Raw genomic sequence first — 72,089 nt, forward strand, 5'->3', positions numbered from 1 at the left:
GATGCATCTGTAAATGATGGGCAAATTAACATTCATGGATATAGTCTACTGAGAAAAGATAGGAATAGGAATGGTGGGGGTGTAGCACTGTACATTCAGAATCATATACATTTTAAAGAGGAGGGATGACCTTAATGTATGTCAAGTAGAGGCACTACGGGCTCAGGTACATCTGCCTCACCAGGCAGCCATATTGGTAGGATGTGTGTATAGACCTCCTAGCTCTAAGGTGTCCTATCTGGATAACTTATGTACTGGGTTTGACCAGGCCACAGATGGCAACAGAGATGTATTTATCTTGGGTGATTTTAATATAAATTGGAAGTATCATAATAATTTGAATAGAACAAAATTCATGAGATATGCCAAGAACTGTGGTTTGAAACAAATGGTTAGTGATACTACTAGATCATCAATTAAGTTGGGTCATCGTTCAGACACATACATTGATCTGATTTTCTGTAATATACCATTGCAATGCTTAAAAGCCAGATCAATGCCATAATATTGTGACCATCACCATGAACACCAAGGTTCCAAAGAAACCCCCGAAGGATTGTGGTCAAGAGACATTTTTTTAAACATTTAATCATGAGCTATTTCTAAAATGATTTGGCTGCTGTACCCTGGGAGCTGATTTATCTAGGGGATGATTTAAATCATGCTACAGAATGTTTTATTGATTTGCTGACTGAGGTAATAGACCATCATGCATCAGTAAGAAAGAGTACAGTTGATGCTCGTCCATCTCCATGGATTGATGACGAACCGGGTGAGGCTTTTTCTCAAAGAAATATGGCAAAAGTCTTAGCAGCCAAGTCAAAACTAGAAATTGATGAACAGACTTCTAGAACATTACCTAATTATGCAGTTAAATGCTTTTATTGATTGTAAAAATGATTCTAAAAAAGGTATGGAACACAGTTAAGGGCTTACTTGGTACATCTATCTCATCATGCCCATCTAGTGTGGAGGTTGAAAAAGAAAATTAGTTTACTGAGCAACAATGTAAACATACATTCTTCCAAACAAGCTATTGCCCAATGGATTGATGATCATATTATGAGCAACAAGATCTGCTCTTTTAGTCTGCAAACGGTGTCAGTGGAGGAGGTGCTAAACCTATTGAAGTCATTACCTGATGGTAAATCTACAGGTTATGGTCTTATGGACAATTTTTTGCTTCGCTGTGCTGCTCCCCAGATTGCAGTTCCACTGAGATATATATTTAATTGGTCACTGGAAATGGGGATGTTTGCAAATGAACAGTGTCCTATTCCGAAGACTGCAAAGAACCCATTACTCCTGCCAATAGTCAACCAATTAGTCTACTCCCTACACTCAGTAAGATATTGGAGGGTATTGTGAGTAGACAAATATGGGAGTACATGGAAAAGAATGATCTGATTACAGCCAATCAGCATGCTTATCGCAAAAAACATTCCACTACCACTACATTGGTTGACATGACTGACAAGTGGCTCAATGCTTTGGATAATGGCAAGTTTGTGGGTGTACTATTTTTAGATTTTAGTGCAGCATTTGATTTAGTGGATCATTAAATAATTTTGACAAAATTAATGCATTATGGTTTTAAGGAGGTAGCATTGAATTGGGTACAGTCATATCTAACTGACAGGAAACAGTCCACCTATATCATTTTCTTCCCCTCATGTGTTAAACTGTGGAATACCGCAGGGCAGCTGCCTTGGGCCACTTCTCTATTTAATATATACCAACGACCTTCCCTAAGCCTAAGCTGAAACTCAAGCTACTATATTTGCAGATGATACTACAATTTATGCAGCAAGTCAATCGGTGCAACAGGTACAGCAAGCTTCACAAGGAGATTTGGAGAATATTAGGGAGTGGGTTTGCCAAAACAAACTTGTTTTAAACACCAAGAAAACCAAAGTTATATTGGTGTGTTCCACTAGGAAAAGGCCAAAACAGCATGGGATACAATTAAGTATGGGAGGAGTACAAATTGAAGAAGTGGCAGAAACCAAACTATTGGGAGTGCAGCTAGACAACTGCTTATCATGGTCGTCTCAAATAACTAATCGATGTAAAAAAATATATATTAAAACAGCATGCATAATCAGAAGGATAACTAAATATGTCCCAGGAAAAAGTCTTCAGCAAATAACACAAGCATTAATTGAGAGTCAGGTGAACTACTGTTCTGTGGTCTGGGGAAATGCATCATCAAGTTAAGTTAGGAGGCTGCAGAATGCACAGAACAAAGCAGCAATGATTGTTTAAAGGTGGAGATATGGTTCTTCTGTTGCAGTCATGCGCAATGTTCTTGGTTGTTCATCAATCGATAAGATAATTGAAAAAAACATGCTTATTTTATAATATACATCATTTAAAGCAGCCAAGTTCTATTCACAAGAGTATTCAGTTGGTAAGAGACAGACATTCAGTAAATACTAGGAATAGATTGTCCACCATCTATGTGTTGTCCAGACAGAAAAGAGAAATAGGCAAAAGAACATTTCGATTTAGAGCAATAAAGAATTGGAATAAATTAACTGAGCAAACCAGAAACCTTTCAATATATACATTTAAACATTTTAAAACGATTTAAATATAATACATAGAAATGTTGTGGGACATCAGTAGATGAAGAATCAATATTTTTTAGATTGAGTATTTATTGGGTCATTATGTTAGTATATATGTATGTTTGTAATAGTGTGTTATATGTGGAAATGTGTTCGTATTATAAATTGTATTTTAATGTTTATTAAGTACTCTTGGAAGATTAGTCCAAATGGGGACTAAAAGAGATCCAAATCAAATCAAATCAAAAGATAGACAGCTGTCCCTGATTGAGAACCATACCCGACCAAAACATAGAAATAAAGAACAGAGTATCCCACCCGAGTCACACCCTGACCAACCAAACATAGAGAATAAAAAGATCTCTAAGGTCAGGGCATGACAGTACCCCCCCCCCCCCCCAAAGGTAAGGACTCCGGCCGCAAACCTGATACTATAGGGGAGGGTCCGGGTGGGCATCTATCCTGGTGGCAGCTCCGGGGCGGGACGCAGACCCCGGACTGGGGACCCTCGCCGCAGGCCCCGGACTGGGGACCCTCGCCATAGGCCACGGACTGGAGACCGTCGCCGCAGACCCCGGACAGGGGACCGTCGCCGGGGGCTCCGGACTGGGGACCGTCGCCGGGGGCTCCGGACTGTGGACCGTCGCCGGGGGCTCCGGACTGTGGACCGTCGCCGGGGGCTCCGGACTGGGGACCGTCGCCGGGGGCTCCGGACTGGGGACCGTCGCCGGGGGCTCCGGACTGGGGACCGTCGCCGGGGGCTCCGGACTGGGGACCGTCGCCGGGGGCTCCGGACTGGGGACCGTCGCCGGAGGCTCCGGACTGGGGACCGTCGCAGGTACAGGATGAACCGGGCTGTGGGGGAGCACTGGAGATCTGGTGCTTAGAACTTGCACTGCTCCTCGTGGCCGAATGCCCACTTTCGCCGGTCACGTGCGGAGCGCAGGCACAGGACACACTGGGCTGTCACAGCGCACCGGAGACACAGTGCGCAGAGCCGGCGCAGGATACCCTGGGCCGAAATGGCGTACCGGAGACCAAAAGCGCTGAGCTGGCACAATCCGCCCTGGCTGGATGCCCACTCTAGCGTGGCACTTGCGGAGAGCTGGCTCCGAGCGCACCGGGCATTGCTCACGCACTCGAGACACCGTTCGCTTTACCAGATAACACGGTGCCTGCCCGGTCACTCGATCCTCGCGGTAAGCACAGGGAGTTGGCTCAGGTCTATAACCTGACTCTGACAATCTCCCTGTGTTCCCCCCCCCAAAAAATTGGGGGGCTGCCTCTCGTGCATACTTCGTCATGCCAACTCCTCGTATCTTCGCCGTTCCGCCTTTGCTGCTTCTCACTCCTCTTTAGGACGACGATATTCTCCAGCCTGTGCCCATGGTCCCTTGCCTTCCAGGATCTCCTCCCATGTTTGTTTCCTCCAGAAAACGCTGCTTTTGTGGTGGCATGTTCTGTAACGCTCGTCTAAAGAAGTAGACCAAGGTGCAGCGTGGTAAGTGTTCATGCTCTTTAATACTCAGAACACCAAACAAAAACAACGAAAGGAATAACGAACATCACTTCTGCAGGCTTCACAGAGCTAACAAAAAACAACATCCCACAAAACTAAGGTGGCATAACAGGCTGCCTAAGTATGATTCCCAATCAGAGACAACGATAGACAGCTGTCCCTGATTGAGAACCATACCCGGCCAAAACATAGAAATAAAGATCATAGAGTTTCCCACCCGAGTCACACCCTGACCAACCAAACATAGAGAATAAAATGATCTCTACGGTCAGGGCGTGACATATCAGTAATATCAGTCAGTTAATATCAGTAATATCGGTCAGTTAATATCAGTCAGTTAATATCAGTCAGATAATATCAGTCAGTTAATATCAGTCAGTTAATATCAGTCAGTTAATATCAGTCAGTTAATATCAGTCAGTTAATATCAGTCAGTTAATATCAGTCAGATAATATCAGTCAGTTAATATCAGTCAGATAATATCAGTCAGATAATATCAGTCAGATAATATCAGTAATATCAGTCAGTTAATATCAGTCAGTTAATATTAGTCAGTTATTTTCAGTCAGTTAATATCAGTCAGTTAATATCAGTAATATCGGTCAGTTAATATCAGTCAGATAATATCAGTCAGTTAATATCAGTCGGTTAATATCAGTCGGTTAATATCAGTCAGTTAATATCAGTAATATCGGTCAGTTAATATCAGTCAGATACTATCAGTCAGATACTATCAGTCGGTTAATATCAGTCGGTTAATATCAGTCGGTTAATATCAGTCAGTTAATATCAGTCAGTTAATATCAGTCAGATAATATCAGTCAGTTAATATCAGTCAGTTAATATCAGTCAGATAAATATCAGTCAGTTAATATCAGTCAGTTAATATCAGTCAGTTAATATCAGTCAGATAATATCAGTCAGATAATATCAGTCAGTTAACATGCCCTTTATGAATTAAACACACAGGTATACTTTGACTGTAGCTTAGGCCTGCATTAGTTGATGTATTGTATGGTGAGGTAGCTTGTCATTAAGCAGTGCAATGTATTTTTATATATATGACAAATAAACCAAACTTTGAACCTACAAACACAGGCCCTGATATAACAGCTAAAACACAGGCCCAGATTTAACAGCTAAAATCACATTCAAATCAAATCAAATGTATTTTTCAAGCCTTTTTTACATCAACAGATGTCACAAAAGTGATTATACAGAAACACAGCCTAAAACCACAAACAGCAAGCAATGCAGATGTAGAAGCACGGTGGCTAGGAACAACTCCATAGAATGGCATGATGAAACCTGGAGAGGAACTAGTCTCTGAGGGATGGCTAGTCCTCTTCTGACTGTGCCGGGTGAAGATTATAAGAGTACATTGCCATTAAAGCCAGGTCGTTATTTTATTTTTTGTATTTAACCTTTATTTAACTAGGCAAGTTAATTAAGAAAAAAAGTATTATTTTACAATGACGGTCTACCTTGGCCAAACCCTACCTTAACCCGGACGACACTGGGCCAATTGTGCACCGCTCTATGGGACTCCCGATTACGGCCGGTAGTGATACAGCCTGGGATCAAACCAGGGTCTGTAGTGATGCCTCTAGCACTGAGATGCAGTGCCTTAGACCGCTGCGCCACTCGGGAGCCCAAGATGTTAAAAGGTTCATAGATGACCAGCAGGGTCAAATAATAATCACAGTGGTTATATAGGGTGTAACAGGTCAGGGTTAGGGGTGGGTGAGGGCCTCAGATTTCCACTTCATTACATATAGCCGGGCAGTTGCAGATGGGTTATTAGCAGTTGTGGGCGGTTGCAGGTGAACAAACAGCTGAGCCGCTCACCACCAGCGTGCGTGGTGCATGTCGTTGGTGAGGATCAGTGCTTGGTGTGGATCGGTTTAATGGTGACATCATGTGTCCAATAGTCAGAAATACAAGAAACAACAGCAGAGAGAAAATAGTTATGAATCAATGTATTAATAGTTGATCAAATAGTCAATTTATTTATTATCTTAAACTTTGAGCATATTTGCAACATGACGCCAACTTATTTGCAACTGTATTGACACTGAACCACAATATAAAAACTGGAAAAGGTAAACATGTACTTAATGTATCTAAAATAGATAATAATGAAAAATGTGATAAAACAATGAATATCATGACACTGAACAATATGGTATTATGTAATAGCAATACAAAGTAAATCATTATTAAACAGGAAACCTGGTCCAAGAGCTAGAAATATGAAAAAGCTGTTAGTTACACTATATATAAACACAGTATGTGGACACCCCTTCAAACTAGTGGATTCGGATATTTCAGTCACACCCGTTGCTAACAGGTGTATAAAATTGAGCAAACATCCATGCAATCTCCATATGCAAACATTGTCAATAGACAGGCCTTACTGAAGATCTCAGTGACTTTCAACATGGCACCGCCATATCAAGCCACCTTTACAACAAGTCAGTTTGGCATATTTCTGCCCTGGGTCAACTGTAAGTGCTGTTGTAGGGAAGTGGAAACTTCTAGGAGCAACAACGCCTCAGCCGCGAAGTGGTAGGCCACACAATCTCACAGAACAGGACCGCTGAGAGCTGAAGTGCGTAAAAATGGTGTGTCCGCCTCCCGGGTGGCGCAGTGGTCTAGAGCACTGCATCGCAGCGCTAGCTGCGCCACCAGAGTCTCTGGGTTCGCGCCCAGGCTCTGTCGCAGCCGGCCGCGACCGGGAGGTCCGTGGGGCGAAGCACAATTGGCTTAGCGTCGTCCGGGTTAGGGAGGGTTTGGCCGGTAGGGATATCCTTGTCTCATTGCGCTCCAGCGACTCCTGTGGCGGGCCGGGCGCAGTGCGCGCTAACTGAGGGGGGCGGGTGCACGGTGTTTCCTCCGACACATTGGTGCGGCTGGCTTCCAGGTTGGAGGCGCGCTGTGTTAAGAAGCAGTGCGGCTTGGTTGGGTTGTGCTTCGGAGGACGCATGGCTTTCGACCTTCGTCTCTCCCGAGCCCGTACGGGAGTTGTAGCGATGAGACAAGATAGTAATTACTAGCGATTGGATACCATGAAAATTGGGGAGAAAAGGGGATAAATTAAAAAAAATATATATATATATATAAAAAATATAAAAAAATGGTGTGTCCTCGGTTCCAACACTCACTTCCAAGTTCAAAACTGCCTCTGGAAGCAACATCAGCACAAGAACTGTATGTCGGCATCTTCATGAAAGGCGTGTCCATGGCCGAGCAGCCGCACACAAGCCTATGATCACCATGCGCAATGCCAAGTGTCGGCTGGAATTGTGTAAAGCTCGCAGCCCTTCGACTCTGCAGCAGTGGAAACGCGTTCTCTGGAGTGATGAATCACGCTTCACCATCTGGCAGTCTGACAGACGAATCTGGGTTTGCGGACGCCAGAAGAACGCTACCTGCCCCAATGCACAGTGCCAACTGTAAAGTTTGGTGGAGGAGGAATAATGGTCTTGGGCTGTTTTTCATGGTTCAGGCTAGGCCCCTTAGTTCCAGTGATGGGAAATCTTAATGCTACAGCATACAATGACATTCTAGATGATTCTGTGCTTCCAACTTTGTGGCAACAGTTTGGGAAAGCCCTTTCCTGTTTGAGCATGACAATTCCACCGTGCACAAAGCGAGGTCCATACAGAAATGGTTTGTCGATATTGGTGTGGGAGAACTTGACTGGCCTGCACAGAGCCCTGAACTCAACCCCATCGAACACCTTTGGGATGAACTGGAACTCTGACTGCAAGCCAGGCCTAATCGCCCAACATCAGTGCCCAACCTCACTAATGCTCTTGTGGCTGAATGGAAGCAAGTCCCTACAGCAATGTTCCAACATCTAGTGGAAAGCCTTCCCAGAAGAGTGGATGTTGTAATGAGATGGAGCCATCATGAGGTTGCTACAACCTAGCCTATGAATTCAATTTACAATGTAGGTGCACACAGGTCGAGATAACATTTTGAGGCGACAAACAGTGACACATGGACAGACAGTTAAACATGGAATACCACCTTGCACACTCTTGACTGTATCTAGCTGATCTAGGGTGTAATCATCAGTCCAACAGTTTCAAATTACAGTTTCTATTGGAAAAAAGTCAGGTATGTTTATCCCCATTTCGTTCTGTTTGCTTCTGTTTTAAGAAACGTCGGAATGAATACACCCCGGATCACGGGTAAAGAAAGTTCACTTTCATAGCAGCCACGTTGTATTCCTTCTTGCATCTATGCACTCTCCTCCTCTCACCTTTTCCCTTTGCTTGTGGATATCAATGCACAACCCCATCGAATACCTTTGGGATAAATTGGAATCACCCAACATCAGTGCCCGACCTCACTAATGCTCTTGTGGCTGAATGGAAGTAAAGTCCCAGCAACAATGTTCCAATATCTAGTGGAAAGCCTTCCCAGAAGAGATAAGGAAGTTATAAAAGCAAAGGGGGGACCAACTCCATATTAATGCCCATGAATTTGGAATCAGATGTTCAACTAGCAGGTGTACACATACTGTAAAAAAATCTGGAAATGGCAAAATCCCATAGAACAAGAGCAGAAACCTAATATGAATCTACATAGAGTAAACTGAAAAGTGGGCTTTTTGTGTTATAGAAAATCTAGAAATGAATCTCATAGAAAAAGAGCAGAAGCATAAACCTTCCAATTTATCATCAATATACATAAATATTATTACAAGGAAATATAATTCAACTCCAGCACTTACTCAGAAGTTAAAGCTCATTGTCTCAAACCTTCTAGATTAGAAAGCATTATGATAGTAAGATAATAGCATTGTGAGGCCTAGCTTTGGTTTGATGCTGTAGCTCTTCAGTCCAGTTTCTGTGGTGGTTCTCCTCAGTCCAGGTTTGGTGGTGGTTCTCTTCAGTCCAGGTTCAGTGGTGGTTCTCTTCAGTCTAGGTTCTGTGGTGGTTCTCTTCAGTCCAGGTTCTGTGGTGGTTCTCTTCAGTCCAGGTTCTGTGGTGGTTCTCTTCAGTCCAGGTTCTGTGGTGGTTCTCTTCAGTCCGGGTTCTGTGGTGGTTCTCTTCAGTCCAGGTTGTGGTTCTCTTCAGTTCTCATAATCGGAGGCCCCAGCATCTATCTGAGGGATTGTGACAGTGGGGGAGTCCCTCACATTCTGAAATAAGACACTGAATGAGCACATTACACACCACTCCGTAACATTTTTATGGACACACACACACATTAAACACACTTACTGCCAGGGTGTCATACTCTGGTGACCTGGTCTTCATGTTCAGAGCTGTGTACGTGTCACTGTTAGGATCAGGATGGACACTGTGGAGAGAGAGAGAGAGATGTCATGGTAACAGTGAAAATAGTATGAGAGAGACTGTCATGACATAGTAAATTAATGTCACCAGGTGTGGAGGTGTAACTGATAGTCACCTGTGTGTCTGTTGTGGCATCACTTCCTGCTGTGGATGTCCTGTAAAGTGGGACAGAGTGAATTCTGCTCTCTAGTGACCACTAGTGGAAGTTTACATGTTACTAATACAGTTTTGCACATGAATTAATGAATATATTAATGCATTCATAACAAATCAGAGTGCTAAGGGGAAATTATAAAACATTTGAAAAATTCTGTCACTGGAACCACATGAGTCCAGAGAGACAGAGGATGAGAACCAGAACAACAACTATGATTCCTACAGCTGCAGTCAGAACTGATGTTTGTTTCCCTATAATACAATATGGATGACATGAGTACATGGTATAATATGGTAATACAGAACTTTAATGGTGTTTCTATGAACTGACAATGAATATACACTAACAAAGGACATTTATACTATAATCAGCCACTATACCAAACATTAGGAACACCTTCCTAACACGTAGGGGATCAATAGGGGATCAAAGCTTCACCTGGATTCACTTGGTCAGTCTGTCTATGTCATGGAAAGAACAGGTGTTCTTAATGTTTTGTACACTCAATGTTTAATTATAATAAGCCATATTCAAAGTATTAACATTAGATTGAAACACGTAGTTTTATATTGAAGTATTGAAATGTAACTTTACCTGCTACAACAATCATCAGAGCTGTAGAGTTCATAGATCCTCTTCCATTCTGGGCCTCACAGTAATATTCTCCTCTGTCCTCAGAGATGATGTTAGTGATGCTGTAACGCTGTCCTGATGCTTTTGGTGAGGTTACGTTCTTCTTGTACCAGGTGTATTTGTCCACAGGTGGGTTGGCATCACTGCTGCAGGTCAGAGTCACTGAACTGCCCTCCACTATTTCACCAGAGGGACTGACTGACACTGAGGTGTTCTTTGGGCCATCTGGTGGACAATATGTAACACATTGTTCATACATAGAGCTTTACATGAGGAGCATCATGGAACTTGGACTTGTGATTGAAATAAATGAAATATTAATATAAATATGTGTAACTTAGACATTAATGTAACAATACAGTGTTTGTGAAGTACTTGCACTTCACTACAGTAATGAGATGAGTACAATCATGGAACTTGGACATAGATTGAAATAACAGATAGAATAGATGAGAGAAGATGTAACTAAAAGGATACAACTGGAGATGTATCACACAGGCTCACATGTGACAGTGAGAGTCTCTTCAGCAGAGGGGAGATCCTCATGGCCTTCTACTGCACAGGAGTAGCTGCCTGCATCCTCACTGCTGACTGGGTTTAGGAACAGACTGTTAGATTGGTTGGTTACATGTCCATTCTTGTACCAGATATAGGTGGGGTTGGGGTTGTCAGTCAGAGTACAGGTGGTGTGACAGGTCAGTGTCACCTTCTGTCCCTCTGTCACAGTGGCAGTAGTCACCTTCACCTGCAGACCTAAATGAAAGGGTATTAAAACACTGAGTATATCATTAAGTAATAGTTTGCAGTATTGATAGGATGTGACATGCAGTGTTACCTGTGACAGTCAGAGTTGTTCCAGGGAAGGTGGGCTCCCAGGTTGTCTGATCTGTTCTGAATCTAAACTTATACTCAGCTGAATCCTCCTCTCTCAGGTCTGTGATTCTCAGGGTGGAGTCACTCTGCATATTTCCAAGGTACTCCACACGACCTCCATACCCCGGGTTCAGGATTTGAGGCGCCTCGTCAAGTTTTCCTTTTGTATACCATTTTTTTTCAGAGACTGTATGACCACTGGGAAATGTATAAGAGCAGGGTATGTCCACTGATGACCCCTTCAAGGTACAGATCCTCTGATGGGTGTAAGTCACGTGGAAATAACTGTGACCCTCAAAAGCTGAAACACAAGTACATTTTTCATATGGTGTAAGCATTTAGAACTGTAAAATCAACAACCATTAATCTAAATGAAATAGTAGCCCTATTTGATGTCTGTTTCACTAAACATCAACACTGACCAATGATGTATTGGATGATTTTGACAGACTTCAAAAAGTGTATTAGTCACACTCACACACTGCAGGAGAATTGATGCCTTTTACAGCACAGTAGAAGCTGTCTTCAGTTTTTAAGTCGACTGTGTATGAGGGGGAGGAGTTCTCTTGTACAATCTTACTGTTCCTGTACCAGATGTAGGTGGGGTTACCAGTCAGAGTACAGGTGGTGCTACAGGTCAGTGTCGTTGACCACCATGTAGTGGTCACCTTCACCTGCAGGTCTGGAGTAGATAACAACATTAAAACCATCAATGACCTGTTGTCTAGTTCAAATGAGGCAGGAGTGGACGTTCTCAAATCATCAACTCAGACATTCCTATTTTACCATACTTTCATATTAATTATATTATTTCAATACAAATCAAGACAATTTTCCTGAACCAATTAAACAGATCAACACAATATATATTATCACTGTACCTGTAACAGACAGAGTGATTAAACAGATCAACACTATATATAATATCACTGTACCTGTAACAGACAGAGTGATTAAACAGATCAACACTATATATAATATCACTGTACCTGTAACAGACAGAGTGATTAAACAGATCAACACTATATATAATATCACTGTAACAGACAGAGTGATTAAACAGATCAACACTATATATAATATCACTGTACCTGTAACAGACAGAGTGATTAAACAGATCAACACTATATATAATATCACTGTACCTGTAACAGACAGAGTGATTAAACAGATCAATACTATATATAATATCACTGTACCTGTAACAGACAGAGTGATTAAACAGATCAACACTATATATAATATCACTGTACCTGTAACAGACAGAGTGATTAAACAGATCAATACTATATATAATATCACTGTACCTGTAACAGACAGAGTGATTAAACAGATCAACACTATATATAATATCACTGTACCTGTAACAGACAGAGTGATTAAACAGATCAATACTATATATAATATCACTGTACCTGTAACAGACAGAGTGATTAAACAGATCAACACTATATATAATATCACTGTACCTGTAACAGAGAGAGTGATTAAACAGATCAACACTATATATAATATCACTGTACCTGTAACAGACAGAGTGATTAAACAGATCAACACTATATATAATATCACTGTACCTGTAACAGACAGAGTGATTAAACAGATCAACACTATATATAATATCACTGTACCTGTAACAGACAGAGTGATTAAACAGATCAACACTATATATAATATCACTGTACCTGTAACAGACAGAGTGTTTAAACAGATCAACACTATATATAATATCACTGTACCTGTAAAAGACAAGGTGACTCCAGGATCACCAGAATATTTCCCTCCAGTCTGATCTGTTATAAATTTGAACTTGTACTCAGCTGAGTCACTCTCTCTCAAGTCTGTGATTTTCAGGGTGTGGCCATTCGTCGTATCGCTACGGTACGTCACACGACCTTTGTAGTCTGGGTCGTCTCTCAGATTTACAATTTTAGTGAACCAGAAGGTTGTTGTGACTGTATAACCACTGGGATATGTGTAAGAGCAGGACATCTCCACTGTTGACCCCTTCAAGGCACAGATACTCTGAGTGGTGTATTTTACTCTCCAGCCATCCTGACCCAGTACCACTGAAACACAGTCACAAAACACAATGGTATCAGAATTAGGACAAGGTCTTTTGGTTGCCACTGACAGTAGGGTTTGTCTCCACTTTGTTGCTATAGTTGCTGAGTTGAGTGTGAATGGAAACCACAGATAAGCATCACAGTGAGGTGTGAAAGATAACTATTTAAAGTGAAGTGGAGACACCTAACAGAACACACCAGAATAACATTATGATTCTAATCCTTTTAGAAATGTCTGTAGATTGACAAACAGAGCAACTGAAAGATAAGAATGACACCATACCTGCTACAGACCAGAGAAAGACCACCAACACACTTCCTGCTGTTCTCAAGGCCATTGTTGCATCTCCCACCCTGCAGTCTTAGAAACATAAACAACAACTCACTCTATAGCTGGTGAATAACTCCACCTGATACACTGAAGTAGAAACTGTAAATGAGGTACATGGCCTCATTACTGAAAATGAACCAGGCTCATATTGTGTACTGTATTGTGCTACAGACGTGGATCTTAATTTGATCACTCTTTTGTTGTAGAGAATTTTCCTGTAGTGTATTCAAGGTTTAAAAAGGCTTTTAACTGTCCTGGATCAAATCAAATTTTATTTGTCACATACACATGGTTAGCAGATGTTAATGCGAGTGTAGCGAAATGCTTGTGCTTCTAGTTCCGACAATGCAGTAATAACCAACAAGTAATCTAACCTAACAATTCCACAACTACTACCTTATACACACAAGTGTAAAGGGATAAAGAATATGTACATAAAGATATATGAATGAGTGATGGTACAGAACGGCATAGGCAAGATGCAGTAGATGGTATAGAGTACAGTATATACATATGAGATGAGTAATGTAGGGTATGTAAACATTATATTAAGTGGCATTGTTTAAAGTGGCTAGTGGTACATTTTTACATAATTTCCATCAATTCCCATTATTAAAGTGGCTGGAGTTGAGTCAGTATGTTGGCAGCGGCCACTAAATGTTAGTGGTGGCTGTTTAACAGTCTGATGGTCTTGAGATAGAAGCTGTTTTTCAGTCTCTCGGTCCCTGCTTTGATGCACCTGTACTGACCTCGCCTTCTGGATGATAGCGGGGTGAACAGGCAGTGGCTTGGGTGGTTGTTGTCCTTGATGATCTTTATGGCCTTCCTGTGACATCGGGTGGTGTAGGTGTCCTGGAGGGCAGGTAGTTTGCCCCCGGTGATGCGTTGTGCAGACCTCACTACCCTCTGGAGAGCCTTACGGTTGTGGGCGGAGCAGTTGCCGTACCAGGCGGTGATACAGCCCGACAGGATGCTCTAGATTGTGCATCTGTAGAGGTTTGTGAGTGCTTTAGGTGACAAGCCGAATTTCTTCAGCCTCCTGAGGTTGAAGAGGCGCTGCTGCGCCTTCTTCACAACGCTGTCTGTGTGGGTGGACCAATTCAGTTTGTCCGTGATGTGTACACCGAGGAACTTTCCACCTTCTCCACTACTGTCCCGTCGATGTGGATAGGGGGGTGCTCCCTCTGCTGTTTCCTGAAGTCCACAATCATCTCCTTTGTTTTGTTGACGTTGAGTGTGAGGTTATTTTCCTGACACCACACTCCGAGGGCCCTCACCTCCTCCCTGTAGGCCGTCTCGTCGTTGTTGGTAATCAAGCCTACCACTGTAGTGTCGTCCGCAAACTTGATGATTGAGTTGGAGGCGTGCATGGCCACGCAGTCATGGGTGAACAGGGAGTACAGGAGAGGGCTCAGAACGCACCCTTGTGGGGCCCCAGTGTTGAGGATCAGCGGGGTGGAGTCGTTGTTACCTACCCTCACCACCTGGGAGCGGCCCGTCAGGAAGTCCAGGACCCAGTTGCACAGGGCGGGGTCGAGACCCAGGGTCTCGAGCTTGATGACGAGTTTGGAGGGTACTATGGTGTTAAATGCTGAGCTGTAGTCGATGAACAGCATTCTCACATAGGTATTCCTCTTGTCCAGATGGGTTAGGGCAGTGTGCAGTGTGGTTGCGATTGCGTTGTCTGTGGACCTATTGGGTCTGTAAGCAAATTGGAGTGGGTCTAGGGTGTCCGGTAGGGTGGAGGTGATATGGTCCTTGACTAGTCTCTCAAAGCACTTCATGATGACGGAAGTGAGTGCTACGGGGCGGTAGTCGTTTAGCTCAGTTACCTTAGCTTTCTTGGGAACAGGAACAATGGTGGCCCTCTTGAAGCATGTGGGAACAGCAGACTGGGATAAGGATTGATTGAATATGTCCGTAAACACACCAGCCAGCTGGTCTGCGCATGCTCTGAGGACGCGGCTGGGAATGCCGTCTGGGCCTGCAGCCTTGCGAGGGTTAACACGTTTAAATGTTTTACTCACCTCGGCTGCAGTGAAGGAGAGCCCGCAGGTTTCGGTAGCTGGCCCTGTCAGTGGCACTGTATTGTCCTCAATGCGAGCAAAAAAGTTATTTAGCCTGTCTGGGAGCAAGACATCCTGGTCCGCGACGGGGCTGGTTTTCTTTTTGTAATCCGTGATTGACTGTAGACCCTGCCACATACCTCTTGTGTCTGAGCTGTTGAATTGCGACTCTACTTCGTCTCTATACTGGGACTTAGCTTGTTTGATTGCCTTGCAGAGAGAGTAGCTACACTGTTTGTATTCGGTCATGTTTCCGGTCACCTTGCCCTGGTTAAAAGCAGTGGTTCGCGCTTTCAGTTTCACGCGAATGCTGCCGTCAATCCACGGTTTCTGGTTTGGGAATGTTTTAATCGTTGCTGTGGGTACGACATCGTCAATGCACTTTCTAATGACCTCGCTCACCGAATCAGCGTATTCGTCAATATTGTTGTTGGACGCAATGCGGAACATATTCCAATCCGCGTGATCGAAGCAGTCTTGAAGCGTGGAATCAGATTGGTCGGACCAGCGTTGAACAGACCTGAGCGAGGGAGCTTGTTGTTTTAGTTTCTGTTTGTAGGCTGGAAGCAACAAAATGGAGTTGTGGTCAGCTTTTCCGAAACGAGGGCGGGGGAGGGCCTTATATGCGTCGCGGAAGTTAGTATAACAATGATCCAAGGTTTTACCAGCCCTGGTAGCACAATCGATATGCTGATAGAATTTAGGGAGTTTTGTTTTCAGATTAGCCTTGTTAAAATCCCCAGCTACGATGAATGCAGCCTCAGGGTGTGTGGTTTCCAGTTTACAAAGAGTCAGATAAAGTTCGTTCAGGGCCATCGATGTGTCTGCTTGGGGGGGAATATATACGGCTGTGATTATAATCGAAGAGAATTCCCTTGGTAGATAATGCGGTCGACATTTGATTGTGAGGAATTCTAGATCAGGTGAACAGAATGACTTGAGTTCCTGTATGTTGTTATGATCACACCACGTCTCGTTAATCATAAGGCATACACCCCCGCCCTTCTTCTTACCAGAAAGATGTATGTTTCTGTCGGCGCGATGCGTGAAGAAACCAGCTGGCTGCACCGACTCCGTTAGCGTCTCTTGAGTGAGCCATGTTTCCGTGAAGCAGAGAACGTTACAATCTCTGATGTCTCTCTGGAATGTTACCCTTGCTCGGATTTCATCAACCTTATTGTCAAGAGACTGGACATTGGCGAGTAGTATGCTAGGGAGTGGAGCGCGATGTGCCCGTCTCCGAAGCCTGACCAGGAGACCGCTACGTTTGCCCCTTTTACGGCGTCGCATAGGGTCGCCGGCTGGGATCAGATCTATTGTATTGGGTGGAAGGCAAAACACTGGATCCGTTTCGGGAAAGTCATATTCCTGGTTATAACGATGGTGAGTTGACGTTGCTCTTATATTCAGTAGTTCCTCCCGACTGTATGTAATGAAACCTAAGATTACCTGGGGTACCAATGTAAGGAATAACACATAAAAAAAACAAAATACTGCATATTTTCCAAGGAACGCGAAGCGAGGCGGCCATCTCGGTCGGCGCCTATCAATCCCTCTGCTGCTGCTCATTCCGTGCACCAGTTCTGGAAGTCTACGTCACCGGTTTTCTAGGCATCACTGAACTGTCTAATTACGCACACCTGGTTCCCATTTCCCCTGATTAGTAATTGTATAAATGTGCTCTCTGTTCACCATTGTCATGGTCAGTCATTTTTCCATGTCCGTTGGTCTTGTGAGTACCTGTGCTTTGTTGCTTTGGCTTTCGTGCACTTGTTATTACGTGTCTCGCCCCGTGTATTATTACGTATTTTTTCCTGTGTATTTATTAGCGGTTTAACATGGCTGTTTTGTTTGGATTTCATCCCTGTGTTTTGGGCTTCGTCCCCAATGCCTTTCTATGGCAGGTTGTATTGTTTGGTGGACTATTAAAACCTATTACGTATTCCTGCGCCTGTCTCCTGTCATTTATACAACGTGACACTAATGTTTGTAATTTAAAATGTCAGACTTGATTTTCCCTAACAAACTGTCAACCACCACATTAATTATAATCCACATAATAATTCACTTTTCCTGTTGCTGCAGGAATATTAAGATCCTACGTCTGTATACGGTTGTGTGAATACTGTCTGTATTGCACTGTAAACACATATTTATACATTGATTGTTCTGAAACTGTTATTCTCAGAACCTCAAATATAGGAGGATAAATGTTCAAACCGCTACGGTCCGTCAAGCTGTACAGCAGCCTAAAGACTGACCACCAGGTTCAATGAGAGCTCCTATCACCAAGCTGTGAGGCTAAACAGCAAGTGGCTCACACAGTCTTGTACAACTAACCTTGTGGGGACACAATTCAGTCCTGTACACAATCCTATTTTCCTTTACCTTGACCCCAAAACCTACTAACCCTAGCTCCTAAACCTAATTCTAACAATAATTCAAATCTTAACCCTAAACCCCCTAAAAATAGCATTTGATCTTATGGGGACTAACAACATTTTTGTTGGTTTACTATTTTTGTGGGGACCTATGGCCGATAATGCCCACACACGGAGACCATCTGTAGGAGAGACCATGTGTAGGGAAGGCAAATAAGCCCATGGAGTCTATCAAAGTCTAGAGGGCTGGTTGTTAAGGATGTAGCAAAGTTAAAACACACATCCTACACAGTATAGATGTCAACCCTACTCCCTATCAGTCTGGTCCTAAAGGGCCGTCAGCTAAATCAACTGTGTCACACGCAGACACACACTTAGGCCCACATGTACACACACACTGCAGTGCTACAATGTTTGTCTGCATGTCTTTTTTACCCTGGTTAATCATCTCATCACTATGTAGATCAACACTCCTACACTGAGACACTTTATGAATACTGACCCTGATGTAACAACCAAAACACAGCTCAAAACATAACAAGAAGTAAAATGATACATTAACCTTCAGGTTTATGACTTATGACTAAAAACAAATAACCAGAAACTATATTTCAAGATATTGTCAAGAGTACTTACAGACTGAAGTGAAGGGGAGAGGTCTTGTACAGTGAGTCAACTGACTGGTAGTGAGTGGGAACTGCTAGTAAGTGTCAGTTCTGTGGTTGATACATATTTAAAGTAGAACACAAGTAGCTGATGCAGAACTGTCCTCTCCTTCCTCTTTAAGACATTAACATGCATGAAGACCAGACCAGCACATCAGAAAAATGAGGTTAATGTATTAGAGTGAGCCCTACATTTCTGAAATGGACAAAATGTCCCCCATTTCCACTTTTCATTGAATACAGAACCATGTTAACAATATGTTGACTATTCTATATGGAATGTTTAGAATATCTTAGAATGTGTTGCCTTGTCCCTCTGAGTTCTACATGGAACAGGTCAAAGTTCCATTTCCAATTTGTAAGTCGCTCTGGATAAGAGCGTCTGCTAAATGACTTAAATGTAAATGTAAATGTACATTTGGTCAGTTCTATGATGTCATTCTATTCATTCTATTCTACAAACACATTAAATTTACACTCCTCATCAGCTGCATCAAGGTGATACTGAAGGTTCCAGTGTTCTAGACCAGAGTTCTCCCTACTGGCATCTCAACATTACTGCACCATCCTAATAATATTGTCCTCAATAATGTTGGACTAATATCAATATTACAAACTGGAAATGAATCAGATAGAATGGTGAAACACAACACTGTCTACTTGACAAAGTCACATTTAAATCACACAAACACTGATGTCTGTAGTATTACAACATGCCACTATCATATTATGTTACACTGTTGACCCTTGTGTACAGTACTGGTAGTAGCATTAGTTAGCAGAGGAATCAGTATCATCATCACCATAACCTGCTGTATTGACTGCTGCTGTCCATATACTGTATAGTCTAATGTAGCCTGTTATCCATATATAGTCTAATGTAGCCTGTTATCCATATATAGTCTAATGTAGCCTGTTCTCCATATATAGTCTAATGTAGCCTGTTATCCATATATAGTCTAATGTAGCCTGTTATCCATATATAGTCTAATGTAGCCTGTTATCCATATATAGTCTAATGTAGCCTGTTATCCATATATAGTCTAATGTAGCCTGTTATCCATATATAGTCTAATGTAGCCTGTTCTCCATATATAGTCTAATGTAGCCTGTTCTCCATATATAGTCTAATGTAGCCTGTTATCTATATATAGTCTAATGTAGCCTGTTATCCATATATAGTCTAATGTAGCCTGTTCTCCATATATAGTCTAATGTAGCCTGTTATCCATATATAGTCTAATGTAGCCTGTCATCTATATATAGTTGTCATGACTTCAGACGAATTTGGCTCCTCTCCTTGTTCGGGCGGCGTTCGGCGGACGACGTCACCGGCTTTCTAGACATCGTCGCTCCATTTGTTCATTGTTCAATTTGTTTTGTCTTGTTCTCTGCACACCTGGTTTACATTATCTAATCACACTGCATGTATTTATTCCTCTGTTCCCCCCAATGTCTTTGTGTGAAATTGTTTTGTTACGTGTTTAGTGTGATGCGCCAGACTGGTTTTTCCCCCCGGGTATCATATTTTGACCCGTTGTATTTATTTGTCATACATTTGTATATTTGTGAGTGTTTTCACACTTATTGAATTTTACCTGTGGCTGGAGGATTTTGGACGCAGTTGCGTCTGTCTTTTGTGCTTTTGCCAAATAAAAGTGCGCCTGATCACAACTCACTGCTCTCCTGCACCTGACTTCGCATCAGTAGCACACAACCCTGACAGAATTTCACACCACCCATGGAGGCAGCAGGAGCAGGTACCCCGGTCAGAGGAGTCGACGAGTGCATCCGGGAACACTCGGCAATGCTGCAACATCTCGGTGCCACGGTGGATCGCGTTGTCCAGACCATGGACCATTGAGAGAGACAGGAAGTCTCTCCAGTGCCTCGACCAGCGCAACCGGGGTTACCTCTACCCGTCCCTCCTGGATCCAATCCCAGTGGGATGCGTCTCTCCCTTCCCAGGGAGTATGATGGGACGGCAGCACGGTGCCAGGGGTTCCTATTACAGCTGGACCTATACCTGGCTACCGTTCACCCAGCTCCCTCGGGAAGGGTGAGAGTGTCCGCCCTCGTCTCATGCCTCTCGGGGAGAGCTCTGGAGTGGGCAAACACCATGTGAGGAGAATGAGACGCAGCGTTGGACCACTTCGAGGAGTTCACCCGCCGCTTCCGGGCAGTCTTCGACCATCCGCCCGAGGGTAGCAATAAGATGTCTTATCTGCATAATATGCTTATGTGATATACTTGTTATTAGAATGTATCCCTTTGGACTCTGGTGTTGGCAGTTGCACCTCTTCCCTCAGCTGGGGCTCAGTCACTTGGGGCCCAGAGAGGGGAGAGGTCAGGCTTGTCATTCACATATCCCTGGAGCTATGCAGAATATCAGACAGGGAAGAGGACAGGATGGAACATTGTCTTCATATGTGAATGTGTCTTTACCTGTTCGTAAACAATGTGAAGGGATGGCGTGATTAATGGGGAACCAATTACTTGTCTCCACAATGTCTGTGCGCAAGTCACTCCCTCCTTTGGCATTGGTGGGAGGTGTATGTCAGTGTCTGGAACCATTGTATGTCCTCTCTGATGTTGCACTTATCCTGGGATAGTGTATGACCTAGAGGCTCACTCCCCTCAGTGAGCTTGTCCAGGAGTGGGGTCAAGAAAGGGTTTTACTTGAGATGGGAGTATCTAGAGTCGACAATTGAGTTATGCCATTGGATGAGTTGGTGTTTTTGTGCTATAAAGTACCAGGAACGAGATTAGAACCTCGTCTTAGGGGCCAAACTGAACGATAATTTATAGTGAATGCTATCTGGCTACGGAATACTCCTTTCTCATTTATAAAGTCTCACTTTGTGAACTGTTCCTAATATCTGTGGTTTGTTATGTCGACTAGGGGGTGGATCTTTGCTATAAAAGATCTCAGTAGCCATTGTGTTGTCACTCAACGGTTCATGAGAAATGGTGAATTGTTGACAAGTCATCGCTATTGCAAAGCTCTTATTATTAAAGATGTAGTTTAAGTATGACTCTGATTTGTGTGATAAGTGTGTCTCTCCTTATTTGACAGTAAAGAAATGAACCACCACACCTTCTTTAGACTAGTTGCTTCCAAGATGGCATAGCAGTTCAGATGTCATTTTGTCCTCGTATTGTCGTGTCCTGTATATATATATATTTACACCTTTCTTCGCATATCTTTTATATATTTTATTATCCAAGAACTCAACTACAAAAAGCTTTCCTGCAACTCGCCTCACCAATTACAGAAAAAAAAGTATTATTTACCTCAAATCTGAAAATTTACAATTGAAGCTAGCCAGAAGCTAGCCAGAAGCTAACCAGAAGCTAACCAGAAGCTAACCAGAAGCTAGCCAGAAGCTAACCTGAAACTACCCAGAAGTTAGCCGGTTTACTGGCTAACTTTAGTATTTCAGCTACCCACGTTTTGTGGTCATCAGCTATTCCTTTAGCTCGATAATCTATCGGCACTTTTGTACAACGCGACTCAGACCAGAACATACCGGACCTATTTTTCTCAATATCCCCGGATTTCAACCGCAAGCTCTGGACATTTACACCTTGATTTCGCAGCTAGCTAGCTGCAAACCGTGTGACTATTGGCTTACGTCGATCCCGGAGCAAACTTAAATTATTCCGGAGCTAGCCAGCTGAAGAGTTCCATCAGCCATTCCTGGGCTACAATCACCTATCCGGACCCGTTTTTTTTACTACAAATGCGGAGCCCCACCGGGCCTTCACGACTGACTACCGACGTTATCTGCCCGAGGGAGTTATCCAACTGGCACCTCCGTCGCGACGTTACCTGAACGCTCATCTGGAGCCCGCTAATCTTTAGCTGTCTTATCGGCTGCTATCTGAATAAGTATATCGGACAATTTTTCTTGGGTCACTATATCTATTTTGCCAATTGGATTGATCCCCTCTACCACACGGAACCCCAAAAATCTACCGAAGGAAACGCACGAGGTGACTAAAAATAGACCTCCATCCTATGCTATCTTGCTACCGATAGCCAGCTACCCGGCCAGCTGTCTGGATCGCCGTGACCCCAACCAACCTCTACTCACTGGACCCTTATGATCACTCGATTAAGCATGCCTCTCCTTAATGTAAATATGCCTTGTCCATTGCTGTTCTGGTTAGTGTTTATTGGCTTATTTCACTGTAGAGCCTCTAGCCCTGCTCACTATACCATATCCAACCTTTCAGTTCCACCACCCACATATGCGATGACATCACCTGGTTTCAATGATGTTTCTAGAGACAATATCTCTCTCATCATCACTCAATACCTAGGTTTACCTCCACTGTGTTCACATCCTACCATACCTTTGTCTGTACATTATTCCTTGAAGCTATTTTATCGCCCCCAGAAACTTCCTTTTACTCTCTGTTCTAGACGTTCTAGACGACCAATTCTCATAGCTTTTAGCCGTACCCTTATCCTACTCCTCCTCTGTTCCTCTGGTGATGTAGAGGTGAATCCAGGCCCTGCAGTACCTAGCTCCACTCCTATTCCCCAGGCGCTCTCTTTTGATGACTTCTGTAACCGTAATAGCCTTGGTTTCATGCATGTTAACATTAGAAGCCTCCTCCCTAAGTTTGTTTTGTTCACTGCTTTAGCACACTCTGCCAACCCAGATGTTTTAGCCGTGTCTGAATCCTGGTTTAGGAAGACCACCAAAAATTCTGACATTTTCATCCCTAACTACAAGATTTTCAGACAAGATAGAACGGCCAAAGGGGGCGGTGTTGCAATCTACTGCAAAGATTGCCTGCAGAGTTCTGTTTTACTATCCAGGTCTGTTCCCAAACAATTTGAACTTCTACTTTTAAAAATCCACCTCTCTAAAAACAAGTCTCTCACCGTTGCCGCCTGCTATAGACCACCCTCTGCCCCCAGCTGTGCTCTGGACACCATATGTGAACTGATTGCCCCCCATCTATCTTCAGAGCTCGTGCTGCTAGGCGACCTAAATTGGAACATGCTTAACACCCCAGCCATCCTACAATCTAAGCTTGATGCCCTCAATCTCACACAAATTATCAATGAACCTACCAGGTACCACCCCAATTCCGTAAACACGGGTACCCTCATAGATATCATCCTAACCAACTTGCCCTCCAAATACACCTCTGCTGTTTTCAACCAAGATCTCAGCGATCACTGCCTCATTGCCTGCATCCGTAAAAGGTCAGCGGTCAGGCGACCTCCACTCATCACTGTCAAACGCTCCCTGAAACACTTCAGCGAGCAGGCCTTTCTAATCGACCTGGCCGAGGTATCCTGGAAGGATATTGATCTCATCCCGTCAGTAGAGGATGCCTGGATATTTTTTTTAAATGCCTTCCTCACCATCTTGAATAAGCATGCCCCATTCAAGAAATTTAGAACCAGGAACAGATATAGCCCTTGGTTCTCTCCTGACCTGACTGCCCTTAACCAACAGAAAAACATCCTATGGCGTTCTGCATTAGCATCGAACAGCCCCCGTGATATGCAACTTTTCAGGGAAGCTAGAAACCAATATACACAGGCAGTTAGAAAAGCCAAGGCTAGCTTTTTCAAGCAGAAATTTGCTTCCTGCAACACAAACTCAAAAAAGTTCTGGGACACTAAAGTTCTTGGAGAAAAAGAGCACATCCTCCCAGCTGCCCACTGCACTGAAGATAGGAAACACTGTCACCACCGACAAATCCACTATAATTGAGAATTTCAATAAGCATTTTTCTACGGCTGGCCATGCTTTCCACCTGGCTACCCCTACCCCGGTCAACAGCACTGCCCTCCCCTCTGCTACTCGCCCACGCCTTCCCCATTTCTCTTTCTCCCAAATACAGTCAGCTGATGTTCTGAAAGAGCTGCAAAATCTGGACCCTTACAAATCAGCCGGGCTAGATAATCTGGACCCTTTCTTTCTAAAACTATCTGCTGAAATTGTTGCCACCCCTATTACTAGCCTTTTCAACCTCTCTTTCGTGTCGTCTGAGATTCCCAAAGATTGGAAAGCAGCTGCGGTTATCCCCCTCTTCAAAGGGGGGGACACTCTTGACCCAAACAGCTACAGACCTATATCTATCCTACCCTGCCTTTCTAAGGTCTTCGAAAGCCAAGTCAACAAACAGATTACCGACCATTTCGAATCCCACCATACCTTCTCCGCTATGCAATCTGGTTTCAGAGCTGGTCATGGGTGCACCTCAGCCACGCTCAAGGTCATAAACGATATCTTAACCGCCATCGATAGGAAACAATACTGTGCAGCCGTATTCATTGACCTGGCCAAGGCTTTTGACTCTGTCAATCACCACATCCTCATCGGCAGACTCGACAGCCTTGGTTTCTCTAATGATTGCCTCGCCTGGTTCACCAACTACTTCTCTGATCGAGTTCAGTGTGTCAAATCGGAGGGTCTGTTGTCCGGACCTCTGGCAGTCTCTATGGGGGTGCCACAGGGTTCAATTCTTGGACCGACTCTCTTCTCTGTATACACCAATGATGTCACGCTTGCTGCTGGTGAGTCTCTGATCCACCTCTACGCAGACGACACTATTCTGTATACTTCTGGCCCTTCTTTTGACACTGTGTTAACAACCCTCCAGGCGAGCTTCAATGCCATACAACTCTCCTTCCGTGGCCTCCAATTGCTCTTAAATACAAGTAAAACTAAATGCATGCTCTTCAACCGATCGCTGCCTGCACCTGCCCGCCTGTCCAACATCACTACTCTGGACGGCTCTGACTTAGAATATGTGGACAACTACAAATACCTAGGTGTCTGGTTAGACTGTAAACTCTCCTTCCAGACTCACATCAAACATCTCCAATCCAAAGTTAAATCTAGAATTGGCTTCCTATTCCGCAACAAAGCATCCTTCACTCATGCTGCCAAACATACCCTTGTAAAACTGACCATCCTACCAATCCTCGACTTCGGTGATGTCATTTACAAAATAGCCTCCAAAACCCTACTCAATAAATTGGATGCAGTCTATCACAGTGCCATCCGTTTTGTCACCAAAGCCCCATATACTACCCACCACTGCGACCTGTACACTCTCGTTGGCTGGCCCTCGCTTCATACTCGTCGCCAAACCCACTGGCTCCAGGTCATCTACAAAACCCTGCTAGGTAAAGTCCCCCCTTATCTCAGCTCGCTGGTCACCATAGCAACACCTACCTGTAGCACGCGATCCAGCAGGTATATCTCTCTGGTCACCCCCAAAACCAATTCTTCCTTTGGCCGCCTCTCCTTCCAGTTCTCTGCTGCCAATGACTGGAACGAACTACAAAAATCTCTGAAACTGGAAACACTTATCTCCCTCACTAGCTTTAAGCACCAGCTGTCAGAGCAGCTCATAGATTACTGCACCTGTACATAGCCCATCTATAATTCAGCCCAAACAACTACCTCTTTACCTACTGTATTTATTTATTTATTTTGCTCCTTTGCACCCCATTATTTCTATCTCTACTTTGCACTTTCTTCCACTGCAAACCAACCATTCCAGTGTTTTTTTTTTACTTGCTATATTGTATTTACTTCGCCACCTTGGCCTTTTTTATATTTTTATTTATTTATATATATATTTTGTTTGCCTTCACCTCCCTTATCTCACCTCACTTGCTCACATTGTATATAGACTTATTTTTCACTGTATTATTGACTGTATGTTTGTTTTACTCCATGTGTAACTATGTGTTGTTGTATGTGTCGAACTGCTTTGCTTTATCTTGGCCAGGTCGCAATTGTAAATGAGAACGTGTTCTCAATTTGCCTACCTGGTTAAATAAAGGTGAAATAAATAAAAAATAGTTGAGTATCTGGAGCATCAGCATTTGTGGGTTCGATTATTTGTTTTCTTATCTCTTGCTTTTTGGGGGGTATTTTCTTAACTGCGTTGTTGGTTAAGGGCTTTTAAGTCAGCATTTCACTGTAAGGACTACCTACCCCTGTTGTATTCAGTGCATGTGACAAATACAATTTTATTTGATTTAATACTACTCCTAAACACAACCCACCGTCACCGTGTCTCATGTTAATACTACTCCTAAACACAACCCACCATCACTGTGTCTCATGTTAATACTACTCCTAAACACAACCCACCATCACTGTGTCTCATGTTAATACTACTCCTAAACACAACCCACCATCACTGTGTCTCATGTTAATACTACTCCTAAAGCTCTTTTGAAACATCAACTCAATCACTCTTACTGTCACTCTTACTTTAGGCCATTTTCAAAATGTCTCCACAACAATCTATTGCTCTCAGAGCTCTTACAATAGCATGCACAAGTTTTTATGTGAAACATGTACAATTTACATCCCATCTTTTGTAGTACACAATATAGTTCAGTATTTATTAAGGGTGCCAATCATTTTGGTCGTGACTGTATATCCAACAATCAGATAAATATGTAAAAATACATTTATATATATATACACACACACACACACAGTTATACTTGACCCTGTTATACTTTGACAGTGAACATGACCCCATTGAATGGAGATCTGGGTATTACTGGCACACTCTACTGATCATGTTTTAAACATGTAAATGAATAAACAGAACTAAACTAAACACATGAAACCACAGTCCAGGGTCAGTATTCACAAAGTGTATCAGAGTAGGAGAGCTGATCTGGGATCAGTTTAGCCTTTTAGATCATAATTATATGGACCGTCTGAGACACTTTATGAATACAGGCCCTGATGTAACAACCAAAACACAGTTACAATTAAACCAACAAGAACAAAGATACAGTAAGTCATGTGATGTATGGCTAAAAACATCAAAACTAAAACTATATTACAAGATATTGTCAAGTGTACTTACAGAGTGAAGTGAAGGGGAGAGGTCTTGTACAGTTAGTCAACGTACTGTCACTGTGTGGAAACAAGAAGTAGTCCACTGTAAGTGTTAGAGGAAGCAGGCGTAGCCTAAGTGTGAGATCTGTGGTTGATACATTTAAAAGTAGTCTAGTCAATGCATTAATTAACATGCATGAACAGCATATCACATAAGGGATGTTACTGTATCTAAATAGAAAATGGTCTAAAGTCATCATACTGTAGTTACATTTCTTTATTTGAGGAGTGGACCTACATGTTTAACAAGAGACACAATGTGACCCATTCCCATCACTCCTCATCAGCTGGTACTGAAGGTTACAGAACAGATGAAAGGGGAGTATCTTTGGTACCAGTGTTCTAGACTAGAGCTCTCCCTACTGACATCTCAACATTACTGCAGCTTCCAGGGGCCTGTTGCACAAAAGTAGAATTAAGACATCCGGGATAAATGACTCAGCTGAGCTCAATGAAGCCAAAACATGTGCGTCCAGGCTTAATTGGTTGCACAAAGACCAAGCCAGGATGAGCAGACACGGATTCATTAAGCCAGGTGAAACCAATCCTGGATAGGTGCGCGCTCACGGCTCACTCAAATAGACCCCGCCACAGATCACAGATTAACTGATTTACCATGGCAACTAGAGCCGCGTACTTTTCCCCGTCGGAAGCACAAATCCTCATGGAGGCATACGAGGAGGTAAAAGATATAATTAAGAAGAAAGGCAACACCGCCACAGTGATAAAGCAAAGAGAAAAAGCGTGGCAAAGTATTGCAGACCGCCTGAATGCGTAAGTAGTGCACAATTACACACTCACCGCTCCGCTGAAACATCACAATTACAATTCAAATATTTAATTCACATCTCCAAAAATGCAGTTGTACTGTAATTATGAAACGGTTAAATTTTTAATTGAAATGCACTGCAGATATGAGTGAAATTGTGTAAAGTAACTCCATCACACTGTTATAAAGCTATGATACATTTTTTGATATTTTTACTGAAAACAAGACAAAAATACCAAGTAATTTTTTGCAGTGTGACTCCATTAAATGTGTGTGTGTGTGTGTGTGTGTGTGTGTGTGTGTGTGTGTGTGTGTGTAGATTAAACATGAACGGGCCAAAACGGACATGGCAGCAGGTCAAAATCAAATACAAGAACATTCTGCAGAATGGTATGGTCCCTGACTAATATTTAACAAAGCACAAGCATATATTGTACCCAGAAGGTGCCTGCTCACACATTGTCTGTACTGTTTTAGCAGTGAAAAAGAATACCCACAGACAAGGCACGGGTGGTGGGTCACCAAAGGCTGACCTTACCCCAGCAGAGGACATGGCCTTGGAGCTAAATAAAGGCAGGCCCGTCTTAGAGGGGATCCCTGGGGGGAAAGAGACGAGCATAGGTTCCTCCCAAGATGCCACCCGCTTCATTCAAGGTATGTCCTTCCATCTCTACATGGGATACAACCACATTCATATTGAATCAATTTGGACTGTCTGACTTTGGTTTACCTATTGCCTTGCAGTGTCTGGCAGCACTGTGTTCCTGTTAGAGCCACCAGCACAAGCACCAGACGATGCTGATCCAGTGAGTACTCCATCAAAGGCATACTGTAGGCCTGGCATGTCTTGTCTACTAGCTTCAATATGAATCCGATTAAATGTGATAGGGTGAAGGCCCCAGTGCAGCAGCAACAGCACATGATGGAGACGATGATGAGGAGGAGACCATCTCTCTGGATTCCAGAAGGCATGAGGTATCATGTTAAGACTGTGAAAGTACTATTTACTCTACAATGGTGAGGAGTCCTCATCAAAATCAAAAAATCTAATTTCTTTTACAGGACCCAGATGCTATACAGTGGGAAAACCAGCCTGGCAACATAGTGCGTATTAATAAAAGGACACCACATCCTGCCAAATTCCAGCTGCGCTAATTGTATTGTGTTCACAGAGCTCACAAGCTATCAGAAAGTTGTATGGCAACCACCTCCGGCGCCAAATAGAACTGGCAGACATAGACATTCAGTACAAGAAGAAAAAGATGGAAAATCTTGCACTGGAGCCCGAAATAAAAAAGAGGACAATTAGGAAACTGGACCTTGAAATAAAAAAACTTGAGGGAGGTGAGATATGCCTTCAATGTACACTGTATGCTAACTGTAACACAAATGTATTAATCATTATTTTTCTTTCCTCCCCCAGCTCCAAGAAGATGACACAGCTCAAAATAAAAATTAGGTATATTCTCGTAAAGTCAAGTGAGCCATGACATATGAGCTCTTATTGTGAGCACACAGGACGGTGGCATCTTTCTAAGGTTTTTTTTATTTTCCCAGCAATCAGTACAACCAAGTCATCGTTATAAGGCATCGCCCTCTTTTGCCCACCCCCCCAGCACCAGGTGTGGCCACTAGCCTATATGAAGGCCCAAAATTGTGTGTTCCTTTCTGCTCTGACAATGGCATGCCCATTCGTGCGAGATGTGGTGGATGAAGAAGCACTTGTGCTGAGGAGAGCCTTCAGGCGAGAAAGGGTCTTCAGGGACCGGTTGGACCCACTGGCCTTCCCTGATGACCATCTATATGAAAGATACAGGTTTTCTGCAGATGGCATCAGGTATCTATGCAGACTACTGGGTCCCAGGATTAAGCACCGCACTGCACGGAGCCATGCACTGAGTGTGGAGCAAATGGTTTGTGTGGCCTTGCGCTTTTTTGCTAGTGGAGCCTTCCTGTACTCAGTGGGGGATGCAGAACAGCTGAACAAGGCCACAATTTGCCGCACAATAAGGAGTGTGTGTCTGGCTATCAAAGCATTAGCAGATGTCTTCATCTCCTTCCCTGGCCACAGAAGACTCTGTGACATCAAAGAGGAGTTCTATAGGATTGCAGGTAAGAGGATCTACAAATTACAGGACAACTGTTAACACATAGTAGGATACTCATTACTTTGTGTGACAGGTTTCCCCAATGTCATTGGTGCAGTGGACTGCACACACATAAGGATAAAAGCCCCCTCAGGTGCCCATGAGGCCGATTTTGTGAATAGGAAATCCTTTCACAGCATTAATGTTCAGGTGAACATAACTTTTTGATATTGTCCATTGACGAACACTCTGCATTGCCAGTGATGTGCATTGATTGGTGTAATATTCCTCATCTTATGATTTCAGATGGTCTGCAATGCTGACTGTGTGATCAGCAATGTTGTGGCAAAATGGCCTGGCTCAGTCCATGACTCCAGAATCTTTCGGGCCTCTGAAATCTATCAGTGCCTATCACAAGGTAAGCCACACAACCCCTATTTATAACCATCATGGCTGTGTCAAGAATATCACTGTGTTTATGAGGTAGTAATGATGAGATTTTGTGTTGACAGGTGAATTCTCTGGTGTGTTGCTGGGAGACAGGGGGTATGGCTGCCAGCCTTTTCTCCTGACACCTTTCACAGACCCCCAGGAAGCACAGCAGGCCTACAACCATGCCCATGCCAGGACCAGGGCCAGAGTTGAAATGACCTTTGGCCTCCTGAAGGCACGCTTTCACTGCCTTCACAAATTAAGGGTCAGCCCTGTTAGGGCATGTGATATTACTGTGGCTTGTGCTGTCCTCCACAATGTGGCCTGCCTGAGGAAGGAGAGGGCCCCCAGAGTGCCACCAGCCATGGACTGGGACAATCCGGCAATCTTCCCTGATGACGACAGTGGTCGGCTGCTGAGGGACCAATATGTGTTGAATTATTTTAGTTAGTATGTGTGCTTTCAATTTTGGTTAAATATGTCCTGCGGTGGCAGAGGAATTTGGGTTTTTTTGGGTTCGTTTTTTGACGAATTTGGCCTCTTATGATGTTTGTGCGGTATACTGTGTGTAATACAAGGCTGCAGGGAGGCTACTGCATCCATTCATTTGTCTGTTCAGTTGATGTGTATGGATTTGTCCTGCATTTATTTTAGTGTGCAGACATGCAGGGTGTGTTATATACAGACCTTTGAATGTGTATGTATCATTTTGTATAATATGCTTGGATTCTGTGCTTTCCATCTTGTAGAGTCACTGTGACTTCAGTTTCGAAAGGAGCTGATGGTTTACCTGCTTTGTTTTGTCCTTATTCAATAAAGGAACATAATGTTACACATTGTGTTTTTATATTCATATGGAATGTGTATTTGTTTATATGACAGAGTACTAGGGCCACACTGAAGAAAAAGGATAAAGTCATACATTTATGAGGCTGGTTCTTTCTGCAGAAAAGCTACATATTGTTTTGATACTTATGACAATGTGATACTTAATATTCTGGCACATCAGCATGTCTTTGTTTATGAAACCATACTGAAGTACAATTTCACGAAATGCCCCACATCTGTCATTTTAACAACTGTCCTCCTTTAAAACAACTGGTTACAATATTATGACTTGTGTTTTTTTCCCCTCTGTGGCCCTAATATTCTATCATTTTATATATAGCCTTATAGTCTATGGGAAACTGTAAATTATCTAATGATAGCAACATCATCTAAAAATCATTTTTTATCCAAAATCATTGAAATTAATGATCACAAACGTTTAAATAATAACAGTGGGTCTAGTTATATGTGATAATGTATAGTGAGCAGTGAAATAACTATTGGTTTCCATTTGTGGTGACTGCTGACTGACATTAGGGATGAGATTAAATAGATCCTGGAATTTAGCCTGGTCTGGAGCAGGCTAGCTCCACAGAATAAATCTCCATGGTAATTTATACCATAACATATCCTCCTGCCCCCTATCCATCTTTAGTGCAACCGGATTACGGATCAATTGAGCCAGGATCACCAAGATATCCTGGCTTAATCCCTTATCCTAGTTTTGTGCAACAGGCCCCAGGCTTCAAATGTCCCTACTAGTCCGATGTAAATATACAAAATAGAAGGTCAAATAACATTCAAAAATGTTAAAAATATATATAGAATAAACCAGGCATGCACATAAAAATACTGTGTTATTGGGACTTATGTTGAACTGGCGTTTGAATTGAGTGAACTAGTGATCAACTAGCTTGTTAGCTACATGAAGCTGATGTTATTCAGTGATAAACAAGTATTTTGTGCATCACACAGGTACTCTGAATGGACTGGATTGTGAACAATATGATGTGCTGCCACTGAATTACAGCAAGACCCCATAGTTAGATAGTGAGCTAGCTAGTTAGCTAACTTGTATCTATCAACATTAGCTAGCTAGAAACAGGCAACAGTGAGCTGTCATTATGCCAAGGCCAAGGCAAGCTGCTCTGAATTTCCAGTGTGTTCTTGTGTGAAAGAGATGTCTTCAGCTCACTGATCTTCAGAACAATGGACCCAAAGTGAACCCTGACATCCATATAACTAAGTCTGTCTGTCTGTCTGGGATTATTGTGTCCTACTGTATCTGCATGATGCGTGTTTTTTGAAATTTACATTGAATAATCTAATTGTTTATTGCTGCTTCGTTATTGTTATTTTGTGGAATTCCTTTTTTTTAGCATTTTCATAATTTAAAAAATCTAATATTTTCTTACATAAAAACAACTGCACTGCATTGTTGGTTTAAGGGCTTGTCAGTAACCATTTCACAGTAAGGTTGTATTCAGCGCATGTGACAAGTACAATTTGATGTGATTTGTGTGTTTAGTTGCTGGACATTGCTCCCTCTGACACTGGGTTTCGGAACCTCTAAAAGTCTGAGCCGTTTGGAGGGTTCTACTAGCTGACATATGGAATTGTTTTAAGATGGTCATACCATGGATCATTTGGCTATTTGATTTTGAATAATAGTACCCCTTTAGGTAAAAAAAAATGTAATACATAAAAATGATTTGATAAAATATTGAATTTGGCCTTTACTGCTATAGACAATACAAACGCATTGAACAACACATTCATAAATGGTTAAAAACAAAAGAGTGAAAAAAATGTATCATAAGGACTAAAGTTTTGAAGTGACTGTCCTATATCTAGGGGATATAACAAATGTGTTTTTTTGGACACATACACTATACAAAAGTATGAGAACACCCCTTCAAATTAGTGGATTAGGTTATTTCAGCCACACCTGTTGCTGACAGATGTATAAAATCGAGCACACAGCCATTATATCTCCATAAACATTGGCAGTAGAATGGCCTTACTGAAGAGCTCAGTGACTTTCAACACGGCACCTTCATAGGATGCTACCTTTACAACAACTCAGTTTGTCAAATTTCTGCACTGCTAGAGCTGCCCTGGTCAACTGTAAATGTTGTTATTATGAAGTGGTAACGTCTAGGAACAACAACAAGATCACCGCGCGCAAAGCCAAGCGTCGGCTGGAGTAGTGTAAAGCTCACCGCCATTGGACTCTGGAGCAGTGCAAACGCGTTCTCTGGAGTGGTGGGTATAATTTGTGGAACGTTCCAACAGGAATCCGTTCCAAAAACGTCGTAAATATCAAGATTGCCAACAAACAACGCATACAGAGTCGTATAACAGTAGAATGAGATACCGGGTAGGGAGTGAGCTTTGTAATTACGTTTTTCACTCACCACGTTTATTCGGAAAAAATGTCTCTCTTCGTTCTGGTAGCCTCCACCATTTCTCGTTCGTTGGTTTAGTTATTATTTCCGGTGTTCCTGCATTCGCTGGTGAACTCTGTTGCGCCTCAATTGGGGAATCGCTGTGGTTGAAATGTAACTAATGACCGCAAGCCCCAGTATTTTTATTAGCTAGGTGGCTTGTACACAATTGTTACCGATGATACTGTATATACCTACTCCTACTACAGAAACATGCATTGTATTTTGCCAAGTTCTTTCGGTGTTAATCCTGTTTCCCAGATATAGCAGGTAAACTGTGTCTGTTGAGTTCATCTTGCCTCGTTAAATAAAGATAAAATAGAACATTTAAAATATATACTATGACCTATTTCAGTTAACCCCAAGATGCTTGATTTACTACAACTGCTTTTGAATAACTTTCCAGTCGTTTGTGTTTTACATTACGACATTTGAAAGTCTGTTTATTGGACATATATATTAGTGTCTAATAAAAAAAGAGCAATGTATGTAAAGCATCCCATCTGTGTTAAGGTTATAGTGTGTGTGTGTGTATGGTGTAGTTTCTCTTGATGTCCACTTGGTGTCAGCAGTTTCAATAATGTCACACCAGGTTCACATGTTTTCATGTGTAACAAATGAAATAGTATTTGTGACATGCGCAGAATTCTACATATGTAGACCTTACAGTGGAATTCTGACTTACAAGCCCTTAAAACCTCTTTAGCGCTAAGGGTCAGATTATTATTATTTTTTTTAAATAACGTTCCCAAGGTAAACGGACATTTTCTCTGGCCCAGATCGTAGAATTATCATATAATTTATAGATTAGAAAACACTCAAGTTTCCAAAACTGTCAAAATATTGTCTGAGTATAACAAAACGTATTCTGCAGACGAAAACCTGAGAAAATCTAAGCCGGAAGTGTTTTTTATATTTTTTATCTGTTTCCTGGACCGTCTATCTTCCATTTAAAGGGCTATCAACCAGATTCCCTTTCCAATGGCTTCCTCAGGCTGTGACCAGGCTTTAGACATAGTTTCAGGCTTTTATTTTGAAAAATGAGTGAGATTTTTCAAAAGTAGTCAGGTGTACTCTGAATAGTTCCTGCGCACGAGAGAGGAGCTCTCCATTTTCCCTTTCTCTCTTAATGAATAGGTTATGGTCCGGTTAAAATATTTTTGATTATGTTTGTTAAAAACAACCTGTGGATTGATTATAAAAAACATTTGACATGTTTCTACGACCATTACTGATACTTTTTTAAATTTGTTGAACGGAACAAGGCTTTGGTTTCTGAACATAATGCGCAACCCAAATTGCAAATTATTGAACAAAAATAACATTTGTTGTGTAACTGGGAGTCTCGTGAGTGCAAACATCCGAAGATTATCAAAGGTAAGCGATTCATTTTATTGCTTTTCTGACTTTCGTGACCATGCTAATTTGGGGCTAGCTGTTGTAGCATTGATTGATACACTCACAAAAGCTTAAATTTCTTTCGCTGTAAAGCATATTTTCAAAATCTGACACGATAGGTGGATTAACAATAAACTAAGCTGTGTTTTGGTATATTTCACTTGTGATTGCATGATTATAAATATTTTTTGTAATATTTATGCATTTGGCGCCCTGCAATTCTAGCGGTTGTTTAGGAAAGTGATCCCGCTAAAGGGATCCGTAGCGCAGAGAAGTTAACAAATTTTTCTTAAAACTAAATTGTTGGTTAAGTAAAAATTAAGAAATAAAAGTAACAAATAGATAAAGAGCAGCAGTAAAATAAAAATAGCGAGGCTATATACATGGGGTACCGGTACAGAGTCAATGTGTAGGTAGGGGCACCGGTTAGTCGAAGTAATTGAGGTGTTCCTTTCAAGTCCTGCGGTGTAAATTACTTAACAAAATGTATTTAAAGTACTCCACTACATTCTGTTTATATGTGTTTTTTTTGTATCTGTACTTTTACTCTTCCTGTTTATTTACAACTTTTACATTTTACTTCACTACATTTCTAAAGAAAATAATGTATTTTTTACTCCATACAGTTTCCCTGGCACCCAAAAGTACTTTAATTTTAAGTTTAATTTCGAATGCTAAGTCTGACAGGAAAATGGTCCAAATCACACTTATCAAGAGAACAACCCTGGTCATCCCTACTGCATCTGATCTAGCGGACTTACTAAACACATGCTTCGTTTGTAAATTATGTCTGAGTGTTGGAGTGTTCCCATGGCTATTTCTTAAATTAAAAAAACAAGAAAGTTGTGCTGTCTGGTTTTTAATTAATGGAAGGTCAAATAATTTATACTTTTACCACTGATACTTTACCACAACTCTATTAAAGGACATTCTACACAAGGTGTCACTTAATTTATTTTTATTTGATGGGAACTAGCCTCTACCCCCTACACACCTCAAGTTAGCTCTTTCATGCCCACAAAAGGCAACATCAAAAATGGCTCTCTAAAAATTGCTCTTCTTGGATTTGACCTCTCAAACTCTGGTTTGGGGAGCAACCACCATAACCACCACTCTACCAGACACAAAGAGACAGAATGTCAAGGGGTACTTGAAAATAAACAAATCAAAGACAACATTTTAGAGGTTGGAGACTTCTTGAATCCACCAACCGTTCCTTAATCTTCTTCTGATGACTACAAGCATAGATTATGAATCTTCAAAACCTACACTATAGGATGGATGTGTTTAGGAACGGGGGACGAAATTCGAAAGGGACGTGTTTTCAATTACCAGCAAATAAACCCTAAAAATGTTATTCCATCTTAATGTTGGAACTTTGTCCATAAATTTGCCTACTACTGTCTATAAGCTATCATAACATGTGGGTTTTGTCTTGGGGACAAGGTATCGTAATGCCTTTGAATGGTCTACAAAGCATGCCCCCAGGTAAAAGTAGCCATCTGCAGACAAGGTTTGTGTCTAATCCAAATTAAAGTTTGTTACTCCATGACATATCACAACACTATTGAATTTACATTCTTTACAATGATACTGGAGTCTGACTATTTTTTGGCCCTTCCTCTGACACCGCCTAGTTTATACAGTAGGTCCTGGATGGCAGGAAGCTTCTACCCAGTGATGTACTCGTCCGTCAGCAATCAAATTGTATTCATAAATCCCTTACAACATCAGCCGATGTCACAAAGTGCCATACAGAAACCCAGCCTAAAACCCCAAAACGGCAAGCAATACAGATGCACCACACTGCCAGGTCTCTTACCTCCTCATAGCCTGGTTCCTCTCTAGGTTTCTTCCTAGTGGCTTCCTAGTGTGGAGTGCAATAGAGATTGCATCATCTGTGGATCTGTTGGGGCAGTATGCCAATTGGAGTGGGTCTAGTGTTTCCGGCATGATTGCTTGATGTGAGCCATTACCAGCCTTTCAAAGGACTTCATGGCTACCAATGTGAGTGCTATGGGGCGCTAATCATTTAGGCAGGTTACCTTTGCTTTCTTCGGCACAGGGACTATGTTGGTCTGTTTGAAACATGTAGGTATTACCGACTCGGTCAGGGAGAGGTTGACAATGTCAGTGAAGACACTTGCCTGGTAATCAGTCTGGCCCGCGGCTTTGGGAATGTTTACCTGTTTAAAGGTCTTGCGCACATTGCCTATGGAGAGCCTGATCACACAGTCTTCCGGAACAGCTGGTGCTCTCGTGCATGCTTTAGTGTTGCTTTGCTCGAAGCGAGCATAAAAGGCTTTTAGCTCATCTGGTAGGCTCTCGTCACAGAGCAGCTTGTGGCTGGGTTTCCCTTTGTAGTCATGAATATTTTCCAAGCCCTTCCACATCCAACAAGCATCAGAGCCGGTGTAGTAGGATTCAATCTTAGTCCTGTATTGACGCTTCAGGACAAGTCTCTGAATTTCCTTGAGTGGGCCAGCCAGAACCCTGACTTGAATCCAATCTAACATCTCTGGAGAGACCTGAAAATAGCTGTGCAGCAACGCTCTCCATCGAACTTGACAGAGCTTGAGAGGATCTACAGAGAAGAATGGGAGAAAATCCCCAAATACAGGTGTGGCAAGCTTGTAGCATCAGACCCAAGGCTGCAATTGCTGCCAAAGCTGTTTCAACAAAGTATTGAGTAAAGGGTCTGAATACCTATGTAAATTTAATCACATTTTGATTTAATAAATTGGATTTAATTTCTAAATGTCACACCCTGATCTGTTTCACCTTTCTCGTGATTGTCTCCACCCCCTCCAGGTGTCACTTATTATCCCCCCTGTCTGTGCCAGTTTGTCTTATATGCTTTTCAAGGCAACCAGCATTTTCCCTTACTCCTGCTTCTATTCTCTTTTGCTAGTCCTCACGTTTTTTTTTTTTACCCTTGCCTGTTTTCTGGACTCTGTACCCGCCTGCCTGACCATTCTGCCTGCCACTCTGTACCTCCTGGACTCTGAACTGGTTGACATTTTACCTTTCCACGACCATTCTCTTGCCTAGCCCTTTTGGATTGTTTAATAAATATCAAGACTCAAACCATCTGCCTCCCATGTCTGCATCTGGGTCTCGCCTTGCTCTTATACTAAACCTGCTTTTGCTTTGACGTTGTTCGCTATTGTGTGTAGATTGATGAGAGAAAACCAATGTAATCGGTTGTAGAAGGCTGTAACGTAACAAAATGTCAAACAAGTCAAGGGGTCTGAATACTTCCCGAAGCACAGTAAATATTGATAAGTCACCTTGTACCAAATATTTTTTTAACCACATAGTTAAATTCAGAAATGGTAGGTTGAGACTAATACAGTCAGGATAGTATAACGTATCCCATCATACCCAAGACATTTAGTACAGTCTTCCAATACATTAATCAAGAGTCAATGACTTTATACCATTATGGTAGTTAAGGCTTTTTAATGCCACTGATGGTAAACACCAACTGTGTGTCCAAATTCCTTTTCATCAATATAATGGTTAACGTTCTCTGTAGAAGTTGCAGAAAGGAAAATACCTACTGTAGCTATGTAGGCTTCTTGCTGGTTACCAATTGTCACAACAACAAAAAAACATAATAGGTTGGCTTTTAAATTCCAAATTAAACTAGCATGTGCATTTCTCTAAGAACCTAGAGGTAAATTTCAGTCAGATAACTGAAAAAAAAAAGTTAACTGAAATCCACTATCATTCGCTTATGCCAGCTTAACCATAACCCATCTATACAGTTCAGTATTGCAATATTATTACATTATCGGGGTACTGTTACTTTAATTACATTTGACTATATAAAACAAATACCCTACAAGTAAAAGTATATAATTAACAAAGTACTGAGTAAAAATAGTTTTAAAAATCCAACATGCCTTAGATATTTTGTCAATTTTTCTGTTACCTTAATGTTTTCACACATTACCTTTCCCTTTCAATTTAAGGGAGAAGTAGCAAATGTGCTGTAGGAAGTAATTTCATTGGTTGCAACAAAGGCACATCTGTGTGGGCCAAAAAAAATACCATAATTTCTATCAGCATGTTAAATGCACAACCAGAGTGAAACAAATTCGAGACCACCTTTACTCCACACACAGAGACACGTACAAAGCTCTCCCTACACTTGGCAAATCTTACCATAATTATCAGGTATGAGGGTAAGACCCATATGCAGACCACATCGAAGAAACAATAGTTTAATACTCAAACAGGGGCAAGCAATAGTAACTTTAGTTAACTCTACCGACATGAACATACTACCTCAACCATCCGGTGCCCCCGCACATTCACTCTGTACCGGCACCCCCCTGTATATATTGTTATTTTTTAATGCTGCTCTTTAATTACTTGTTACTTTTATCTATTATTCTTATCTGTATTTTTTTAACTGCACAGTTGGTTAGGGGCCGTAAGTAAGCATTTCACTGTAAGGTCTATACCTGTTGTATTCAGCGCATGTGACTAATAAAATTTGATTTGACAGTACAAGGCAGGCAGGAGTCAGTAACCAGAGGTGTGGCAACGGTACCGGACGGCAGGCAGGCTCAGGTTTTGGGTAGGCAGACGTCAGAAACAGGAGACAAAGAGCTGTGACATATGAGTTTAACTCTGGACACATTTCCTGGAGGTTGATACCCCTGGAAACACTTGAACGGAGATAGGCCCGTGGCAGAGCAGGGTAGGGTGTCGCGGGCGTACTCGACCCACACCAGCTGCTGGCTCCAGGTGGTGGGGTTGGCCGAGACCAGGCAGTGCAGAGTAGTCTCTAGATCCTGGTTTGCTCGCTCCGACTTGCCATTGGACTGGGGGTGGAACCCAGAGGACAGGCTGGCTAACGACACAATGAGGGCGCAGAATGCCTTCCAGACCCGGGATGAGAACTGAGGCCTCCGGTCGGAGACCAGGTCCACCGGCAGTCCACGGATCCGGAAGACGTGCTACACCATGGGCTGGGCCGTCTCCTTAGCCAAGGGGAGTTTGGGGAGAGGAATGAAGTGGGCGGCTTTGGAAAACCGGTCGACCAGTCAGGATGACAGTGTTGCCCTCAGACGGGAGGGTGTGGGGGAGAAACCCGTGACAAAATCCAGGGATATGTTGCTCGGCTCTCCATTAAAGCATTCTGGAGGAGGTAACCTGGGGTTCCCAGGAAGGTAGAGTGGCCGGTGGGACGGCGCTGCTAACCGTCGAGTGACTGAGGAGCGGTGGGGTTACCCCCGTGGCAGGCTGCCCTCCAGAGAACCCGCAGATTTGCTCTAGCAGCATGTCCAACGCCCGGGTATGGCGGGTCAGTAACCAGAGGTGGGTCAAGGGTACCAGATGGCAGGCAGGTTCAGGGTAGGGGTAGGCAGACATCATAAATCAAACGGGAAGCAAAGGTCCAGGTCGACAGGCAGGCAGAGGGTTCAGGTGGGCAGGCTCAGGGTCAGGCAGAGTGTTCAGGTGGGCAGGCACAGGGGCAGGCAGAGTGGTCAGGGTCAGGTGGTCAGGCAGAGTGTTCAGGGTCAGGCAGAGTGTTCAGGTGAGCAGGGACAGGCAGAGTGTTCAGGTGGGCAGGCTCAGGGTCAGGCAGAGTGTTCAGGTAGGCAGGCTCAGGGTCAGGCAGAGTGGTCAGGCTCAGGGTCAGGCAGAGTGGTCAGGTAGGCAGGCACAGGCTCAGGCAGAGTGTTCAGGTGGGCAGGCACAGGGGCAGGCAGAGTGTTCAGGTAGGCAGGCACAGGGGCAGGCAGAGTGTTCAGGTAGGCAGGCTCAGGGTCAGGCAGAGTGGTCAGGGTCAAGCAGAGTGGTCAGGTGGTCAGGCTCAGGGGCAGGCAGAGTGTTCAGGTGGGCAGGCACAGGGGCAGCCTAAGGGCCAGGCAGAGTGATCAGGCTCAGGCAAAGTGGTCAGGTGGGCAGGCTAAGGGTCAGGCAGAGTGTTCAGGTAGGCAGGCACAGGGGCAGGCAGAGTGGTCAGGCAGAGTGTTCAGGTAGGCAGGCTCAGTCATTAACAGGCTCAGTCATTAACATGCATGACGACCAGAACAACATGTCAGAGAAGGGAGGTTACTGTATTAGAGTGGGTCCTACATTTCTGAAATGGACAAAATGTCCCCCATTTCCACTTTTATTTAATTACAGAACCATGTTAACAATATGTTGACTATTCTATATGTAATGTTTATAATATATTAGAATGTGTTGCCTTGTCCCTCTTGAGTTCTACACGGAACAGGTCAAAGTTCCATTTACATTTGGTCAGTTCCATGATGTCATTCATTCTATTCTACAAACCCATTAAATGTACACTCTTGTCAGCTGCATCAACGGGGTACTGAGGTTCCAGTGTTCTAGACTAGAGCTCCCCCTACTGGCATCTCAACATTACTGCAACCTCCGAATAATAATGTTGGACTAATATCAATATTACAAACTGGAAATGAATCAGATAGAATGGTGAAACACAACACTGTCTACTTGACAAAGTCACATTTAAATCACACAAACACTGATGTCTGTAGTAGTACAACATGCCACTATCATATTATGTTACACTGTTGACCTTTGTGTACAGTACTGGTAGTAGCATTAGTTAGCAGAGGAATCAGTATCATCATCGCCATAGTCTGCTGTATTGACTGCTGCTGTCCATATACTGTATAGTCTAATGCAGCCTGTTATCCATATATAGTCTAATGTAGCCTGTTATCCATATATAGTCTAATCTAGCCTGTTATCCATTTATAGTCTAATGCAGCCTGTTATCCATATATAGTCTAATGTAGCCTGTTATCCATTTATAGTCTAATGCAGCCTGTTATCCATATATAGTCTAATCTAGCCTGTTATCCATTTATAGTCTAATGCAGCCTGTTATCCATATATAGTCTAATGTAGCCTGTTATCCATATATAGTCTAATGTAGCCTGTTATCCATTTATAGTCTAATGCAGCCTGTTCTCCATATATAGTCTAATCTAGCCTGTCATCTATATATAGTCTAATCTATCCTGTTATCCATATATAGTCTAATGCAGCCTGTTCTCCATATATAGTCTAATCTAGCCTGTCATCTATATATAGTTGTCACGACTTCAGACGAATTCGGCTCCTCTCCTTGTTCTGGTGGCGTTTGGAGGTCGACGTCACCGGCTTTCTAGCCATCGTCGCTCCATTTGTTCATTGTTCCATTTGTTTTGTCTTGTTCCCTGCACACCTGGTTTACATTCCCTAATCACACTGCATGTATTTATTCCTCTGTTCCCCCCAATGTCTTTGTGTGAAATTGTTTTGTTACGTGTTTAGTGTGATGCGCTAGACTGGTTTTCCCCCCCGGGTATCGTATTCTGACCCGTTGTATTTATTTGTCATACATTTGTATATTTGTGAGTGTTTTCACACTTATTGAATTTTACCTGTGGCTGGAGGATTTTGGACGCAGTTGCGTCTGTCTTTTGTGCTTTTGCCAAATAAAAGTGCGCCTGATCACAACTCACTGCTCTCCTGCACCTGACTTCGCATCAGTAGCACACAACCCTGACAGAATTTCACACCACCCATGGAGGCAGCAGGAGCAGGTTCCCCGGTCAGAGGAGTCGACGAGCGCATCCGGGAACACTCGGCAATGCTGCAACATCTCGGTGCCACGGTGGTTCGCGTTGTCCAGACCATGGACCGTTGGGAGAGACAGGAAGTCTCTCCAGTGCCTCGACCAGCGCAACCGGGGATACCTCTACCCGTCCCTCCTGGATCCAATCCCAGTGGGATGCGTCTCTCCCTTCCCAGGGAGTATGATGGGACGGCAGCACGGTGCCAGAGGTTCCTATTACAGCTGGACCTATACCTGGCCACCGTTCACCCAGCTCCCTCGGGAAGGGAGAGGGTGTCCGCCCTCGTCTCAAGCCTCTTGGGGAGAGCTCTGGAGTGGGCAAACGCCGTGTGGGGAGAAGGAGGCCACATCGAGGAGTTCACCCGCCGCTTCCGGGCCGTCTTCGACCATCCGCCCGAGGGTAGCAATAAGATGTCTTATCTGCATAATATGCTTATGTGATATACTTGTTATTAGAATGTATCCCTTTGGACTCTGGTGTTGGCAGTTGCACCTCTTCCCTCAGCTGGGGCTCAGTCACTTGGGGCCCAGAGAGGGGAGAGGTCAGGGTTGTCTTTCACATATTCCTGGTGCTATGCAGAATATCAGACAGGGAAGAGGACAGGATGGAACATTGTCTTCATATGTGAATGTGTCTTTACCTGTTCTTAAACAATGTGAAGGGATGGCTTGATTAATGGGGAACCAATTACTTGTCTCCACAATGTCTGTGCCCAAGTCACTCCCTCCTTTGGCATTGGTGGGAGGTGTATGGCAGTGTCTGGAACCATTGTATGTCCTCTCTGATGTTGCACTTATCCTGGGATAGTGTATGACCTAGAGGCTCACTCCCCTCAGTGAGCTTGTCCAGGAGTGGGGTCAAGAAGGGGTTTTACTTGAGATGGGGGTATCTAGAGTTGACAATTGAGTTATGCCATTGGATGAGTTGGTGTTTTTGTGCTATAAAGTACCAGGAACGAGAATAGAACCTCGTCTTAGGGGCCAAACTGAACGATAATTTATAGCGAATGCTATCTGGCTACGGGATACTCCTTTCTCATTTATAAAGTCTCACTTTGTGAACTGTTCCTAATATCTGTGGTTTGTTATGTCGACTAGGGGGTGGATCTTTGCTATAAAAGATCTCAGTAGCCATTGTGTTGTCACTCTCAACGGTTCATGAGAAATGGTGAATCGTTGAAAGTCATTGCTATTGCAAAGCTCTTATGATTAAAGATGTAGTTTAAGTATAACTCTAACTGGTGTGATAAGTTTGTCTCTCCTTATTTGGTAGTAAAGAAATGAACCACCACACCTTCTTTAGACTAGTTGAGTATCTGGAGCATCAGCATTTGTGGGTTCGATTATTTGTTATTCTTATTTCTTGCTTTTTGGGGGGTATTTTCTTAAAACTGTGTTGTTGGTTAAGGGCTTTTGAGTAAGCATTTCACTGTAAGGTCTACCTACCCCTGTTGTATTCAGTGCATGTGACAAATACAATTTTATTTGATTTGATTTAATACTACTCCTAAACACAACCCACAGTCACCGTGTCTCATGTTAATACTACTCCTAAACACAACCCACCATCACTGTGTCTCATGTTAATACTACTCCTAAACACAACCCACCATCACTATCATGTTAACTTTTCTCAATAGGGGGTGCTGTTTGCACTTTGTAAAAATGTCGTTCCCAAATTAAACTGCCTCATACTCAATTCTTGCTCGTACAATATGCATATTATTATTACTATTGGATAGAAAACACTCTCTAGTTTCTAAAACCGTTTGAATTATATCTGTGAGTAAAACAGAACTCGAGTTGGAGCAATTTTCCTATGAGGAAGTGAGAAATTTGAAATCTGCAGGCTGTTCTGAGATCAGTTTATTAATTTGCATGTCTTCTATTGGTTGAGATGCACTGCATACGCCTTCCCCTGGATGTCAGCAAATAGTGAGAATTGGAATGGAGTTGCTAGGCAGATCTGAGGCCTTATAAATGGGCTGGCAACGTGGGGTCCTCTCTTTCCTTCGTTCGCCATGACGCAAGACAGACCTCAGGATGGCGTTCTAGAAAGCTCCCGTTATAGCCCTTATATATATCCGGCTCTGATTTTATTCGATATAGGTGTTAAAGACATCATAATGTTGTTATTTTAAACCGAGTTATATCAGTTTATATCAGTATATTGCGATTTTCGGGTATTTATTTGTGCTGCGTGCTGGTGAGTTGGGCACGTCTGGGCCACATGGCTAATGTTTACTGCTAATTCCAAAGTTGAAGGCGACAATCTACAACCGAGCAACAATTCTTTTGGACAAAGGACAACTTGCCCAAGATTCTGATGGGAGCTCATCAAAAAGTAAGAACTATTTATCGTTCTAAGATGGCTTAGCAGTTCAGACGTCATTTTGTCCTCGTATTGTCGTGTCCTGTATATATATATATATTTACACCTTTCTTCACATATCTTTATATATTTTATTATCCAAGAACTCAACTACAAAAGCTTTCCTGCAACCCGCCTCACCAATTACAAAAAAAAGTATTATTTACCTCAAATCTGAAAATCCACAGTGGAAGCTAGCCAGGGGCTAATCAGAAGCTAGCCAGAAAGCTAACCAGAAGCTAGCCGGAAGCTAGCTAGAAGCTAATCTGAAGCTGCCCAGAAGTTAGCCGGTTTGCTGGCTAGCGTTGGTGTTTCAGCTGCCCACGTTTTGTGGTCATCACCTATTCCTTTAGCTCGATAATCTACCGGCACTTTTGTGCAACGCGACTCGGACCGGAGCATTCCCGGGCCTTTTTTTTCTTCTCAGTGTCCCCGGATTTCAGCCGCAGGCTCTGAACATTTGCACGGAGCCCCACCGGGCCTTCACGACTGACTGCCGACGTTATCTGCCCGAGGGAGTTATCCAACTGGCACCTCCGTCGCGACGTTACCTGAACGCTCATCTGGGGCCCGCTAATCGTTAGCTGTCTTATCGGCTGCTATCTGAATAAGTATATCGGACAATTTTTTCTTGGGTAACTATATCTATTTTGCCAATTGGATTGATCCCCTCTACCACACGGAACCCCACTAATCTACAGACGGAAACGCACGAGGTGTCTAAAAATAGACCTCCATCCTATGCTATCTTGCTACCGATAGCCATCTACCCGGCCAGCTGTCTGGATCGCCGTGACCCCAACCAACCTCTACTCACTGGACCCTTATTGATCACTCGATTAAGCATGCCTCTCCTTAATGTAAATATGCCTTGTCCATTGCTGTTCTGGTTAGTGTTTATTGGCTTATTTCACTGTAGAGCCTCTAGCCCTGCTCACTATACCATATCCAACCTTTCAGTTCCACCACCCACATATGCGATGACATCACCTGGTTTCAATGATGTTTCTAGAGACAATATCTCTCTCATCATCACTCAATACCTAGGTTTACCTCCAATATACTCACATCCTACCATACCTTTGTCTGTACATTATTCCTTGAAGCTATTTTATCGCCCCCAGAAACGTCCTTTTACTCTCTGTTCTAGACGTTCTAGACGACCAATTCTCATAGCTTTTAGCCGTACCCTTATCCTACTCCTCCTCTGTTCCTCTGGTGATGTAGAGGTGAATCCAGGCCCTGCAGTACCTAGCTCCACTCCTATTCCCCAGGCGCTCTCTTTTGATGACTTCTGTAACCGTAATAGCCTTGGTTTCATGCATGTTAACATTAGAAGCCTCCTCCCTAAGTTTGTTTTGTTCACTGCTTTAGCACACTCTGCCAACCCAGATGTTTTAGCCGTGTCTGAATCCTGGCTTAGGAAGACCACCAAAAATTCTGACATTTTCATCCCCAACTACAAGATTTTCAGACAAGATAGAACGGCCAAAGGGGGCGGTGTTGCAATCTACTGCAAAGATTGCCTGCAGAGTTCTGTTTTACTATCCAGGTCTGTTCCCAAACAATTTGAACTTCTACTTTTAAAAATCCACCTCTCTAAAAACAAGTCTCTCACCGTTGCCGCCTGCTATAGACCACCCTCTGCCCCCAGCTGTGCTCTGGACACCATATGTGAACTGATTGCCCCCCATCTATCTTCAGAGCTCGTGCTGCTAGGCGACCTAAATTGGAACATGCTTAACACCCCAGCCATCCTACAATCTAAGCTTGATGCCCTCAATCTCACACAAATTATCAATGAACCTACCAGGTACCACCCCAATTCCGTAAACACGGGTACCCTCATAGATATCATCCTAACCAACTTGCCCTCCAAATACACCTCTGCTGTTTTCAACCAAGATCTCAGCGATCACTGCCTCATTGCCTACATCCGTAATGGGTCAGCGGTCAAACGACCTCCACTCATCACTGTCAAACGCTCCCTGAAACACTTCAGCGAGCAGGCCTTTCTAATCGACCTGGCCGAGGTATCCTGGAAGGATATTGATCTCATCCCGTCAGTAGAGGATGCCTGGATTTTTTTTTTCAATGCCTTCCTCACCATCTTGAATAAGCATGCCCCATTCAAGAAATTTAGAACCAGGAACAGATATAGCCCTTGGTTCTCTCCTGACCTGACTGCCCTTAACCAACAGAAAAACATCCTATGGCGTTCTGCATTAGCATCGAACAGCCCCCGTGATATGCAACTTTTCAGGGAAGCTAGAAACCAATATACACAGGGAGTTAGAAAAGCCAAGGCTAGCTTTTTCAAGCAGAAATTTGCTTCCTGCAACACAAACTCAAAAAAGTTCTGGGACACTGTAAAGTCCATGGAGAATAAGAACACCTCCTCCCAGCTTCCAACTGCACTGAAAATAGGAAACACTGTCACCACCGACAAATCCACTATAATTGAGAATTTCAATAAGCATTTTTCTACGGCTGGCCATGCTTTCCACCTGGCTATCCCTACCCCGGTCAACAGCACTGCCCTCCCCTCTGCTACTCGCCCACGCCTTCCCCATTTCTCTTTCTCCCAAATACAGTCAGCTGATGTTCTGAAAGAGCTGCAAAATCTGGACCCTTACAAATCAGCCGGGCTAGATAATCTGGACCCTTTCTTTCTAAAACTATCTGCTGAAATTGTTGCCACCCCTATTACTAGCCTTTTCAACCTCTCTTTCGTGTCGTCTGAGATTCCCAAAGATTGGAAAGCAGCTGCGGTTATCCCCCTCTTCAAAGGGGGGGACAATCTTGACCCTAACAGCTACAGACCTATATCTATCCTACCCTGCCTTTCTAAGGTCTTCGAAAGCCAAGTCAACAAACAGATTACCGACCATTTCGAATCCCACCATACCTTCTCCGCTATGCAATCTGGTTTCAGAGCTGGTCATGGGTGCACCTCAGCCACGCTCAAGGTCATAAACGATATCTTAACCGCCATCGATAGGAAACAATACTGTGCAGCCGTATTCATTGACCTGGCCAAGGCTTTTGACTCTGTCAATCACCACATCCTCATCGGCAGACTCGACAGCCTTGGTTTCTCTAATGATTGCCTCGCCTGGTTCACCAACTACTTCTCTGATCGAGTTCAGTGTGTCAAATCGGAGGGTCTGTTGTCCGGGCCTCTGGCAGTCTCTATGGGGGTGCCACAGGGTTCAATTCTTGGACCGACTCTCTTCTCTGTATACATCAATGATGTCGCTCTTGCTGCTGGTGATTCTCTGATCCACCTCTACGCAGACGACACTATTCTGTATACTTCTGGCCCTTCTTTTGACACTGTGTTAACAACCCTCCAGGCGAGCTTCAATGCCATACAACTCTCCTTCCGTGGCCTCCAATTGCTCTTAAATACAAGTAAAACTAAATGCATGCTCTTCAACCGATCGCTGCCTGCACCTGCCCGCCTGTCCAACATCACTACTCTGGACGGCTCTGACTTAGAATATGTGGACAACTACAAATACCTAGGTGTCTGGTTAGACTGTAAACTCTCCTTCCAGACTCACATCAAACATCTCCAATCCAAAGTTAAATCTAGAATTGGCTTCCTATTCCGCAACAAAGCATCCTTCACTCATGCTGCCAAACATACCCTTGTAAAACTGACCATCCTACCAATCCTCGACTTCGGTGATGTCATTTACAAAATAGCCTCCAAAACCCTACTCAATAAATTGGATGCAGTCTATCACAGTGCCATCCGTTTTGTCACCAAAGCCCCATATACTACCCACCACTGCGACCTGTACACTCTCGTTGGCTGGCCCTCGCTTCATACTCGTCGCCAAACCCACTGGCTCCAGGTCATCTACAAGACCCTGCTAGGTAAAGTCCCCCCTTATCTCAGCTCGCTGGTCACCATAGCAGCACCTACCTGTAGCACGCGCTCCAGCGGGTATATCTCTCTGGTCACCCCCAAAACCAATTCTTCCTTTGGCCGCCTCTCCTTCCAGTTCTCTGCTGCCAATGACTGGAACGAACTACAAAAATCTCTGAAACTGGAAACACTTATCTCCCTCACTAGCTTTAAGCACCAGCTGTCAGAGCAGCTCATAGATTACTGCACCTGTACATAGCCCATCTATAATTTAGCCCAAACAACTACCTCTTTACCTACTGTATTTATTTATTTATTTTGCTCCTTTGCACCCCATTATTTCTATCTCTACTTTACACTTTCTTCCACTGCAAACCAACCATTCCAGTGTTTTTTTTTTACTTGCTATATTGTATTTACTTCGCCACCTTGGCCTTTTTTATATTTTTATTTATTTATATATATATTTTGTTTGCCTTCACCTCCCTTATCTCACCTCACTTGCTCACATTGTATATAGACTTATTTTTCACTGTATTATTGACTGTATATTTGTTTTACTCCATGTGTAACTATGTGTTGTTGTATGTGTCGAACTGCTTTGCTTTATCTTGGCCAGGTCGCAATTGTAAATGAGAACGTGTTCTCAATTTGCCTACCTGGTTAAATAAAGGTGAAATTAAATTAAATTAAATTTATGATGTTAATTCGTTGTTCTGTTGAAAAATGTAAAACTCATATTCCGCCATTAATTTCGGTGCGGTCTCGCTTTAACGCACGCTGTATGTCGTAGTAACGTTAATTTTAAAAATCTAACACAGCGATTGCATTAAGAACTAATGTATCTTTCATTTGCTGTCCAACCTGTATTTTTTAGTCAAGTTTATGATTAGTTACTGATTAGATTAGGTGCCTCTCCCAAGATTTCTCCCGACATATTGTTGGCAGCTTGGCTACTATTCTCATTGTATAACCACGATTTGTGCCGCTAAATATGCACATTTTCGAACAAACTCTATATGTATTGTGTAATATAATGTTATAGGACTGTCATCTGAAGAAGTTTGAGAAGGTTAGTGAAAAAATTAATATCTTTTGCTGGTTTATTCGTTATCGCTATTGTTGGCTTGAATCAATGCTGTTGTGTGGTTGGCTATTGTAGTAAGCTAATATAATGCTATATTGTGTTTTCACTGTAAAACACTTAAAAAATCTGAAATATTGGCTGGATTCACAAGATCTTTGTCTTTCATGTGCTGTATGCTGTGTATTTTTCGTAAATGTTTTATGATGAGTATTTAGGTAATTCACGTTGGTCTCTGTAGTTATTCTAGTTGCTTTGGTGAGAGTTGTGATGGTGGCTGCAATGGTAAACTATGATTTATACCTGAAATATGCACATTTTTCTAACAAAACATATGCTATACAATAAATATGTTATCAGACTGTCATCTGATGAAGTTGTTTCTTGGTTAGTGGCTATTAATATCTTTATTTGGTCGAAATTGTGATAGCTACCTATGCAGGAAAAAAATGGTGGGGAAAAAAAGTTGTGTCTTTTGCTATCGTGGTTAGCTAATAGATTTACATATTGTCTCTTCCCTGTAAAACATTTTAAAAATCAGAAATGATGGCTGGATTCACAAGATGTGTATCTTTCATCTGGTGTCTTGGACTTGTGATTTAATGATATTTAGATGCTAGTATTTACTTGTGACGCTATGCTAGGCTATGCTAGTCAGCTTTTTTACTGATGGGGGTGCTCCCGGATCCGGGATTGTGTGCAAGTAGAAGTTAATACTACTCCTAATCACAACCCACCCTCACTGTGTCTCATGTCAATACTTCTCCGAAACACAACCCACCATCACTGTGTCTCATGTTAATACTACTCCTAAACACAACCCACCATCACCGTGTCTCATGTTAATACTGCTCCTAAACACAACCCACCATCACTGTGTCTCATGTTAATACTACTCCTAAACACAACCCACCATCACTGTGTCTCATGTTAGTACTACTCCTAAACACAACCCACCATTACTGTCATGTTAATACTACTCCTAAACACAACCCACCATCACTGTGTCTCATGTTAATACTATTCCTAAACACAACCCACCATCACTGTGTCTCATGTTAATACTGCTCCTAAACACAACCCACCATCACTGTGTCTCATGTTAATACTACTCCTAAACACAACCCACCATCACTGTGTCTCATGTTAGTACTACTCCTAAACACAACCCACCATCACTGTGTCTCATGTTAATACTACTCCTAAACACAACCCACCATCACTGTGTCTCATGTTAATACTACTCCTAAACACAACCCAAAGTCACTGTGTCTCATGTCAATACTACTCCTAAACATAACCCACCATCACTGTGTATCATGTTAATACTACTCCTAAACATAACCCACCATCACTGTGTATCATGTTAATACTACTCCTAAACATAACCCACCATCACTGTGTATCATGTTAATACTACTCCTAAACACAACCCACCATCACTGTGTCTCATGTTAATACTACTCCTAAACACAACCCACCATCACTGTGTATCATGTTAATACTACTCCTAAACATAACCCACCATCACTGTGTCTCATGTTAATACTACTCCTAAACATAACCCACCATCACTGTGTATCATGTTAATACTACTCCTAAACACAACCCACCATCACTGTGTCTCATGTTAATACTGCTCCTAAACACAACCCACCATCACTGTGTCTCATGTTAATACTACTCCTAAACACAACCCACCATCACTGTGTCTCGTGTTAATACTACTCCTAAACACAACCCACCATCACTGTGTCTCATGTTAATATTACTCCTAAACACAACCCACCATCACTGTGTCTCATGTTAATACTACTCCTAAACACAACCCACCATCACTGTGTCTCATGCTAATACTACTCCTAACCACAATCCACCATCACTGTGTCTCATGTTAATACTACTCCTAAACACAACCCACCATCACTGTGTCTCATGTTAATACTACTCCTAAACACAACCCACCATCACTGTGTCTCATGTTAATACTACTAAACACAACCCACCATCACTGTGTCTCATGATAATACTACTCCTAAACACAACCCATCATCACTGTGTCTCATGTTAATACTACTCCTAAACACAACCCACCATCACTGTCTCATGTTAATACTACTCCTAAACACAACCCACCATCACTGTCTCATGTTAATACTACTCCTAAACACAACCCACCGTCACTGTCTCATGTTAATACTACTCCTAAACACAACCCACCATCACTGTGTCTCATGTTAATACTACTCCCAAACACAACCAACCGTCACTGTCTCATGTTAATACTACTCCTAAACACAACCCACCATCACTGTGTCTCATGTTAATACGACTCCCAAACACAACCCACCATCACTGTGTATCATGATAATACTACTCCTAAACACAACCCACCATCACTGAGTCTCATGTTAATACTACTCCTAAACACAACCCACCATCACTGTGTCTCATGTTAATATTACTCCTAAACACAACCCACCATCACTGAGTCTCATGTTAATACGACTCCTAAACACAACCCACCATCACTGAGTCTCATGTTAATACTACTCCTAAACACAACCCACCATCACTGTGTCTCATGTTAATATTACTCCTAAACACAACCCACCATCACTGAGTCTCATGTTAATACTACTCCTAAACACAACCCACCATCACTGAGTCTCATGTTAATACTACTCCTAAACACAACCCACCATCACTGTGTCTCATGTTAATACGACTCCCAAACACAACCCACCATCACTGTGTATCATGATAATACTACTCCTAAACACAACCCACCATCACTGAGTCTCATGTTAATACTACTCCTAAACACAACCCACCATCACTGAGTCTCATGTTAATACTACTCCTTACCACAACCCACCATCACTGTGTCTCATGTCAATACTACTCCTAAACACAACCCACCGTCACTGTCTCATGTTAATACTACTCCCAAACACAACCCACCATCACTGTGTCTCATGTTACTACTACTCCTAAACACAACCCACCATCACTGTCTCATGTTTACACTACTCCTAAACACAACCCACCATCACTGTGTCTCATGTTAATACTACTCCTAAACACAACCCACCATCACTGAGTCTCATGTTAATACTACTCCTAAACACAACCCACCATCACTGTGTCTCATGTTAATACTACTCCTAAACACAACCCACCATCACTGTGTCTCATGTTAATACTGCTCCTAAACACAACCCACCATCACTGTGTATCATGTTAATACTACCCCTAAACACAACCCACCATCACTGTGTCTCCTGTTAATACTACTCCTAAGCTCTTTCGAAGCATACACTCAATCACTATTACTCTCACTCTCACTCTAACTTTAGGCCATTTTCAATAGAGGGTACCTTTTCAATGTACCCTCTACCCAACTCTATGTCAGGGACCAAGAAGCTTATGCAGAGGGCTTCCTTCCGCAGTCACACAGACAGTGTTCGAGAGCATCAAAACTGTGATGTATCATGGGTAAACTGTGACTGGCTGACTGATCTACAAATAGTATTGAGTAGTTATTCATCAAGCAAGGTGATTTGTAGATCTCGACTCGCTATGAAGTCGGTTACAATGTCGAACACCCCTACATTTGCATAACATTACAGCATTTGTAGCAAAAATCCCATTCAAGTCATGGGACCGATATTAGTATTTCGCATATTAACAATAGCACATCATGTTCAAATCCTCTATAAGTGACTTTGTTGAGCTTCAATGATGTGCGAAAAATGCTAATATTAGTCGCATGGCTTGAATGGGATTTGTGCCACAAATGCTAAAATATTAGCAAGTGGAAACAGTGCCAAGGGAAACTACACCAAAGCATGGATTGCTGTCATACCATGTTCATAGACTGCTTACAGGGTAAGGAAACCAATGTGCCATTTTGTGATTTGGGTGAGCTATCTCTCTAAAGCAAATTTTCTGGAAAACATTCTAGATATCATAGCAATATGTTAGTTGTCTTCAGGCCAGATTCTGTGATGATACTCTTCAATCCAGTTTCTGTGGTGGTTCTCTTCAGTCCAGGTTCAGTTATGGTTTTCTCCCCTGAATGGTCTGATACACGGAGGGCTGAGCGTCTCTCTGAAGAGCTGTGAACGTGTCACTGGGCGAGTCCCTCCCACTCAGAGAGAGACAGCGACACAGGAAACACAGTATGAGCACTTTACACACTGCTCTACAACATTCTCTCTCACTTCTACTCTCTGTGTCCATCTCTCTCTCTCTCTCTCTCTCTCTCTCTCTCTCTCTCTCTCTCTTATATATATATATATATATATATATATATATATATATATATATATATATATATATATATATATATATATATATATATATATAAATACTATATACAAAATAAACACATACATTAATTCATTAAAACATACTTATTGCCAGTGTATCATAGTCAGGGCCCTTGGGTCTCATTTTCAGAGTCACTGATAGGGTCAGGATGGACAATATGGAGATAGAAAGAGAGAGAGAGAGCTGTGCCAAGGTGACAGTGAACATTGTAGAAAAGAGACTATTGTGGCACAGTAAATTAAAGTCACCAGGTGTGGGGGTGGAATTTTAACTGATATAATCACCTGTGTGTCTGCTGTGGCATCACTTCCTCCTGTGGATCTCCTGCTAAGAGGGACAGAGTGAGTTGAAGTTGATATAGTGGAAGTTGATACATATCACATGTAAACCTGGCTAGGGAACACTGACCTCTTCAGTGTGCAGGAGATGGTGACTAGAAGAGCTCCAACAGTCAGGAAAGCCTCACCCCCACCACAGGAACTCAGAGAAACACTAGAGACAGGCCAGTGTGTGTTGAATACGGAGATGGAGATATGACAGGGGAACCAGGAAAGAAGAAAATGAAACAATATTTATTTAAATAGAGGCCTACTAATTGTATCTTAGGGTATGACAAGTTAGTAACATTGTTCATGATTATTCATGGTTGTTGACCTGTGTGATTATCAATGAATAGATGAAAATTAGGTGTACTTACACTGAACATCCACAAACACAGAAGAAGAGTTGAGACGTCCATATATACTCTCAGCCTCACAGTAATATTCTCCTCTGTCCTCAGAGCTGATGTTAGTGATGCTGTAACTCTGTCCTGATGCTTTTGGTGAGGTTACGTTCTTCTTGTACCAGGTGTATTTGTCCGCAGGTGGGTTGGCATCACTGCTGCATGTTCAGTCACTGAACTGCCCTCCACTATTTTAACAGAGGGACTGACTGACACTGTGGTCTTTGGTTTATCTGATGTAAAAGGATTTAGTCAACATAATATTAACAATGAGGAAAATACATATATTTTTGATACATAATAATGATTGGTAAGTAAGACCTGTCTCTTTTGCTTGAATGTAGAATACTGTAATATTGTACTGTATATCCCCACAGTGTACAGTGGAAATCGGAAATCAGAATAATAGTAGAGAGAATGATTTATTTCAGCTTTTATTTCTTTCATCACATTCCCAGTGGGTCAGAAGTTTAATACACTCAATTAGTATTTGGCAGCATTGCCTTTAAATTGCTTTTAACTTGGGTCAAATGTTTCGGGTAGCCTTCCACAAGCCTCCCACAATAAGTTGGGTGAATTTTGGCCCATTCCTCCTGACAGAGCTGGTGTAACTGAGTCAGGTTTGTAGGCCTCCTTGCTCGTACACACTTTTTCAGTTCTGCCCACAAATTTTCTATAGGATTTACGTCAGGGCTATGTGATGACTACTCCAATACCTCGACTGTGTTGTCTTTTAGTCATTTTGCCACAACTTTGGAAGTATGCTTAAGGTCATTGTCCATTTGGAAGACCCATTTGCGACCAAGCTTTAACTTACTGACTGATGTCTTGAGATGTTGCTTCAAAATATCCACATAATTTTCCCTCTTCATGCTGCAGCAAAGCACCCCCACAACATGAATCTGCCACCCCCGTGCTTCACGGTTGGGATGATGTTCTTCGGCTTGCAAGCCTCCCCCTTTTCCCTCCAAACATAACGATGGTCATTACGGCCAAACAGTTCTATTTTTGTTTCATCAAACCAGAGGACATTTCTCCAAAAAGTATGATATTTGTCCCCATGTGCAGTTGCAAACCGTAGTCTGGCTTTTTTATGCGGTTTTGGAGCAGTGGCTTCTTCCTTGCTGAGCGGCCTTTCTGGTTATGTTGACATAGGACTCGTTTTACTGTGGATATTGATACCTTTGTACCTGTTTCCTCCAGCATCTTCACAATGTCCTTTGCTGTTGTTCTGGGATTGATTTGCACTTTTCGCACCAAAGTACGTTAATCTCTAGGAGACTGAACACGTCTCCTTCCTGAGCGGTATGACGGCTGTGTGGTCCCATGGTATTTATACTTGCGTTCTATTGTTTGTACAGATGAACGTGGTACCTTCTGGCGTTTGGAAATTGCTCCCAAGGATGAACCAGACTTGTGGAGGTCTACAATTTTTTTTCTGAGGTCTTGGCTGATTTCTTTTGATTTTCCCATGATGTCAAGTAAAGAGGCACTGAGTTTGACAGTAGGCCTTGAAATACATCCACAGGTATACCTCCAATTGACTCAAATTATGTCAATTAGCCTATCAGAACTTCTAATGCCATGACATCATTTTCTGGAATTTAAAGGCACAGTCAACTTAGGTTATGTAAACTTCTGACCCACTGGAATTGTGATACAGTGAATTATAATTGAAATAATCTGTCTGTAAACAATTGTTTGAAAAATTACTTGTGTCATGCACAAGTAGATGTCCTAACCGACTTGCCAAAACTATAGTTTGTTAACAAGAAATTTGTGGTCGAAAAACGAGTTTTAATGACTCCAACTTAAGTGTATGCAAACTTCCGACTTCAACTGTACATAAAAGACCTCAACAGTCTTTAGTCCTAAAAACTACAATTGAGTTACCTCTGGTTTGTTCTGCCTGTAGGGAAAATTAATGGGGAGGGAATTGGGTTTTGGGATACATGCCGAAAGTAAGGTCTGAGGTTATGACAGGCTTAGGTGATCTTATACGTTTTGTTCTATGAGATAATATCAGTAAGTTAACATCAGTCAGTTAATATCAGTCAGTTAATATCAGTCAGTTAACCTGTTTGGCGTGCAAGCCCGACGTCGGTACACTTATGACAACAGCCAGCTCAAAGTGCAGGGCGCGAAATTCAAAATATATATTTTTTAAATATTTAACTTTCACACATTAACAAGTCCAATACAGCATATGAAAGGTACACATCTTGTGAATCCAGCCAACATGTCCGATTTTTAAAATGTTTTACAGGGAAGACAAAATATGTAAATCTATTAGCTAACCACGTTAGCAAAAGACACCACTTTTTTTACTCCAACAGTTTTTTACTCCATCAGTAGCTATCACAAATTCGACCAAATAAAGATATAAATAGCCACTAACCAAGAAACAACTTCATCAGATGACAGTCTGATAACATATTTATTGTATAGCATATGTTTTGTTCGAAAAATTTGCATATTTCAGGTATAAATCATAGTTTACATTTCAGCTACAATCAGAAATTGCACCGAAAGCAGCCATAATATTTACAGACACCAACGTCAAATACCTAATTACTCATCATAAAACATTTCTGAAAAATACATAGTGTACAGCAATTGAAAGACAGGCATCTTGTGATTCCAGACAATATTTCCGATTTATTAAATGTTTTACAGCGAAAACAAAATGTAGCGTTATATTAGCGTAGTCAACATAATATTAACAATGAGGAAAATACATATATTTTTGATACATAATAATGATTGGTAAGTAAGACCTGTCTCTTTTGCTTGAATGTAGAATACTGTAATATTGTACTGTATATCCCCACAGTGTACAGTGGAAATCGGAAATCAGAATAATAGTAGAGAGAATGATTTATTTCAGCTTTTATTTCTTTCATCACATTCCCAGTGGGTCAGAAGTTTAATACACTCAATTAGTATTTGGCAGCATTGCCTTTAAATTGCTTTTAACTTGGGTCAAATGTTTCGGGTAGCCTTCCACAAGCCTCCCACAATAAGTTGGGTGAATTTTGGCCCATTCCTCCTGACAGAGCTGGTGTAACTGAGTCAGGTTTGTAGGCCTCCTTGCTCGTACACACTTTTTCAGTTCTGCCCACAAATTTTCTATAGGATTTACGTCAGGGCTATGTGATGACTACTCCAATACCTCGACTGTGTTGTCTTTTAGTCATTTTGCCACAACTTTGGAAGTATGCTTAAGGTCATTGTCCATTTGGAAGACCCATTTGCGACCAAGCTTTAACTTACTGACTGATGTCTTGAGATGTTGCTTCAAAATATCCACATAATTTTCCCTCTTCATGCTGCAGCAAAGCACCCCCACAACATGAATCTGCCACCCCCGTGCTTCACGGTTGGGATGATGTTCTTCGGCTTGCAAGCCTCCCCCTTTTCCCTCCAAACATAACGATGGTCATTACGGCCAAACAGTTCTATTTTTGTTTCATCAAACCAGAGGACATTTCTCCAAAAAGTATGATATTTGTCCCCATGTGCAGTTGCAAACCGTAGTCTGGCTTTTTTATGCGGTTTTGGAGCAGTGGCTTCTTCCTTGCTGAGCGGCCTTTCTGGTTATGTTGACATAGGACTCGTTTTACTGTGGATATTGATACCTTTGTACCTGTTTCCTCCAGCATCTTCACAATGTCCTTTGCTGTTGTTCTGGGATTGATTTGCACTTTTCGCACCAAAGTACGTTAATCTCTAGGAGACTGAACACGTCTCCTTCCTGAGCGGTATGACGGCTGTGTGGTCCCATGGTATTTATACTTGCGTTCTATTGTTTGTACAGATGAACGTGGTACCTTCTGGCGTTTGGAAATTGCTCCCAAGGATGAACCAGACTTGTGGAGGTCTACAATTTTTTTTCTGAGGTCTTGGCTGATTTCTTTTGATTTTCCCATGATGTCAAGTAAAGAGGCACTGAGTTTGACAGTAGGCCTTGAAATACATCCACAGGTATACCTCCAATTGACTCAAATTATGTCAATTAGCCTATCAGAATCTTCTAATGCCATGACATCATTTTCTGGAATTTAAAGGCACAGTCAACTTAGGTTATGTAAACTTCTGACCCACTGGAATTGTGATACAGTGAATTATAAGTGAAATAATCTGTCTGTAAGCAATTGTTTGAAAAATTACTTGTGTCATGCACAAGTAGATGTCCTAACCGACTTGCCAAAACTATAGTTTGTTAACAAGAAATTTGTGGTCGAAAAACGAGTTTTAATGACTCCAACTTAAGTGTATGCAAACTTCCGACTTCAACTGTACATAAAAGACCTCAACAGTCTTTAGTCCTAAAAACTACAATTGAGTTACCTCTGGTTTGTTCTGCCTGTAGGGAAAATTAATGGGGAGGGAATTGGGTTTTGGGATACATGCCGAAAGTAAGGTCTGAGGTTATGACAGGCTTAGGTGATCTTATACGTTTTGTTCTATGAGATAATATCAGTAAGTTAACATCAGTCAGTTAATATCAGTCAGTTAATATCAGTCAGTTAACCTGTTTGGCGTGCAAGCCCGACGTCGGTACACTTATGACAACAGCCAGCTCAAAGTGCAGGGCGCGAAATTCAAAATATATATTTTTTAAATATTTAACTTTCACACATTAACAAGTCCAATACAGCATATGAAAGGTACACATCTTGTGAATCCAGCCAACATGTCCGATTTTTAAAATGTTTTACAGGGAAGACAAAATATGTAAATCTATTAGCTAACCACGTTAGCAAAAGACACCACTTTTTTTACTCCAACAGTTTTTTACTCCATCAGTAGCTATCACAAATTCGACCAAATAAAGATATAAATAGCCACTAACCAAGAAACAACTTCATCAGATGACAGTCTGATAACATATTTATTGTATAGCATATGTTTTGTTCGAAAAATTTGCATATTTCAGGTATAAATCATAGTTTACATTTCAGCTACAATCAGAAATTGCACCGAAAGCAGCCATAATATTTACAGACACCAACGTCAAATACCTAATTACTCATCATAAAACATTTCTGAAAAATACATAGTGTACAGCAATTGAAAGACAGGCATCTTGTGATTCCAGACAATATTTCCGATTTATTAAATGTTTTACAGCGAAAACAAAATGTAGCGTTATATTAGCGTAGTCAACATAATATTAACAATGAGGAAAATACATATATTTTTGATACATAATAATGATTGGTAAGTAAGACCTGTCTCTTTTGCTTGAATGTAGAATACTGTAATATTGTACTGTATATCCCCACAGTGTACAGTGGAAATCGGAAATCAGAATAATAGTAGAGAGAATGATTTATTTCAGCTTTTATTTCTTTCATCACATTCCCAGTGGGTCAGAAGTTTAATACACTCAATTAGTATTTGGCAGCATTGCCTTTAAATTGCTTTTAACTTGGGTCAAATGTTTCGGGTAGCCTTCCACAAGCCTCCCACAATAAGTTGGGTGAATTTTGGCCCATTCCTCCTGACAGAGCTGGTGTAACTGAGTCAGGTTTGTAGGCCTCCTTGCTCGTACACACTTTTTCAGTTCTGCCCACAAATTTTCTATAGGATTTACGTCAGGGCTATGTGATGACTACTCCAATACCTCGACTGTGTTGTCTTTTAGTCATTTTGCCACAACTTTGGAAGTATGCTTAAGGTCATTGTCCATTTGGAAGACCCATTTGCGACCAAGCTTTAACTTACTGACTGATGTCTTGAGATGTTGCTTCAAAATATCCACATAATTTTCCCTCTTCATGCTGCAGCAAAGCACCCCCACAACATGAATCTGCCACCCCCGTGCTTCACGGTTGGGATGATGTTCTTCGGCTTGCAAGCCTCCCCCTTTTCCCTCCAAACATAACGATGGTCATTACGGCCAAACAGTTCTATTTTTGTTTCATCAAACCAGAGGACATTTCTCCAAAAAGTATGATATTTGTCCCCATGTGCAGTTGCAAACCGTAGTCTGGCTTTTTTATGCGGTTTTGGAGCAGTGGCTTCTTCCTTGCTGAGCGGCCTTTCTGGTTATGTTGACATAGGACTCGTTTTACTGTGGATATTGATACCTTTGTACCTGTTTCCTCCAGCATCTTCACAATGTCCTTTGCTGTTGTTCTGGGATTGATTTGCACTTTTCGCACCAAAGTACGTTAATCTCTAGGAGACTGAACACGTCTCCTTCCTGAGCGGTATGACGGCTGTGTGGTCCCATGGTATTTATACTTGCGTTCTATTGTTTGTACAGATGAACGTGGTACCTTCTGGCGTTTGGAAATTGCTCCCAAGGATGAACCAGACTTGTGGAGGTCTACAATTTTTTTTCTGAGGTCTTGGCTGATTTCTTTTGATTTTTCAATGATGTCATGCAAGGAGGCACTGAGTTTGAAGGTAGGCCTTGAAATACATCCACAGGTACACCTCCAATTGACTCAAATTATGTCAATTAGCCTATCAGAACTTCTAATGCCATGACATCATTTTCTGGAATTTAAAGGCACAGTCAACTTAGGTTATGTAAACTTCTGACCCACTGGAATTGTGATACAGTGAATTATAAGTGAAATAATCTGTCTGTAAGCAATTGTTTGAAAAATTACTTGTGTCATGCACAAGTAGATGTCCTAACCGACTTGCCAAAACTATAGTTTGTTAACAAGAAATTTGTGGTCGAAAAACGAGTTTTAATGACTCCAACTTAAGTGTATGCAAACTTCCGACTTCAACTGTACATAAAAGACCTCAACAGTCTTTAGTCCTAAAAACTACAATTGAGTTACCTCTGGTTTGTTCTGCCTGTAGGGAAAATTAATGGGGAGGGAATTGGGTTTTGGGATACATGCCGAAAGTAAGGTCTGAGGTTATGACAGGCTTAGGTGATCTTATACGTTTTGTTCTATGAGATAATATCAGTAAGTTAACATCAGTCAGTTAATATCAGTCAGTTAATATCAGTCAGTTAACCTGTTTGGCGTGCAAGCCCGACGTCGGTACACTTATGACAACAGCCAGCTCAAAGTGCAGGGCGCGAAATTCAAAATATATATTTTTTAAATATTTAACTTTCACACATTAACAAGTCCAATACAGCATATGAAAGGTACACATCTTGTGAATCCAGCCAACATGTCCGATTTTTAAAATGTTTTACAGGGAAGACAAAATATGTAAATCTATTAGCTAACCACGTTAGCAAAAGACACCACTTTTTTTACTCCAACAGTTTTTTACTCCATCAGTAGCTATCACAAATTCGACCAAATAAAGATATAAATAGCCACTAACCAAGAAACAACTTCATCAGATGACAGTCTGATAACATATTTATTGTATAGCATATGTTTTGTTCGAAAAATTTGCATATTTCAGGTATAAATCATAGTTTACATTTCAGCTACAATCAGAAATTGCACCGAAAGCAGCCATAATATTTACAGACACCAACGTCAAATACCTAATTACTCATCATAAAACATTTCTGAAAAATACATAGTGTACAGCAATTGAAAGACAGGCATCTTGTGATTCCAGACAATATTTCCGATTTATTAAATGTTTTACAGCGAAAACAAAATGTAGCGTTATATTAGCGTAGCCACAATAGCCAGAAACACTTGGGCGCCGATGACCAGTTCACATGCACGACAGATATTAGAAATAGCATCATAAAATGTTTCTTACTTTTGGTGATCTTCCGTCAGAATGTTGGACAAGGTGTCCTTTGTCCAGAACAGTCATTGTTTGGATCTGGAACGGCAAATTTCCCTCTTAATTTAGCATAGGCACTTGCCAAGTGGCACGGATCTCTCCAACGTCAACAAAGTCAGAGAACGGAACACGGCAAAACTCCCGAAAAAATTTCAATAATCTGATTAAACTATATTGAAAAAACATACTTTACGATGATATGGTCACATGTATCAAATAAAATCCGAGCCGGAGATAGTAGTCGTCCATAACGGCAGCTAAACAGAAGGCAATCCCACTGTCCAACTGGCGCTGCCAAGAGTACCGGAAATGAGGGACACGTCATACAAAGAGCTTGTATTCCAATTCAGAACAAGATGAACACAAAATTTCTTCTCTCACAGCCTCTTGACAACCAGGGGAAGGTCTATGAAGTGCACGTAGACTCTTACGTTTCATGCCCATGTATAGGCAGGAAGTTGAACAGAGCATCGATTTCAGACATTCCACTTCCTGGTCAGGAAATGTGCTGCAGAATGAGTTATGTTTCACTCAGAGAAATAATTCAAACGGTTTTAGAAACTAGAGAGTGTTTTCTATCCAATAGTAATAATAATATGCATATTGTACGAGCAAGAATTGAGTACGAGGCCGTTTGAAATGGGCATCTTTTATCTGGCTACTCAATACTGCCCCTTGCAGCCATAAGAAGTTAATATCAGTCAGATTGTCACGTTCTCACCATAGTTCTTTTGTGTTTTCTTTGTTTTAGTGTTGGTCAGGACGTGAGCTGAGTGGGCATTCTATGTTGTGTGTCTTATTTTCCCGTTTCTATGTTTGGCCTGATATGGTTCTCAATCAGAGGCAGGTGTTAGTCATTGTCTCTGATTGGGAACCATATTTAGGTAGCCTGTTTTGTGTTGGGTTTTGTGGGTGGTTGTTTTCTGTCTTTGTGTCTATGCACCAGATAGGACTGTTTTGGTTTTTCACATTTGTTGTTTTTGTATTTGTAGTGTTTATGTCCTTTATTAAACATGATGAACACTAACCACGCTGCGCTTTGGTCCTCTCCTTCGTCCACAGAAGAAAGCCATTACTCAGATAATATCAGTCAGTTAATATCAGTCAGTTAATATCAGTCAGATAATATCAGTCAGTTAATATCAGTCAGTTAATATCAGTCAGATAATATCAGTCAGTTAATATCAGTCAGTTAATATCAGTCAGATAATATCAGTCAGATAATATCAGTCAGTTAATATCAGTCAGTTAATATCAGTCAGTTAATATGACCTTTATGAATTAAACACACAGATATACTTTGACCGTAGCTTAGGCCTCCATTATTTGATGTATTGTATGGTAAGGTCGCTTGTCATTAAGCAGTTCAATGTATTTTTATATATATGACAAATAAACCACACTTTGAACCTACAAACACAGGCCCTGATATAACAGCTAAAACACAGGCCCTGATATAACAGCTAAAACACAGGCCCTGATATAACAGCTAAAACACAGGCCCCAATATAACAGCTAAAACACAGGCCCTGATGTAACAGCTAAAACACAGGCCCTGATGTAACAGCTAAAACACAGGCCCCAATATAACAGCTAAAACACAGGCCCTGATGTAACAGCTAAAACACAGGCCCTGATGTAACAGCTAAAACACAGGCCCTGATATAACAGCTAAAACACAGGCCCTAATGTAACAGCTAAAACAGCTCAAAACTAAACAAAATGTTAAAGGATACATCAAGACATGCCCTCAAGTACATTTCATCATCTCCATCAACGAGGATATGTTTCACAGCTCAGGCCGAGGGAGGGAAGGAAATCACTTTGATTGACACTTCACACACTCATACTGTGTGTCCAGTGTTCTGTCTGAGCTGTGTGTCAGATGACTACAAAAGTGGTGACACCCCCCAACCCCCCATTCTATCCAAACCTCCTGTTCTCTTTTAACATAGGGACACTGTCTTTCTTACTGTTCTTCAATCTTAATAACCAGAGAGAGAGAGAGAGAGAGAGCGAGCGAGAGAGAGAGCGAGCGAGCGAGAGAGAGAGCGAGAGAGAGAGAGAGAGAGAGAGAGAGAGAGAGAGAGAGAGAGAGAGAGAGAGAGAGAGAGAGAGAGAGAGAGAGAGAGAGAGAGAGAGAGAGAGAGAGAGAGAGAGAGAGAGAGAGAGAGAGAGAGAGAGAGAGAGAGAGAGAGAGAGAGAGAGAGACCTCATCTGGCATTTGCCTGTTATTTTTTTATTTATCAAAAGTTATATGAGTTGATTCGTAAAACTTGCATATATATGTTTAATAATGATAGTTGATGTTTTGACAAAGACAGGTGTCTTTAAACCTTTGGAGACGTATTGGGAGACTGGGGGGGTGTTCAGATGTAGGGGTTCTCTGCATCTAGCGGTCTGTGTACCTGACCACCAGCCTGTTGCTCTCCAGCTCCACCCCCTGAACAGTAAGATGATCAGCAGGCACAGTCCAAATACATACAATGAAATCAATAGCATTGTCCCAAAAGTACAATGGAACCAATAGCATTGTCCTAAAAGTACAATGGAACCAACAGCGTAGTCCCAAAAGTACAATGGAACCAATAGCATTGTCCAAAAAGGTTGTACATTCTGTCGATACTAGGACCCCTATGATGGGGTCTGGTAGTATAGCTTTTCTATACTATGTCTCCTGTGGTGGGGTCTGGTAGTACAGTCTGTCTATACTATACCACCTGTGGTGGGGTCTGGTAGTACAGTCTGTCTATACTATACCCCCTGGGGTGGAGTCTGGTAGTACAGTCTGTATATTCTATGCCCCCTGTGGTGGGTTCTGGTAGTACAGCCTTTCTATACTATGCCCCTGTGGTGGGGTCTGGTAGTGCAGCCTGTCTATACTATGCCCCCTGTGGTGGGGTCTGGTAGTACAGTCTGTCTATACACTGCCCCCTGTGGTGGGGTCTGGTAGTACAGCTTGTCTATACACTGCCACCTGTGGTGGGGTCTGGTAGTACAGACGGTCTATACACTGCCCCCTGTGGTGGGGTCTGGTAGTACAGACGGTCTATACTATGTTGTCACAGCTTTCTTTTCCCTTACAACTTGTCAAACTGATGTCATTTGGATATTTTTCACAGAATATCTTTCCTGTTTTTTGCGTTATTGTATTTTCTCCCCAGTCCCTAAACTTTAGATGTCAACTAGATTGAAGCATTCCTTCTATCGATTTAATACATTATTCTGTTTAGGCTTTAGTCTTCTAGGGCGACATGACAAAAGAGAAACTACATATATCTAGAAATTATAGACAGGTTGACTAACAAATAGCCTACCAAAATGTCAGAAATTATAAGCAGAAACATAACTAAAAATAAAAAAAAAGTGTTCTGCCATCTCTGACTGTAGCCTACAGTGCATTTTCTATATTTTAGGGTTTGGGTGCAGGCCTCACTTTCACTTTATCACAGTCGGGCGGTTGCAGATGGGTTATTAGTTGTGGACGGTTGCAGGTGAACAAACAGCTGAGCCGCTCACCACCAGTGTGCGTGGTGCATGTCATTTGTCAGGATCAGTGCTGGGTGTTGATCAGTTTAATGGTGACATCATGTGTCTAATAGGCAGAAATACAAGAAACAAGAGCTGAGTGGAAAATAGTTATGGATCAATGTATTAATAGTTCATCAACTATTTAATGTGTTTATTGTCTTAAACTTTGAGCTTATTTACAACATGAAGCTGAATTGATGTTTATCCTGTATTGACACTGAACCACACTGTAAAAACTGCAAAGGTAAACATGTACTTAATGTATCTAAAATAGGTAATAAGAACAATTTTGATGATTAAATAAGTGATCATGACACTGAACAATATGGTATTACATAATATAAAATAATAATTAATATAAAACGTGCAATAATGTTTTCAGCAATACAAAGTATGACACTGAACCACACTAAAAAAATGTTTGTGTAATTACACGCTGTATAATTATAGGAGAAAGGCGCTAGAATAGGGGTTTTATTTCTCCACCCAAAACAAGACACATATTAACAGGGATGAAACACAAACAAAAGAGCGAGTTGTAAACCTCTAAATATTACATGGGACGAGACCCGTAAAACAAGTGCACAATAACACGTAGCATGGAAGCCGAAACAGCACAGGTACTCACAAGACCAACGGATATGGTAACAATAACCGACAAGGACAATGGGGAACAGAGGGCACATGTATAACATACTAATCAGGGGGAATGGGAACCAGGTGTGCGTAATGACAAGACAGTCTGGGGTTGGTGGTAATGAATCCAGTTCAGTGACTCCTGGAAGGCCGGTGAGCAGCAGTAGGGGGGGATACGTGACAGTACTGATTACATTTATTTTCATTAAAAAAAAAGCAATATCACACTGAACAATAGTATCAGGTAAAATTAAATATAAAATGCGGAATAATGTCTGACAGCAATACAAAGTAAATCATCATTAAACACATCAGTAGAAACTTGGCCCGAGAGCTAAAAAAATGTAAAAGCTTTTATCAATATTATCCAAATGAGTTGCTGAGGAAAGTAGGACTATTGATGTTATAAAAAAATGTGTATATGGCAAAATCCCAAAGAAAAAGATCAGAAATATAATCTTAAACTATAGATAGTAAACTGACCGGTACGCAATACAAGTAGGCTGTTTATATCATCAAAAATATGGAAATGGAAAAACATAACCCATCTCATTTATCATCAATATAAATAATTATCAATTTAAGAAAATGTATATTCCAGCATTTACTCAAAAGTTAAAGTTCATGGTCTGGATATAGTGGTGTTAGGCCTAGCTTTAGCTCTTCAGTGGGAGATTCCCCTCAAATTCTGAGAGAATACATACTGAATTAGCACTCCCTCTAAAAAATTTATGGACACACACTTACACACAGACAGAGACAGACAGAGACAGACAGAGACAGACAGAGACAGACAGAGACAGACAGAGACAGACAGAGACAGAGAGAGACAGAGAGAGACAGAGAGAGACAGAGAGAGACAGAGAGACAGAGAGACAGAGAGAGAAGTCTTTCCATCATTTTCTCTAAACACATTTAAGTACTGTATCAAACACAAATTCATTATAAGAGACTTACTGCCAGAGTGTCATAGTCAGGGGACATGGTCCTCATGTTCAGACCTGTGTACGTGTCACAGTTACAGTCAGGACAGACACTCTGTAGAGAGAGAGAGGTAACAATGAAAATAGTATGAAAGTGTGTCGTGAAACAGTAAATTAATAAAAATGGAGGTGTAACTCAGGGTTTCCCAAACTCGGAGCTGGGACTCCCTGGGTGCACGTTTAGTTTTTTACACTACACATGATGATGGGTTGGTTATTTGAATAAGATGTGTAGTGCTAGTGCAAAAAACTAAATGTGCACCCAGGGAGAACCGAGAATGAGAAACCCTGGTTTAACAGATAGGGATCAACTTTGTGTCTGCTGTGGCATTACTTCCTCCTGTGAATCTCCTGTAAAGAGGGACAGAATGAGTTCTGCTCTCTACTGACTTCTAGTGGAAGTTGATATGTTACTAATACAGTTTAGCAGTTAAGGCTTAGGGTCGTCAGAGGAAAAGCGGCCCGAACGAGGCACTGATGATGTAATCATTCGGCCTTCAAAACGAGGCACACCAAAGAGTCTTGTGGGTCAAAGCGTACTCATCTGCCAACACTGCTGCCTGGGCCAATGTTGCCATTTTCTGTTCATTTAAATGAACTACAATTCTGTCAGGGAGGTTGATTTTAAAATCCTCCAACAGCATCAACTCCTGAATATCAGCAAAGGTGTTAGCCTTGCTGGCTGAACACCAGCGATTAAACAGAGACTCTTTGTCCCTTGCAAACTCAACAAAAGAACGGTGAGAGTTTTTCTCCTGTTTCCTGAAGTGCTGCCTATAAGCTTCAGGCACCAACTCATAGCCCACAACACGGTTGTTTTAACTATATCGTACTGCAAACTGTATTCCAGGGAGAGAGCAGCTACTACTTCCTGGGCTTTCCCAGACTATTTACATTGTAACAGCTGCGGCCAAACCACGAGTGGCCAATGCAGCGCAGCAGCCACACGCTCAAACGCAGAGAAATAGGAATCAGCTTCCGAAACAAAGGGACTAAAGCAATAATTTGACTCACATCGAAGTGGGCTTGATGATGAGCAGGTTGTGGAGTCGCACTGGAGCCAACGTCTAGCTCCAGTTGTCGGATCCTCACCGTGTTGATTTCTATTTTCCTAATTTCTAGATCAAACTTCATCTCTCTCTCTCTCTCTTTATCTTTTTGTGCCATTTCCAAACGGGCCAGCCTCACCTTTAGCCTAGCGGTCCCGCCTGAACGACCCGAAGCATAAGATAAAGGGTCGAATCAGGGCAATGTAAAGGGGGTACGAGCAACCCCTTCCTCCGCCTCCTCCTCCGGCTTGGCATCAGAAGTTCTACCCATCTCCTCTCATGAAGCCTCCCTCTTTCAATGAGAACATTTATTTTCTCATTAAACCCTCCCTGACTAACACCAAAAGCTCAGCCTTTAGGGCTTTCTCAGGGATGAAGAGTCCATAACGGTCAGCTATAGTGCAAAGGTTTACTTTACGCAACCCCACCAACCGATCAACAGAGGGCGCTTCAATAAACTGGGAGATGGCTGAGGCAGCCATTTTGTACACAGCAGCCTACTGGACACACGCAAACTAAACAAGTCATCCAAACTCACAACCTACCACCACACCTCAATCACCAATCACAGAGAGCTCAGAGCAGTAGGGTCCAGTGGGTTTAATAGATCATCCTGGATGAGCCCCCTTATGTTACGCATGCCTCTTGGAGGAGGGAACGCAACACCCTCCTATACTCAACTTCCGTGGAGTGAAAGAGGTATGTGATTGTAGGTGCGGGTAAGGATGACTGAGACAGATTTTTACCATTAAACAGGGAATTTATTCCTTCACACGGTAATTTTTGGAAAAAGAGGCTGGACGGAACCAAAGCAAAGAAAGTAAAAGTTAAAGAGCCCCCTCTCCTACCCACAACTTACCTAACTAGCACCACCTGGCGCACAAACTAAAACACAGGGGATGGTCCGCCCAGGTCTAACCTAGTGTGCATAGACAGTAAATACTACGGGTTATGTATGCCCGCAGGCCTCTTGGCTAAGCACTCCCAAGGTGCATTCCCCTTTCCCCCCACCCATGGGGACAAATGAAACAGAATACAAACAATTTCAATAATCAAAAACACTGCGCCCTATTGACACACATAACTCAGAAGCAGCGGCTACAAAATTCTTAACAAAAACTGTTTCTGAGCAACAACTAACACAGGACATACCAATAAGCTCTCTCTCTGAGCACAGGAACATTGGCTTTTATACAGCTGCAGAAGGAGTCTGTAATGGTAGAAAGCTGTATCCTCTGGCGAGAGTGCGGGGTCAGCTCCAATTAGCAATGGGCCGACCAATCAGCTGCTTGGAGGAAACCAGGAAGCCATTTCCTGAAATACACACACATACATACATACAAACCCACAACAACACAGAAACTGGGGAACGTAACACCTCAGAACAGCCTCAATTCATTGGGGCATAGACGCTACAAGATGCATAGATGCTGGCCCATGTTGACTCCAATGCTTCCCACAGTTGTGTCAAGTTGGCTGGATGTCCTTTGGGTGGTGGACCATTCTTGATATACACAAGAAACTGTTGAGTGTGAAAAACCCAGCAGTGTTGCAGTTCTTGACACAAGCCAGTGTGCCTGGCACCTACTACCATACCCTATATTCATCCTCTGAATGGCACATGCCCAATCCATGTCTCAATTGTCTCAAGGCTTAAAATCCTTCTTATTTTTTTATGCATTTAACCTTTAATTAACTAGGCAAGTCAGTTAAGAACAAATTCTTATTTACAATGATGACCTACCGGGGAGTTAACAGTGGGTTAACTGCCTTGTTCATGGGCAAAATGACAGATTTTTACCTTGTCAGCTTGGGTATTCTATCCAGCAACCTTTCGGTTACTAGCCCAATATGTGTATATTTATGTTGTATTATACAGGGCACGTTTGAGAAAGAGACCTAGGTCTCAATATGTCCTCGCAGTTAAAATAAAGGTTAAATAAAATAAAAACATTATTTGGGTATGAGTATGATAAAAGGTACCTCTCCGTGGGGTCTCCAGTCTCCCCTCCACCCATAGCCCCTCTCTGTCCCCAAAGAGAGACACCTACCTGGGAAGGTCAGACAACAGTTAGGGGGTCAAGAGCCACGCCATGTTGGAGACCATAGCACTCATTCTATATGACATTACATTCTCACTGAACAATGATGTATTCTATTTTCTAACTACTAGTTGGACAAAATGGTGGACTGTTATTCTTCTAAGGACAAAAGGCTTTAAAACAAGCTTTAATCTCAATGCCTGCTCTGAACTTGTTAACTGTGAGATGTATTATTATCAATCATTGACATTCCGGAATGTTCCATCTCTCAGTGTTCTGGAATGGAATGCCATCGCTGACTGAATTACCCACAACACTCCAAACATCCATGTTATGTCATGTTGTGTCTTTTTTTATTTGACATAAATATTTAATGTAACTGGTTGTGTGTCTAGGTGCTGGACATTGGTCCTTCTGAAAGTGTCTGTGTTTATTTTGTACTGATGATGATGATATTGAAGGTGAATTAACCACTATTGCTCTCCAACCCAATGTAAATGTATTATTTGTAGTTACTATATGTACTGCACAGTACAAGAGGTGAGATGTTGAAGGCTCTTCATTTTCTCTCCACTGAAGATACTGTTATAACAAGGTGAAAACAATAACAAAGTTTAATCTTAAAAGTTAATTTAAAATGTCACACTTCACACAGTAGTTTACA

General features: G+C 42.1%; 2 protein-coding genes across 2 annotated transcripts; both read right to left on the minus strand.

The window, feature by feature from the left end:
* Positions 1-8,740: 8,740 nt before the first annotated feature.
* On the minus strand, positions 8,741-11,360 carry LOC120033033 (B-cell receptor CD22-like). The gene is made up of 6 exons (XM_038979325.1): positions 11,028-11,360; positions 10,697-10,945; positions 10,154-10,417; positions 9,518-9,557; positions 9,328-9,406; positions 8,741-9,245 (listed from the first exon to the last, which is right to left on the minus strand). The coding sequence occupies exons 1-6, from the start codon at positions 11,155-11,157 to the stop codon at positions 9,177-9,179; spliced, it is 831 nt and encodes a 276-aa protein (XP_038835253.1). The 5' UTR covers positions 11,158-11,360; the 3' UTR covers positions 8,741-9,176.
* Positions 11,361-11,529: 169 nt separating this feature from the next.
* Positions 11,530-34,152, minus strand: LOC120032455. The gene is made up of 5 exons (XM_038978560.1): positions 34,017-34,152; positions 27,452-27,501; positions 13,415-13,492; positions 12,805-13,134; positions 11,530-11,747 (listed from the first exon to the last, which is right to left on the minus strand). The coding sequence occupies exons 3-5, from the start codon at positions 13,467-13,469 to the stop codon at positions 11,530-11,532; spliced, it is 603 nt and encodes a 200-aa protein (XP_038834488.1). The 5' UTR covers positions 13,470-13,492; positions 27,452-27,501; positions 34,017-34,152.
* Between the last annotated feature and the right edge of the window lie 37,937 nt (positions 34,153-72,089).

This window comes from Salvelinus namaycush, chromosome 39, assembly GCF_016432855.1.
Source record: "Salvelinus namaycush isolate Seneca chromosome 39, SaNama_1.0, whole genome shotgun sequence".
Classification (NCBI taxonomy): Eukaryota; Metazoa; Chordata; class Actinopteri; order Salmoniformes; family Salmonidae; genus Salvelinus; species Salvelinus namaycush.

What these genes read in the sequence shown, in the direction of transcription:
- LOC120033033 (XM_038979325.1), bottom strand. Translation starts at nt 11,157, where the DNA reads ATGCAGAGTGACTCCACCCTGAGAATCACAGACCTGAGAGAGGAGGAT. An exon ending in TCTGATGATTGTTGTAGCAG is followed by an intron (nt 9,558 to 10,153) that starts GTAAAGTTACAT and finishes CCCACTTTACAG; the next exon opens with GACATCCACAGCAGGAAGTG. An exon ending in CAGAGTATGACACCCTGGCA is followed by an intron (nt 9,246 to 9,327) that starts GTAAGTGTGTTT and finishes GTCTTATTTCAG; the next exon opens with AATGTGAGGGACTCCCCCAC.
- LOC120032455 (XM_038978560.1), bottom strand. Translation starts at nt 13,469, where the DNA reads ATGGCCTTGAGAACAGCAGGAAGTGTGTTGGTGGTCTTTCTCTGGTCT. An exon ending in CTTTCTCTGGTCTGTAGCAG is followed by an intron (nt 13,135 to 13,414) that starts GTATGGTGTCAT and finishes ACTGTGTTTCAG; the next exon opens with TGGTACTGGGTCAGGATGGC. An exon ending in AGTCACCTTGTCTTTTACAG is followed by an intron (nt 11,748 to 12,804) that starts GTACAGTGATAT and finishes TATCTACTCCAG; the next exon opens with ACCTGCAGGTGAAGGTGACC.